At 39.0% G+C, this 72,089-nt stretch overlaps 1 pseudogene; it reads right to left on the bottom strand.

Moving 5' to 3' along the window:
* Window positions 1–31,684: 31,684 nt before the first annotated feature.
* On the bottom strand, window positions 31,685–61,195 carry LOC138849529 (transmembrane emp24 domain-containing protein 2 pseudogene; annotated as a pseudogene).
* Window positions 61,196–72,089: the final 10,894 nt, after the last annotated feature.

Raw genomic sequence — 72,089 nt, 5'->3', positions numbered from 1 at the left:
GTTGGGAGTTGACAATTTCTTTTTTTTTTTTTTTTTTTTTTTTTACAGAGGATCAGTTTAGTATACATTAAGTAAAGATTTCAACAGTTTGCACCCCCATAAAAACACAAAGTGAAATATATTGTTTGAATACTCATTATAGCATTAAATCTCAATACACAGCACATTAAGGACAGAGATCCTACATGAGGAGTAAGTGCACAGTGACTCCTGTTGTTGACTTTACCAATTGACACTCCTGTCTATGGCATCAGTAGTCTCCCTATGCTCCGGTCATGAATTTCCAAGGCTATGGAAGCCCTCTGAGTTCTCCGATTCTTATCTTGTTTAGACAAGGTCATAGTCAAAGTGGAGGTTCTCTCCTCCCTTCAGAGAAAGGTACCTCCTGCTGGCCTGTCCAGTCAACAGAGAGACAGATGTTCCCTGTGACAGTTGTGAATAGGTGTCTTGATCCTGGGAGGCTGTGTGCAACTCATTGTCCTACATGGTAGACTAGCCACCTCCCAGCCAGGCTCTAACTCAGTGGGGACTGTAGATCGTTCCCTCCACTAGAATCTCTGGCTCACATGCATACACAAGAGCCATTGGCTCAATGTTGCTCACTCACGCCACTGCCACCAGTACTGCTGAGATGATAGAGTCCCGTCCCAGCCAGTTGCTGTGCCTGCACAGAAAGACTTCTGCAGCTCCTATCAAACCAGATTGGTGCCCACTTTTTGTCATCTTCACAGTGGAAGCTGTTGGTGGGGAAGTTGAGTTGAAATAAACATGCTCCCTCTACTTCCACTGGATCATGGGCAACATGATAGCTTCAGATCAGCACAGCTCCAGCCGTTTTGGCCAACTGGGCAGTGAACCATTGGATGGAAGACTTCTCTCTCTCTGCCTCTCCTCTCTCTGTGTGTAATTCTGACTTTCAAATAAATATAAACCCCCTATAAATACAAGAATACCATGAGTCTATAGTACTTAACATATTGTCCAGCATGTAGTAAGTATTAAGTATATATCGGATAAAGTAAAAACAATAGAAAAATGGTGATACAAATGCATGAAAATATGCTTTCAAAGAATATTAATGGCATGAAAAAAAGCTTAGGTAAAATGGTATTAAAAAGTAGATGCTGGCCGGCGCTGCGGCTCACTAGGCTAATCCTCCGCCTAGCGGCGCCGGCACACCAGGTTCTAGTCCCGGTTGGGGCGCCGGATTCTGTCCCGGTTGCCCCTCTTCCAGGCCAGCCCTCTGCTGTGGCCAGGGAATGCAGTGGAGGATGGCCCAGGTGCTTGGGCCCTGTACCCCATGGGAGACCAGGAAAAGCACCTGGCTCCTGGCTCCTGCCGTCGGATCAGCGCGGTGCACCGGCCGCAGCGCGCCGGCCGTGGTGGCCATTAGAGGGTGAACCAACGGCAAAGGAAGACCTTTCTCTCTGTCTCTCTCACTGTCCACTCTGCCTGTCAAAAAAAAAAAAAAAGTAGATGCTATAAAATTTTTCTGGTTTCAATTTTATAAAATAAGAAATAAGCACATTTTAATTTGAAAAAAAGATGAAAAGTGTAACAAAAAGTTTATAAAAATACTTTTACTGGAAAAATATGTGATTATTTTCATAGAGTGAATATGATTATATTTATTCTACATATAGAAAAATATTCTAAATGAGAAATCAATATTCTTTTCCATATTCCCACAAAATACATAAGTATAAAAAGCATTACTTTACAATAAATAATTTTAATCATCTTAATGGAAATTTTTGACATTTTTAGTACTGTTTATGATTTATAAAACGTTTTTCTAATAAAGGCTAGAAATCTTGTTTAAATATAGCTTTTCCTAGACTTGGAGAAACCCATGAGCACTAATGTAGTAAATTCATTCTTTCTGACCTGGGTGCTTTAAAAATTGGTCTGTACTCAAATAATAACTTCTGAAAATATTGTCATTTTTCTTACCAATCAAAATTTTGAAGGGTTTGGATTTCTTTCTACTGAAATTTAAAGAATGGAAAATTCCTGTGGTAGAAAAGATGCCTGCCTGGCAACAGACTGTGATTGGTTAGGGCACAAACCACCCCATGAATGGATTGGCTGCCTCGGCTATATAAGCAGCTGTACCAACTGAAATAAACAAGTCTGCAGGCTGCTCACCTCTGGCCCACTTTCACCCAACTCCCGGGTCTGTGTGGAGACTCTACACCTCTTGCCCCCACCGCACTCCTCCTCAGAATGAATCCACAGCAACAATTGTCTTTAAGGAGTCACAAATCATCATTAAATATTAACTACTTGATAGTGGAATGATATACAACACATCTCTTTTTTGCTACTTTGGAGCTCAGTAACTTGGGCTTGCCTATTATTGTTTCAACACTCTCTTCTCTTTTAGCTTAAATTACATATTAAAAGTTTTTCCAAAATGAAAAATGCATGCTTCACTGAAATTCATTTTGACTTGGTTATTCACTAGATGTTTGTAGAACACCTGCATATGCTTAGCAGAGTGTAAGTTCTTAGAATGTAAAATCAATATGATATGGTTCCTGTTTCTCAGGTGCTCATAGTCTATGAAAGGTGAGATATTATAAAATGATATGTAATAATACAGCAAAATAAATTCTGTTATTTATAATAAAGTACCCAATGCTCAAAAGAGATTGAAGAGGGTATCATAGAAGTTTTCAGTTTTTAACTCTTCTCCAGTCCAAGCTACTGTCATCTCTTACCTGGAAAAATACATTAGACATCAAGTGATCACTCTGCTTCTACATCTGCCTCCCTGTGTTACCAATCCTGAGTTCTTTAATTCACTTGCACATAGAAATTGGCTAGAGGCCCAGACAGGATTTACTTGGGTCTTATGGTTGAACACAAGGAACACAGAGCAGCACAGGGGGAAGAGATTCTACAGATGGGTTCTCCATTTGTGGAGCTAAAAAAAAGATGCCTTTATGCGATTAGGGATGTGTGGCAGTTCTCCCTTAGCATGCAGAATTTCAGTTTGCATCAGGTTTGGTGTTCTGTGCAGACACTGTGTTTTTTGTTTGTTTTCTTGCACATAACCGATCAATTTCCATATCCCGGTCTTATTCCATACATTACCTCTTCCTCCTTCAGGCCAGATAGTACTATCATTATTATCACTAACATCTTAAATACATTCACACAAAGTTCAAATAAATGTTCAATAAGTAATTGACAAAGGAGTGACTGAAATCTTACCTTGTATAGTAAAAGCTTAATTTACTATAGAATTATAGTTATTTTTCCTGGATTAATTTGAAATTTATTTTACATTTTCTATTAAAAACCATGTTTTCATTATTTCTTCAAATCTTCCGTATAAGTTGGAAGAGGAGAAAAGAAGGTCTAGATTCTTTACTAGAACAGTTTTCATTGAATTTATACACTGATAATAAATGAAAGAGGGATTTTTCAAATGAAAAGCTTTGACTAAGATACTGACAGTTATTTGTTAGTGTAATTATGTTACAGGATTCAGTACTTCCTGCAGTTTCAGGAATGCACTAGGCATCTTGGTAAATATCCCCTGCAGATAAGGCAGTGGGGTACTGCAATTGAGTTTTGGTGGATTCAGCATTGGTTTCTTAGTGACATTTTACAAAGTTAACTTTGTTTCTTTTTTTTAAGATTTATTTCATTTATTTCAAAGACAGAGTTACAGAGAGAGGTAGAGACAGAGAGAGAGGTCTTCCATCTGCTGGTTCACTCCCCAGATGGCCGCAACGGCCAGAGCTGCACCCATCCAGAGCCAGGAGACAGGAGACAGGAGCTTCCTCCAGGTCTCCCACTTGGGTGCAGGGGCCCAAGCACTCAGGCCATCTTCCACTGCTTTCCCAGGTCATAGCAGAGAGCTGGATCGGAAGAAGAGCAGCCAGAATTAGAGCCAGCACCCATATAGGATGCCGGCGCTTCAGGCAAGGGCTTTAACTTGCTACCACAGTGCCAGCCCCAACAAAGTTAACTTTGTTAAGGAAGAGAACACTTGATGACAATAGAGATCAATTCGTAATTTTAAGATCTAGGGCTCCTCCCACTCTTCCCAGGAGGAATTACTGAACTCCTAATGTACTATGCAAAGGAGCTTTCCAAGCTGCCTACCACCTAATTAGCTTTATTAAAAATGCACATCAAATTTGTTTTGAGTGGTGGCTTTATTGCATGGAAAAGGATGCAAACACAGGATCACTGAAGGAAAACAACAAGTGTTCATTTATCATCAAGTTGGTAAGGATTCACCAAAGACTGCACTGGTATGTTGGTCTTTTTTCTTACATTGCTAAGCAGGTGGGAGGTTTGAATTTGTGTCTTTTGTAAGCACTAGGTTTGAAATGAAAATAGGAGTTTCTCTCCACCCCCAATTATTTTATGTTCATTTTAATTTTCAGTTCTCAAAGATATTTCAAAATGAGATGCTGTTTTTTCCCTTCCTCTTTTCAAGTTTCATCAGTTAGTGTTTGACATGTGTATGAAATGATAAGCATTAGCCAGCATAATAAGGAAGCAGGAAAACAATTTGCCTTTTACAGCCACGTATTTGAAAAATTAATCAGTTCGTATAAATTCTTATCAACCTCCTGTTTTTCCCTAACAAATGAGTTTGTGTTCTAAAATTATGATATTTTAAGTGGAACCACAGTATAAACTGAAAATGATGAATTGGGTTTGGCTTCATTGATTCTATTCAGCATTTGCCTACCTATTTCCGTCATTGCTAATTAAATGAACTCAGTCTAGATTCAGTATGAGATAATGTATGCAACATTGCTATAAAGTCATTAAAAAGCTGCAAATTGGAGAGACCCCACACAGCATAAAGATCCGCTCTGGAGCTACTAAGGATCAAATTTTTTTGTGTGGCCTATGCTAAATAAAATATGTTTTTTTTTTCTTGTCTTAGCTTCTTCACAGTCACTGAGATACAGACGGTGATTTCAAAGATTAGACATTTATTGCATTAAAGATTAGGGAGCATCCTTGCTTAGGCTTCACGAAGTTACATCTTCATTTCAATCTCCTTTTCCACATGTGCCTTTGTCTCCAAACAATCAACATCAACCTTTTGAAATGGAGACCAAGGACAGATGATAGCTACTTTCTAGTGTACTTGTCAAATGAATGGCGTAAATATTGGAGTCTGATAAATATGGCAAAACGTGGAGTGTTTACGTGGTTATATTGTTGAATACTCTAATGTTTGTCTCCATGGGATTATTCTTGTGTAAATCAGAGTGCACTTAAGAGGAGATTTCAAGGACCAACTAGATTATTTCCGGGTAGGAGGTATTCAAAGCTCTGACTAAATAGTGAAAATATTTTCTTCCCTTGGAGACTGTGATGTGGAAAATTGTTAGAACATTTGTATGACTATGAGAAAACAGGGAACAGGTATTTAACTTGGATTCAGATGTCCACAACCCATATTGGATTGGATTTGATTGCCAGAATCAGCTTCTGACTACAGCTTCCTTCCAGTGCAGATTCTAGAAGATGGCTATGAGGCTCAGATGCTTGGGTCTCTGCCACACATGTGGGAGACTTGCATTGAATTCCCACCTTCCAACTTCAGAGTGAACTAATGAGGGTGACTCTCTTTCTCTCTCAAATGAATAAATAGAGACAGGTATTATGGTACAGTGGGTTAAGCCCCCACTTAGGATATCTGTATCCCATATCAGAGTGCTAGTGGTGTCCAGGCTACTATGTTTTTTTTTTTTTTCTTTTTTCAGGCAGAGTGGACAGTGAGAAAGAGAGAGACAGAGAGAAAGGTCTTCCTTTGCCGTTGGTTCACCCTCCAATGGCCGCCACGGCTGGCGCACTGCGGCCGGCGCACCACGCTGATCCGAAGCCAGGAGCCAAGTGCTTCTCCTGGTCTCCCATGGGGTGCAGGGCCCAAGCATCTGGGCCATCCTCCACTGCACTCCCTGGCCACAGCAGAGAGCTGGCCTGGAAGAGGGGCAGCCGGGACAGAATCCGGTGCCCCGACCGGGACTAGAACCCGGTGTGCCGGTGCCACAAGGCGGAGGATTAGCCTAGTGAGCCGCAGCGCTGGCCTGCTACTATGTTTCTAATCCAGCTCCCTGCTGATAGTCCTGGGAAGCAGCAGATGCTGGCCCAAGTGTTTGAGTCTCCCTTCCCTCTCCCCCCCTCACACAGGTGAGAGACTTGGAGTTCTTGGCTCCTGGCTTCAGCCTGGCCCAACCCAAGCTGTTGTAGCCATTTTGTGAGTGTACAAAATGATGGAAGATCTCTCTCTCTCTTTCTCTCTCTGACACTTGTCATTCAAATAAATAAATCTTTAAAATAAATAAATAATGTTTGGAAAAAGAAAAGTGTTATGTACAAATACAGAAAGATAATGTGACTGTCATATTTAATTATAGCTTATATATAAAAATAACGTATGTGTTCTAGTTTATTTTTAAAATGTTCCTTCCTTAGACTCATAAACAATGAATCCTCTAAATTAGGAATAAGCACAGAATCCAAACAATCACTAACGTCAGACTTCTCCCATTCTTCTTGGATATTCAGATATCCTTCATACAACATTAAAGCAAAGAAAAACAAAACAGAAACAAAGTCCCAAAAGAATTAACCAAGAAACTACTACCAATGCCATCACCACTAGCAGCAACAAAATGTCAAAGCCAAACTGTAAGTAACAGATATTTTGAAGTGGTTGAGATCATGTTTCAGAAGCAGGACTTTTTAGTTTTTATGTAATTAGGAAATAGTTAAGGGAAGAATAGAATGCTAAAGATTCTAAATGTTAAAGATTTCAGTTTCCATTGTACTTCTGTTATGACTTGGATATACTTCTGAAACTTATGACAGTTCCAATATTTCTAACTAAAAATTTCTTTTATTAAGAATCATTATTTTCTCTTTTTAAATATGTGAAGTACATCAATGACCATCTGGAAGAATATCATTGTTATTCTAATAGCAACCTGTGGAAAATATATATTTGACTACTAAAGAAATTTAATTTTGTAGCTGATTTGCTGGTTTGGCTCTCCAGCTACTGTACTTCTGATCCAGCTCCTTGCTAATGTGCATGGAAAGGCAGTAGAGTATGGCCCAAGTGCATGGGCCACTCCCACCCTTGTGGGAGACCTGGATCCAGTTCCAGGTTCCTGGTTTCTGAAGAGGCCAGTCCTGGTCATTGTGGCCATTTGGGGAGTTAACTAGCTTCTCTCTTTTTCTTCTTCTCTCTCTGTAACTCTATCTTTCAAATAAATAAATGAAAATACTACAAATATAAATTTTGTTTTAGGTAGTTTAAGCTACATGCTTAAGGACTAAAAGTGGTAAGGACCAGGTTTTGAACTCCAGTTTCAAAACTGGTGCTCATTTCATTCCACCATGGATTTCTTCCAAAAATAGCTAATATCAAATAAAGTAATATGTTTGAAAGGATTCTATGAAGCTGTAAAATTCTTTGCACATATGTTTATTATTTATACAATATCTTCCTTTGAGGAGTTTTCATGAAAAATGAAGCTAAGGGTAAAAATTTAGTATAATGAAAAGAACTTGACTTTTAGTATCAAATGTTGTTATTTTGTCCTTTATGTTACAGTGGAAAGAGAACTATGGTTTTGCCTTTGGCATTTTATTGATTTAAAACACATTTTATGACAGCTGATTCATCTTCATGATTCCGATTTCAGCCCTAAAGTCTCAGGGACCCTTCTCTGAAAACACTGTGTAATATTCTTATGTTCGCGTTTACTCTCTTTATTATTTTCCCCAGTTTTAACATTTTTAATAACATTTAATAATACTTAAGTTAATGATTTTTGATACTGTTGTTTGTTTGCTCACTGTCTTCTGGCAATCTTGTCTCTCGAGACTGTACCTGTACTCCTTGATAAACAATTGATGTTTAGTAAATGTCAGAAGAGCATCAGACTGAAGGAGGAGAGCTCTGTTTTGTTTATAGAGTTTGACTACTACCTAGTCAATATATAACATCAAGTTAATTCTCCTGCATCTGAGAATTTTCATCTTTTATTTAAAAATTTACAGAGATATATTTCTTTGCACATACATTATTGTGTTAAAAATAAGGAAATGAGTGAATCAGATTAAAAGAGCATAACAGTCTCTTTCAACTTTAAATTTTGATGCAGCGAAGTTATTGATAGGTAGTTTACATGTGATTAGTTTACTTATAATCACATAGAAATATGTACAAAACATTGAGATCTAGAATTCTTATACACATTTATTTTCTTCTGCTGATCATTCATAGTATTTATGATCTATGAGTTCTAACTGCAACTATTTATTTGGGTGACCATGAAAGGTTTTAAAGGACTTTTGCTTAGAACTGTAGTCAATGTCTTCAATGCTCTTATGCTTAGTGCTGTATGGTGCCAGCCTCTGAAGAAGGCTGCCCTTTGCTGCCTTTGTCATTTCATTTTTTTCATATTTGTAATCACCTGGATTCTATTCAGATGGTGATCACCCACTCCTTGCTACTTCTTTCAATCAGGATTATTATTTGCATACCACCTTTTATATAAAATAACAAGTAAGATTTCTGTAAAAGTAGCATTGTGTTTGAAGCTAATTAAGCAAAGTGAAAAACATAAGATTTTTATGGTGACCCTGTTAAAATAATTGCCGAAATGCACTTCATTATTGAATGAAGATCACACCCTAGAAGAATAGAGAAACTATAAAGGAAACTCATGACCCTCTCTTTCATCTAGTACCCTTTGTCCACAATGTCTCTTAATAAAATGAATGCTCTAGTAAGGTTTTTGGTTGCAAAAACAGAAACTGTTTTTAGTTAATCAGAATTAACTAAAATTAAAGCAATGCTATATAATTTGATTGAGTTCCACAGAATTAGAATTATACTATTATAGTTACTCAGAAAAAATATAATGCTCTGCTTATGAGAACACTGAAGCAACAGAAGAAGCTAAGAATTAAGCTTCTAAAGGACATCTACTAGAGTAACTACAGCAGGTTCACAATTTTGTTTTGTTTTGTTTTGTTTTTAAGAGTGACGCAAGTTGCCGGCGCCGTGGCTCACTAGGCTAATCCTCCGCCTGCGGCACCAGCACACTGGGTTCTAGTCCCGGTTGGGGCGCCAGATTCTGTTCCGGTTGCCCCTCTTCCAGGCCAGCTCTCTGCTGTGGCCAGGGAGTGCAGTGGAGGATGGCCCAAGTGCTTGGGCCCTGCACCCCATGGGAGACCAGGAGAAGCACCTGGCTCCTGGCTTCGGATCAGCGCGGTGCACTGGCCGCAGCGCGCCTGCCACAGCAGCCATTGGAGGGTGAACCAACGGCAAAAGGAAGACCTTTCTCTCTCTCTCTCTCTCTCTCTCTCTCTCGCTGTCCACTCTGCCCGTCAAAAAAAAAAAAAAAAAAAAAAAAAAAAAAGTGACGCAAGTCAAATCCAAAGCAGTTAAGTGTGTGATTGGTGTGGCTGAAGTAATGTAACACCTTAACCTAGGAAGAGAGCAGGGCGCTTTGGTGGCCTGTCCCACCAGACTGTATTCAGTAGAAGAAGAACAAGTCTCCCAATGCAGATTTAGGTTCCTCTGCTAAAGAAGAGGAATGCATGATTAGACCAAAGGCATCACAATTCCACACCACAAACAGTTTCACTCCAAGAGTCTGGAGTGAAATTTTTCATCTCTAGCTGAATTTAACATTGTAATCGTTGACCTATAGTTGATGGCCCCTTATTCTACTGCTATTAACATTGAACTAGATGTAGTTACGTTATTTTCTTATAATCTGAAAAATACATTAACTTCAAATGATATAACTAAGATTTAGGCTTTTTCTCATTACAATTTATAATTTAGAAACCTTGTTGAAGAATTAAATTCAATTAGGGTAATGAGAACCCACTTTTTTGTAAGGTCATTCTAAGTACATGAAATGTATAGATAGGGATATGCTCCTTGTTCACACGGAAGTTACTGTTGGTAACTAGAGAATCATATGAGGCAAATGTAGTGGAGTGTGGGAGTGGTTTCCAGACTGAATACTGCAGGAGCCTAGAAATAGGTGAGTTTATCATGTTTGTGGCTCACCTAGGAATCATGAGGATTTCCCTTAAGTATAGGAAGTCTGTGGAATTAAAAAAAAAAAACATTTTAGAAATTGAGTCTTTTGAGAATAAGAAAATTATCACTACTTCAATGTAATAAAAATAGACTGGCTTACATAAGCTTCATAATGAGTAATACATGGCTTAACATTATTCCCCTCTTTCCAACAACCTCCTAGCCTTGCACTGAAATGATGGCTAAATGATATTTTTCATTTTGGAGGAACAAAGCAAATAGTAATGTTGGTATCAGGGAGTCATGGCAGAAGTTTTTATTCAGCATTTGCCACTTTTCTGTGACATAAATGTATAGAGCACAGTTACATTTACCACCTTTCACTTAATAACTACACTTTATAAATACACTTTTTGTTCTGAGCTACTGCTAAGGTACAGATCATAGTTCAAGCAACCCACTTTGTACAGAGACTGGAGGGAAGCCAAGAGAAAAATCACCCACAGTTATTCTTAAGCAAAGTTTCACAATGTTCTCCTACATACTGACAATGTCTCAGTCACCTTTGATTCCCTCAGTGCCAGTACTGTTTGTGGAAAATAGTGTGATGCAAATGGTTGCTAAATAAATTAAAGCAGCCAGCATTATGACAAAGAGAATACGCTGCCTCTTATGATGCTGGCATCCCATATTGGAGTACAGGTTTGAGTCCCACCTGCTCTTCTTCTGATCCAGCGCCCTGATAATGCACCTGGGAAGGCAGCAGAGGATTATACAAGTATTTGGTGCCCTGCTATCCACATGGGAGCCAGACTGGACTTCCTGGCTTCTGGCTTTGTCCTGTCCTAAGCTTAGCTGATGTAGTTATTTGGGTGGGAGCGTGAACCAGGATATGGAAGACTTTTCTCTCTCTGTTGCTCCCTCTCACTGTCAATCTGCCTTTCACATAGAAAAAAGTAAATCTTTAAAAACTAAAAAAGAAAATTGTAAACTTTGGCACCATGCCAGAAAATTCAAGCACCTGCTCTTTTATTCTTTAGATAAATAATTTACTGACATTCTTCTCTCATATATTTTGAAATAGCATTGACCCTTAGTATCAGCAGTGAAAGGACCCTTGTGGATATAAAAATCCAAAGATGCTTAAGTCTCATACATAAAATATCATAGTATTTGCATTTAACCTATAAACATTCTCTTCTGTACTTCAAATCCTCTGTTGATACTTATAATAATTAATATAATGTAAATGTTATATAAATAATTGTTATACTGTATTTTTTGGAAAATAACGGCAAGACAAAATCTGTATATGTGCAGTAGAGATGCATTTTTTTCTTTTTTAAAATTTATTTAGTTTAATGAATACAACTTCATGCATTTAATATATACAAATTTTGGAACATAATACTTCTTCCCCCCACCTCCTCCCCACCAATACTCTGCCTTTCTTCCTCTTCACTGTTTCCTTTCCATTCCTATTTTTACAGAGATCAATTTTCAGTTAATTTTTATACTCACAAGATTAACCCTACGCTAATTAGAGAGTTCATGAATTAGTATGAAGAAAATACAAAGTAAAGAACAAGAACAAACAAATAAACAAGAAAAACATTGTTCCACAGCAGACAAGGCAAGGGCTGTTCAAAATCATTGCACATCAAAGTGTCTGTTTCACTCCTATAGATTACATTTTAAGTACTCTATTAGTTATCACAGATCAGAGAGACCATATGGTATTTGTATTTTTTGTGACTGTTTTTTTTTTTTTTTACTAAGTATAATGGTTTCCAGTTACATCCATTTTGCTGCAAATCACAGGATTTCATTTTTTTTACTGCTATGTAGTATTCCCTAATGTATTTATACCATAATGTCATTATCCAGCCTTCAGTTGATGGACTTCTGGGTTTATTCCATATCCTAGCTCTTTTAAAGTGAGCTGAAATAAACATGAGGATACAGATGACTCTTTTATATGCTGATTTCATTTCCTTTGAGTAAATTCCCAAGATTGGGATGGCTGGGTCATATATTAGGTCCATATTCAGTTTTTTGAGAAATCTCATAATCTTCCACAGTGGCTGTACCAGTTTATATTCCCACCAATAGTGGTTCAAGGTTCCTTTCTCCCCACATCCTCACCAGCATTTGTTGTTTTTTGATTTCTGTATGCAAGAAATCAGCATGTTCATGAGACAAAACTCATTGTGGTTTTGATTTACATCCCCTGATGGCTAGCAATCCTGAGCATTTTTTTTGTGTCTATTGCCCAATTGAATTTGTTATCTTGAAAAATATCTATTCATGTCCTTTGCTCATTTCTTAATTGGATTGTTTATTTTATTATTGATGAGTTTCTTGGGCTCTTTATAGATCCTGGAAGTTAATCCTTTGTCAATTGCATTGTTTGAAAATATTTCTCCCATTCTGATGGTTGCCTCTTCATTTTTTGAGCATTTCTTTTGGAATGCAGAAGTTTCTCAGTTTGATGTAATTCCACTTAATTAATTTTGCCCTTGCTTCTGGGGTCTTTTCCAAGAAGTCTTTGCCTATGTCAATATCTTAGATAGTTTCCCCAGTGTTCTCTCATAATATGATGGTATCACATCATAGATTTAGGTCTCTGATCCATTTTGAGTGCATTTTTCTGTAAGGTGTGAGGTAGGGATTTTGTTTCATACTTCTGCATGTGGGTATCCAGTTTTCACAGCACCATTTGTTCAATAGAATGTCTTGGCCCCAAGAGTTGATTTTTGCTCCTTTGTCAATTATAAGTTATTTGTAGATGTGTGGGTTTATTTCTGGAGTTTCTATTTTGTTCCATTGGTCTATATGTCTGCTTTTGTGCCAGTATCAAACTGCTTTGATTATAATTGCCCTGCAGTATGTCTTGAGATCTGGTATTGTGATACTTCCAGCTTTCTTTTTGTTGTTTAAGATTGCTTTAGCTAATCAGGGTCTCTTGTGTTTCTATATGAAATTTTTCTAGGTCTGAGAAGAATGCTGGCATTTTGAATGGGATTGCATTGAATCTATACATTGCTTTCGGTATGATGGACATTTTGATGAGGTTGATTCTTCCAATCCATGAATATGGAAGGTTTTTCCACATTTTTATGTCTTCTTCTATTTCTTTCTTTAATGTTTTATAATTTTCATGATCAGATCTTTGATGTCCTTGGATGAATTTATCCCAGGATATTTAAATATTTTTATAGCTATTATGAATAGGACTGATTTTAGAAATTCTTTCTCAACTTAAGAATTGTCTGGGTATACAAAGGCTATTGATTTTTGTGTGTTGATTTTATATCCTGCTAACTTACCAAATTCTTTTATGTGTTACAATAGTCTTTTTGAGGAGTCTTTTGGGTTCTTTCTGTATAGCATCCTGTCATCTGCAAATAGTTTGATTTCCTCCTTCCCTATTAGTATTTGCTTGATTTCTTTTCTTTTTTAAGATTTATTTATTTACTTGAAAGAGTTACACAGATAGGAGAGGTAGAGAGATAGAGAGGTCTTCCATCTGCTGGTTCACTCCCCAGTTGGCTGCAATGGCTGGAGCTGCACAGATCCGAAGCCAGGAGCCGGGAGCTTCTTTTGGGTCTCCCATGTAGGTGCAGGGGCCTCTAGTTGTGCGAATATACATTTATTATAGTCACGTCTTCCTGATGTATTTATCCCTTAATCATTACATAGTATCCTTTTTTTTTTTTAACATTTTTGTACTAAAGTCTATTTTGTCTGATATTAAGGTGGTTATACCTACACTCCCCCCCTCTTTTCCATTCCCATGGAATATCTTTTTCCATCCTTTAACTTTCAGTCTGTGTGTATCTTTGTTGGTGAATTGTGTTTCTTGTAGGTAGCAAATATATGGGTCTTTTTTATTTTTTATTTTTATTTTTTAGCTTTTATTTAATGAATATAAATTTCCAAAGTACGGCTTATGGATTACAATGGCTTCCCCCCCATACCGTCCCTCCCACCCGCAACCCTCCCCTTTCCCACTCCCTCTCCCGCTCCATTCACATCAAGATTCATTTTTGATTCTCTTTATATACATAAGATCAGTTTAGCATACATTAAGTAAAGATTTCAACAGTATGCTCCCACACAGAAACATAAAGTGAAAAATAATAGATGATTTTTTAAATGATGATGAAATTAGATCAGAACTATTGTCATGTTTAATCCCAGTGAGAATCAAGTTGGGAATTGATAATTTCTTCTTTTCTTTTCTTTTTTTCTTTTTTTTTTTTTTTTTTTACAGAAGATCAGTTTAGTATATATTAAGTAAAGATTTCAACAGTTTGCACCCACATAGAAACACAAAGTGAAATATACTGTTTGAGTACTCATTATAGCATTAAGGCTCAATGTACAGCACATTAAGGACAGAGATCCTACATGAGGAGTAAGTGCACAGTGACTCCTGTTGTTGACTTTACAAATTGACACTCCTGTTTATGGCATCAGTAATCTCCCTATGCACCAGTCATGAGTTTCCAAGGCTATGGAAGCCCCTTGAGTTCTCTGACTCTTACCTTGTTTAGACAAGGTCATAGTCAAAGTGGAAGTTCTCTCCTCCCTACAGAGAAAGGTACCTCCTTCTTTGAAGACCTGTTCTTTCCACTGGGATCTCACTCACAGAGATCTTTCATTTAGGTTTTTTTTTTTTTTTTTTTCCCCAGAGTGTCTTGGCTTTCCATGCCTGAAATACTCTCATGGGCTTTTCAGCCAGATCGGAATGCCTTTAGGGCTGATTCTGAGGCCAGAGTGCTGTTTAGGACATCCGCCATTCTATGAGTCTGCTGAGTATCTCGCTTCCCATGTTGGATCACTCTCCTCTTTATTTATTCTATCGGTTAGTATTAGCAGGTACTAGACTTGTTTATGTGCTCCCTTTGACTCTTAGTCCTTTCATTATGATGAATTGTGAACTGAAATTGATCACTTGGACTAGTGAGATGGCATTGGTACATGCCACCTTGATGGGACTGAATTGGAGTCCCCTGGTATGTTTCTAACTCTACCATTTGGGGCAAGTCAGCTACTAAGAGGGATAATGTATTAAGTTGTTCGTTAACAGTCAGGGCTATGCTGATCAAGTCACCATTTCTCATAGTGTCCATTTCACTTCAACAGGTTTCCTTTTTGGTGTTCAGTCAGTTGTCACCGATCAGGGAGAACATATGGTATTTGTCCCTTTGGGACTGGCTTATTTCACTCAGCATGATGTGTTCCAGATTCCTCCATTTTGTTGCAAATGACTGGATTTCGTTGTTTCTTACTGCGGTATAGTATTCTAAAGAGTACATATCCCATAATTTCTTTATCCAGTCTACCGTTGATGGGCATTTAGGTCGGTTCCAGGTCTTAGCTATTGTGAATTGAGCTGCAATAAACATTAGGGTGCAGACCGCTTTTTGTTTGCCAATTTAAATTCCTTTGGGTAAATTCCAAGGAGTGTGATGACTGGGTCGAACGGTAGGGCTATATTCAGGTTTCTGAGGAATCTCCAGACTGACTTCCATAGTGGCTTGACCAGTTTGCATTCCCACCAACAGTGGGTTAGTGTCCCTTTTTCCCCACATCCTCGCCAGCATCTGTTGTTGGTAGATTTCTGCATGTGAGCCCTTCTAACCAGGGTGAGGTGAAACCTCATTGTGGTTTTGATTTGCATTTCCCTGATTGCTAGTGACCTTGAACATTTTTTCATGTGCCTGTTGGCCATTTGGATTTCCTCTTTTGAAAAATGTCTATTGAGGTCCATGGCCCATCTCTTAAGTGGGTTGTTGGTTTTGTTTTTGTGGAGTTTCTTTCTTTTTTTTTTTTTTTTTTTGACAGGCAGAGTGGACAGTGAGAGAGAGAGACAGAGAGAAAGGTCTTCCTTTGCCGTTGGTTCACCCTCCAATGGCCGCCATGGCCGGCACGCTGCGGCCGGCGCACCGCGCTGATCCGATGGCAGGAGCCAGGAGCCAGGTACTTTTCCTGGTCTCCAATGGGGTGCAGGGCCCAAGCACCTGGGCCATCCCTCACTGCACTCCCTGGCCACAGCAGAGAGCTGGCCTGGAAGAGGGGCAACCGGGACAGAATCTGGCGCCCCAACCGGGACTAGAACCCGGTGTGCTGGCGCCGCTAGGCGGAGGATTAGCCTAGTGAGGCTCGGCGCCGGCCAAGTTTCTTGATCTCTTTGTAGATTCTGGTTATTAACCCTTTATCTGTTGCATAGTTTGCAAATATTTTTTCCCATTCTGTCGGTTGTCTCTTCACTCTCCTGACTGTTTCTTTTGCAGTACAGAAACTTCTCAATTTGATGCAATCCCAATAGTTGATTTTGGCTTTGACTGCCTGTGCCTCCCGGGTCTTTTTCAGAAATTCTTTGCCTGTGCCAATATCTTGAAGGGTTTCTCCAATGTTCTCTAGTAACTTGATGGTGTCAGGTCATAGATTTAGGTCTTTAATCCACGTTGAGTGGATTTTTGTGTAAGGTGTAAGGTAGGGGTCTTGCTTCATGCTTCTGCACATGGAAATCCAGTTTTCCCAGCACCATTTATTGAATAGACTGTCCTTGCTCCAGGAATTGGTTTTAGATCCTTGGTCAAATATAAGTTGGCTCTAGATGTTTGGGTTGATTTCTGGTGTTTCAATTCTGTTCCATTGGTCTATCCATCTGTTTCTGTACCAGTACCATGCTGTTTTGATTACAACTGCCCTGTAGTATGTCCTGAAATCTGGTATTGTGATGCCTCCGGCTTTGTTTTTGTTGTACAAGATTGCTTTAGCTATTCGAGGTCTCTTGTGTCTCCATATAAATTTCAGCACCATTTTTTCCAGATCTGAGAAGAAGGTCTTCAGTATCTTGATTGGTATTGCATTGAATTTATAAATTGCTTTTGGGAGAATGGACATTTTGATGATATTGATTCTTCCAATCCATGAGCATGGAAGATTTTTCCATTTTTTGGTATCCTCTTCTATTTCTTTCTTTAAGGTTTTGTAATTTTCATCATAGAGATCTTGAACGTCCTTGGTTAGGTTTATTCCAAGGTATTTGATTGTTTTTGTAGCTATTGTGAATGGGATTGATCTTAGAAGTTCTTCCTCAGCCATGGCATTGTCTGTGTATACAAAGGCTGTTGATTTTTGTGCATTGATTTTAGACCCTGCTACTTTGGCAAAATCTTCTATGAGTTCCAATAGTCTCTTAGTAGAGTTCTTTGGGTCCTCTAAATAAAGAATCATAGCATCTGCAAAGAGGGATAGTTTGACCTCTTCCTTACCAATTTGTATCCCTTTAATTTCTTTTTTCTTTTTCTTGCCTAATAGCTCTGGCTAGAACTTCCTGAACTATATTGAATAGCAGTGGTGAGAGTGGGCATCCCTGTCTGGGTATTTTTTTAAACCCGTTTGTTCATTCTGTATCTTTTAACTGGATAATTGAGTCCATTTACATTTAAGGTAACTGTTTTTAGGTATCTATTTGGTCCTGTAATTTTTCCATGAATATACCTGCAATTTAATTCAGATTTCTTCTGTACTTATACTGGGAGATTTTCTGTCTTTGCATTCTTTAATGATGGTGGGTTTCCTTCTGTGTTTCTGTATGTAGCACATTCTTTAGCATCTTTTGTAAGGCTGAGTGCATGGTGAAAAATTCTTTAAATTTCTGTTTATTATAGAAAGTCTTTATTTCACCTGCATTCATAAATGGGAGCTTTGCGGGGTACAATATTCTGGGCTGACTTTTTTTTCTCTTACGATTTGAACTATATCTTGCCATTGTCTTCTAGCCTATAGGGTTTCTGATGAGAAGTCAGCTGTGAGTCTAGTTAGAAATCCTCTATAAGCCAGCGCCGTGGCTCACTAGGCTAATCCTCTGCCTTGCAGCGCCAGCACACTGGGTTCCAGTCCCAGTCGGGGTGCTGGATTCTGTCCCAGTTGCCCCTCTTCCAGGCCAGCTCTCTGCTGTGGCCAGGGAGTGCAGTGGAGGATGGCCCAAGTCTTTGGGCCCTGCACCCCATGGGAGACCAGGATAAGCACCTGGCTCCTGCCTTCAGATCAGCGCGGTGTGCCGGCCGCAGCAGCCATTGGAGGGTGAACCAACGGCAAAGGAAGACCTTTCTCTCTGTCTCTCTCTCACTGTCCACTCTGCCTGCCAAAAAAAAAAAAAAAAAAAAAAAAGAAATCCTCTATAGATAATCTGGCATTTCTCCCGTGCACATTTTAGAATCTTTTCTGTATGCTTTACTGGGGAAAGATTGACTACAGTGTGTCATGGTGAAGATCTTTTCTGGTCATATCTGTTAAGAGTTCTATGTGCTTCCTGTACTTGGATGTTCTTTTCTTTCTCCAAATTAGGGACGTTTTCTGTAATTATCTTACTAAAAAGTCCTTCTAATCCATTCTCTCTTTAAACACCTTCAGGAAATCCTAAGACCCATATGTTGGATCATTTGACAGTATCCCAGAGATCTCCAACACTGTTTTTAAGTTTTCTAATTTCTTCTTCTTGTTTTTGGTCTGACTGTAAAATTTTCAGAGATTTGTCTTCTAGCTTGGATATTCCTTTTTCTGTCTCACCAACTCTGTTGTTAAGGCTTTCCACAGTATTTTTTGTTTGTTCTATTGAATTCTTCATTTTTAGTATTTCATTTTGATTTCTCTTTAAAATCTCAGTTTCATGGGAAAAATTTTCATTCATATCATAAATGGTTTCCTTTAGCTTGTGGATTTGCTTCTGATTACTTTTGAGTAATCCTATGATTAATTTTTTGAATTCCATTTCTGGCATTTTTCTATCTCTTCATCTTCACATTCTAATATCGAAATATTGTACTCCTTTTAAGAGGTCATAGTGTCTTCTTTATTCTTGTTTGTTGAATTTTGCACTTATTTTTAGGAATTTGTAGAATTTTTTTCCTCTGATGGCATTTTATGTTTGAATTATGTCTCTGTGGCTTAGTGAAATGTCTATGCTTTCAGTGGATAGCAAGAGGTGTGTGATTGGTGTGGCCAGGAAGTTCTGGTCAGTGTTCCTGGATGGGGGAAGTATCCAGGGTAACATACAAGTTGGGCATGGTAGCTTTCCTCTGGTTAACTGGATGGAGAGGAATGGTCACTTCTGTTGGTGCAACCACTCCTTCTCCTTCAAGCTGAGGAGTGTGCAGTTGTTAGTCCCCAGTGTGTGTAACACTTATCTGCACCAATGTGTCAACTGCATATATGTTCTGCATAGCCTCTTCTTTGAGCACTATTCTCTCTGGAGATGCACTTTTTAAACATTTTCAGCCTGTGATTGGTTGAACCAGCAGATATGCAGTCTGTAGCTCTCATGTCTTATTCATATATGAAGTTTCATATATTATTAGTGTTCTATAAAGTCAACTTTGGAATCAAAGATCTATTCCCAGGATGGACTTTTAAGTTTTGGGTTTCTACCCTACATTTTTCTTTTCTTTTTTTGACAGGCAGAGTGGACAGTGAGAGAGAGAGACAGAGAGAAAGATCTTCCTTTTTCCATTGGTTCACCCCACAATGGCCGCTGCGGCCAGTGCACCGCACTGATCCAAAGCCAGGAGCCAGGTGCTTCCTCCTGGTCTCCCATGCGGGTGCAGGGCCCAAAGACTTGGGCCATCCTCCACTACACTCCCAGGGCATAGCAGAGAGCTGGACTGGAAGAGGAGCAACTGGGACACAATCCAGCACTCCGACTGGGACGACTAGAACCTGGTGTGCCGGCGCCACAGGCGGAAGATTAGCCTATTGAGCCATGACACCGGCCTACCCCACATTTTTCTAAAATGTGCCAGGCTGGTTGGCTGGCTATTCAGTATTTAGATATGTTGTCTCCACTGAAGTTGCTAAAGCAGACACAACTTTCCGTTAATTTGCCTGTGTATACTCAAGAATGTCTCCTGGGGTGACCAGGAGAGGCATAAGGAAGTCACTCACCATCAGAAAGAGAGGATTCCACAGTGGAGTCCTCACATTATAACCAGTACTCAACTTTCTTGCTTTAGGTAAGATGGCCCAAGTGCTTGGGCCCCTGTCACCCGTGTGAGAGATCCCAGTGGAGCTCCTGGTCCCTGGCTTTGACATGGCCCAACTCCAACTGTTGTGGCCATGGGGGGAGTAAACCAGTGAATGGAAGATAGTCTTCTTTTTCTGCCACTCTGCTTTTCAAACAAATAAATAAATCTTAAAAAAAAAGAAATGCCAATTTGTCTGAATTAGCAAATGGTATATTCAACAGAACTCCATCTGGGGATCTCTAATAGTCACAGAAGTTGAATACAATAAAAAGCATTTTGAATTTAAACTATATGTAAAGCAATTTGCCTCTCTGTTGACTGAGAAATTTTTTCAAATTTCTGCAGTCCTTCAAGATCCTGAACATCTTGTTCCTAACTATTGTATTTATATATGCAGAGAAGAGCCAGTACAGAAGGTCAGACTGATTCTGTAATAAGCAGGCAATAACTTCTTTTAAAACAATCATTGCTGTAAACTGTTTATGGACTGTTTCCCTCTGGAAGTAGTGACTGCTTAACCTTTACCCTGTGTGTTGAAATACATTCATAGTTGATGGATTATTGAATAAGACTAGATTTGAAAAGAAAGACTATATTTCTATGTTCTCCCCTATTTTCTACCTTCCACCCTACAAATATATTGAGATGTGAGGACATGATGATATAGGGGGAAAAGTTAGATGAAAAGTGAGCAAAATGATGAATGGGTAAAATTTAAAACATTATGGTTAGTAGTGCTTTAAGCCTGTGATCATAAAATAAATTGAAAGTATATTATTGCAAAAATTAAAGGGGAAAGAAAGAAAAGGAATGATGGAGGGTCGAGGGAGGGAGGGAAGTATGGTGATCTTAGTATTGTTATCTATAAAATACTAGAAATGTGTACTTTTTATAGTAATGAAAATTTACAAAAATTGAAAATAACTTTTGGATGGTAGATATTTGATGTAGAGGTTAACACACTACTTGGAATGCCCACATCCTATATTGAAGAGCCTAGGTTCATGTCTTAGCTCCACTCCCAATTTCAATTTCCTGCTAATGTGCAACCTGGCAGGTGACAGGTGATGGCTCCAGTAATCGGATGCCTGCAACTCATGTGGGAGAGTTGAATGGAGTTTCTGTCCTCTGGTTCCATTCTGGTTCGGTCCCATCTGTTTCTGATTTGTGGAGTGAATGAGCAAATGGGAGACCTCTATATGTCTCTCTCTCTGCCTTTCAAATGAATAAAATATGCTGTTTCAAAAACGAAAAAAGCTTATGCACAAAATCAGTTATTTCCTCATTTGGATTAGCCAGAGATGAAACATCAAAAGTACTAGGGGTACTTTTGCAACATAAACTTTCATTGGATTTGCTGTTGGAGGATAAGGATGAGGTAATTTTCAGCAGATTTTATGGGTCCTGATCTTTTGACCCAAAACTTAGAGGCTGTCTCTCATGAGAGAATTTCCATTTGTTTCTGCCTTGAGCTCTAGCACTATCATTCATCCTAAAATGTATTTTGTGTCAGACTCTCTGCTAGTTAAACTTTACTGATCAGATAAATGTTATCATTTTGAACTGAGGCTGTGATGACTAATTTTAAGGAGAGATTTTTTTTCATCTGACCGCTTGGAATTTTTCTTATTTCTTTTGAGCACTCACCTGTGTGTGTGTGTGTGTTTAAAGGATGTTTATTTTATTTTATAGAGTGTGCTTACTTTTTCTATAATATTTCTGAAAATTGGAATCAATGCTCCTTGTTTAGTAAGCAAATTCTTTCGTAGTTCGTATTTGGGCCTTATCTTCTCATTTGTAATAGAAGATTCTTGGCTGGCACTGTGGCTCACTTGGCTAATCCTCTGCCTTTGGTGCTGGTACCCTGAGTTCTAGTCCCGGTTGGGGTGCCAGGTATTAGTCCCGGTTGCTTTTCTTCCGGTCCAGCTCTCTGCTGTGGCCCGGGAAAGCAGTGGAGGATGGCCCGAGTGCTTGGGCCCGTGCACCTGCATGGGAGACCGGGAAGAGGCACCTGGCTCCTGGCTTCGGATCGGTGGATCGGTGCAGTGCCACCAACTGAACCAACTGAAGGAAGACCTTTCTCTCTGTCTCTCTCTCACTGTCTATAACTCCCTCTCTCTCTCTCTCTCACTGTCTAACTCTGCCTGGCAATAAATAAATAAATAAATAAATAAAAAAAAAGATTCTCAAGTATTGGGGAGAATGCTATAATGATCTGAACTTCCTTCTTTTAAAAATGTATTTTCATTTTATATGAAAGGTAGAGATGGAGGTTGGGAGAAAGGGAGGCAGGGAGAGAGAGAGAGAGAGAGAGGGAGAGAGGGAGACAGAGAGAGAGAGTTTATTTCATATAATTGTTAAATACTGAAGTGACTTAAATAGCCAGATAGCCACGGCTGGGCCAGGCAGAAGCCAGGAGCCAGAAACACAATCTGGGTCCCTTACATGGGTGGCAGGTACCCAAATACTTGAGCCTTCACCTGCTGCCTCCCAGGAAGCTGGATCAGGAATGGAATAGCCAGGACTTGAACCACGCGCTACCATATGGGATGAAGGAGTCCCAAGTGGCTACTTTACTCACTACATCAAATCAAATGCCCACCTTGAAGATCTCAACATTAGAGATGAATTGTTTGTTTCTCCTAATTTTAAAAAGTAATTATATTTAACTTGCTGGAGTATGTACATTTTTGGATGTTAATGTGCTTAATAAATATTTTCTCTGGACACATTAAATTATCTATTTTGATTTTCTTGAAAGTCCTAAACATAACGTGCCTAATGATTTCATTATTATTTGAATACCAGTCAATTTGATGAGTAAACCATTTCAGGTTCCCTGAATAAAAGCATTTCCATATCTATGGGAAAGTAAGGAAAGTCCTACGAAATCATTTTCTGTTGTGATTTCAGAGGCTCTAGCAGCCTCAGATAATTCTGAGGTGTATAAGGCCATTGTTTTTTTTTTAACTTTTATTTAATAAATACAAATTTCCAAAAGAAAGCTTTTGGATTACAGTGGCTTCCCCCCCCCCCATAACCTCCCTCCCACCCGCAACCCTCCCATCTCCAGCTCCCTTTCCCATTCCATTCACATCAAGATTCATTTTCAATTATCTTTATATACAGAAGATCAATTTAGTATATACTAAGTAAAGATTTCGACAGTTTGCACCCACATAGAAACACAAAGTGTAACGTACTGTTTGAGCAGTAGTTATACCATTAATTCACATAGTACAACACATTAAGGACAGAGATTCTACAAGGGGAATAAGTGCACAGTGACTCCTGTTGTTGATTTAACAATTGACAGTCTTGTTTATGGTGTCAGTAATCACCCAAGGCTCTTGTCATGGGTTGCCAAAGCAATGGAAGCCTTTTGAGTTCACCAATTTCAATCTTATTTAGACAAGGTCATAGCCAAAGTGGAATTTCTCTCCTCCCTTCAGAGAAAGGTACCTCCTTCTTTGATGACCCATTCTTTCTGCTGGGATCTCACAGAGATCAGAGATCTTTCATTTAGTTTTTTTTTTTTGTTTGTTTTTGCCAGAGTGTCTTGGCTTTCCATGCCTGAAATACTCTCATGGGCTTTTCAGCCAGATCCTCATGTATTAAGGGCTGATTCTGAGGCCAGAGTGCTGTTTAGGACATCTGCCATTCTATGAGTCTGCTGTGTATCCCGCTTCCCATGTTGGATTGTTCTCTCCTTCTTAATTCTATCAGTTATTATTAGCAGACACTAGTGTTGTTTATGTGATCCCTTTGACTCAATCCTATCATTATGATCAGTTATGAACTGAATCGGATCACTTTGATTAGTGAGATGGCATTGGTGCATGCCACCTTGATGGGATTGAATTGGAATCCCTGGCGTGTTTCGAACTCTACCATTTGGTGAAAGTCCAATTGAGCAAGGCTGTTGCTTTTTAATTGAAATGACACCTGTGGTTTTGAAACTGTCTGCCCTTTTGAGAGAGAAGGTAGGGATAGCACTTTATGTCTGCTCCCTCAGGGTCAGCAGCTATTTCTTATCTCTGTGCTGTGTCTCTAGCTATCCCCTCTGCTTTGAATTTGCCATTTCCAATCACCTGTGCATTGATTAGAACCAGGTAATCATAATTAAAGTTAGTGTTCAACATCTGCAATTTGAAAGACCATGGAAAAATCCAATGAAAAAATTACTGAAGATTTAATGTTCTACATTCTGTTCTGACTGCTCAGAAGAACTTTTGTGTTTATGTTTTTAACTTCGATATTTTTTCCTGATACTTAAGATTGACCTTCATATAAAATAAGTATTACTCTCTCTGATGGAAAGAAAATAGGTTTGTTAACCAACAAAAATAAATTTTGGTTGGAAATTATATCCCTCATTAAATTAATAAGCTATTATTTTGTACTGCAATTTTTCTGAGACTGGTAAGAATGAGTCAATTTGCCAGGTGAACCAGAGGTGAATCCAGAAAGAAAAAAAGGTGACAATCAAGATAAATCTTCAAAACTGAGGTCAAACCCTAAGTGATAGAACTGGAGAATTCTGTCTGAAATTTTCTTCGCATTCATTAAAGTATTATAGGTGGCATTTCTTTTAGATTTAAAACTAGTATGAGAAGCGAGACCAAGTGAGACTTTAAAAGAGTTGACCTGATACTTTAGCTGAGTGTTTCTATATGCCGAATCGTCATCAGAAACTTAAGGCCGACCATGTAAACCTGACACCGCCAATCTTGTTTTGTTTCTTTTTAGGTAGCTTAAACATGGCCTTAGATTTCATGACAGATTTGCTGTTGTGGTTATGCAAAAGCTTCAAGTATGAGAACTGAAAACATGATGAACTTTTAAGATGTGAATGTGTGCAGTATTCAGATGATTATAATTCCTGAAGCTCTTTCATGTACATCATTTATTGTTAGCTTTCAGATCCAAGTTCAAATTCAACCAAATTCCATGTTTCGAATTGAGTTCAGGTTTAACTAATTGTAGAAGGAGTGTGAGTGCTGTGCTTCTCAACAATGGCCATACATTAGAATCACCCAAAGAGCTTTTAAAATTCTTAATACTCAGGCCAATTGAATCAGAGTTTTTGGGGTTGGGACCCAGGCTAAAGTCATTGCTAAAGCTCCCCATGTGATTACAGTGTTCAAAGAACCACTGCTTGGTCTTCAATTATAATTAAGTTAACCTCATCAAAGGGTCTGACAGGTGCCATCACCAATGCACATCTCCAACACCAGCAGTACCATCAAGCCTCTGCATGACTTTTAACTTACTTGTCCTTAACTCCCTTTCACATACTGTAATGCAAGTCTGTTCTAAAACTTTATAGATTTTCTTGATCATATTACTCCACCTTTACTCTCTTCAGTCTTAGTAGAGTAACGTCTGACCAAATCTGATGGGCAGCCATCTCCCGATTTCTTTCACTTCCTTTTCTTCACTTATCTGCAGCCTCCTGAACTGATTCATCTTCTTTCCCATGCAGGGACTTTGCTCAGTTAGGTCGCCCCTTCTGTCTTCTCTGCTGCTTTTTCTTTTCTTGACCCAGCCTTCCTCTAAAGCTGCCCTCTTAGTTCTCTTTCTCCTTTTTCCAGATTAGGTGACTGCTCAATCTGTAGTCACTATCTTCATTTCCTCAGCACCCACTCTAAGTTGGCTTCCATGCCCACACCCTGTGAGAAAAGTCTCCTCAGCTCCCTCTGACATAACTCTCATAACCCCACTCAGTCTTCATCCCCTCTGCTCTCTTCTCTCACTATAGACATTGTTGACCTCTTTGGGGCTCGCTTCATTCTCAGCTGCCACAAACCTGCTTCCCAGTCAACTCCTCTTTCTCTTCCTACCCCTTATGGATTTGTGTTTTCTAGGATTCCATTGTGAGCTAGTTTCTTGCCTCTTTCTGCTTGTTCTGCTTGGGAGATTCTAGCCCATCTCATGGCTTCAGTCAACACTGGCACATGGTTGGTGGATACTTCAACCTCTCCTAAATCCTGGGCTTTTACACTAATTCGTAGACATACAAAATCTGTGTGCCTGTAATTGTCTGGAATATTTCCTCATGAAACACTTCCACCCTGAAAAACAAAATCTTAAAGGACCAAAGAAAAACATAACAAAAGTGACAACACAACAACAGAGACTCATTCGCTCTGTTACTTGTGCCTCAATTTCCCCAGTTGCCCAATTTCTAAGTTGCTATATTTCTAGTCACCCGTGAGACCATCTGACACTTCAATGACCTCTTTTTACTACTTACATTTTTATTTCCTTAATCATAGCCATTAAATATACACACATTAACTAAGAAAAATTAAGTGGTATACAATGTCATATAGTACCCATGTCAAGTTTTATATAACCCACATGTATATTTCATATATATTTACACACAAATATATAATGTTTTTAAATTGAGATAAGTCATAAGCTTTGTAATATATCATGAGTCTTTAAATATTCATTGTGGATTTTCTAATGTTATTCAGTACATTTACCAATTTCATGAATTTACATTGATAATCTATCATTTGTTTATTAATCTCACTAGTATTTATATTTTTACCTTTTTGGATACTTTTATGTGTCCAATAATTTAAAAATTACATTTATTCAAAAAGTAATAATTAAATATATTTGTCAGATATAGCAGGCATGTTTTTATTTTATCAATTTTTAAATTAATGTGTAACACTTGCACACTTTTGTGGAGCACAGGACAATATTAAAAATATGCATACAGCAAGAAACTGATCAAATCAGACAATCAGCCTCCCCACGCCTTTAGCCTACTAATTCCTCCCCTCTAGTTCTTTATATGGAATATACAGTGCTGTGGTAAGTAGTCCCTCCACTGTGCTGTGGAACCTTTGAACCTATTGCTTCCATCTAACTGTGTTTTGACACATGTTTATAATATAGAATGATTAAATCAGTTTGATTAACAAATACATCACATCAAATAATTGTCATTTCTTGTGGAGGAAACATCTAAAATCTGCTCTTTGAGCAATTTTGAAATGTGCAATGCATTTTTACTTTCAAAATAGTTTTTTATTTTTACTTTTTAAATTTTATTAAAGTCATACAAGTTTCATCTATTTCATATATACAGATTTAGGAACATAGTGATACTTCCTCTACTGTCCCTCCCACTCACCCTCCAAACCTTCTTCCTCCTCCTTCTCCCATTCCCACTTTTAGTTTTTACAATGATATACTTTCAGTTTACTTAATGATCATAAAGTTAACCCTAGTTTAAGTAAAAGAGTTCAACAAATAGTATGAAGAAAAAAAAAAACACGGTTCCTCAGTGGAAGAAACTAGGGCTATAAACAATCATCAAATCGTAAAATGTCCATTTCACTCCAATACATTACATTTTAGGTACTTTATTAGTTACCTCAGATCAGGGAAAGCATATGGTATCTTGTCTTTTGGGGACTGGCTTATTTCACTAAGTATAATGGTTTCCAGTTGTATCCATTTTAAAGTAAAAGACACGATTTCACTTTTTTTTATAGCTGAGTAGTAGTTCATAGAGTATATATACCATAATTTCTTTATCCAGTCAACAGTTGATGGACATCTGGGTTGATTCCATATCTTAGCTATTATGAATTGTGCTGCAATGAACATGGGAGTACAGATAACTCTTTCATATGCTGATTTCTTTTGATTTGGATAAATTCCCAGGAGTGGGATGGCTGGATCATATGGAATGTCTGTATTCTGATTTCTGTGGTACCTCCATATCGTCTTCTGTGGTGGCTATACCAGTTGACATTCCTAGCAACAGTGAATTAGGGTACCTTCTTCTCCACATCCTCACCAGCTCAATGATGTTTTTAAATGTGTCTCTTTCTCTGAATTCCACTGAATGATAAAGAACCCATGTTCTCCCACATCTAGATCACAGTTTGCTTTTACAGGGCCACCAGGGCAATTAGAGAAAAAACCCTACAATTTTTGTTGTATCACACTTGTGCTTGCGATTCTTTAGTGCTCATCCCCTCCTGGGCCTTTCCCACAGCTTCTTGACCCTTTCTCCCTCATGGGTCCTAACACGGGTTCTTGGTGGGCACAGCCCTCAACTCTTCACTTTTTGAGTTTCAGTCATACCCAGGTGCTCTGCAGCTCTGACTCTCAGTGGCCCTCTCTGATACTTTTTTCTCCTCAAAGAATCCTATTTGTTTAAGATTAAGACATAGAATTATTTCTTTGATGAACTTTTTGCTAAAAGCCACTCTCCTTCTCCACCTCTGTCATTATTATCGAGTTACTTAGTCATTTCCTAGATAGAATTATGCAATTTATCACCTTGTTTTGTGCAATTTTAAAATTTAATTTTAATGCCACCTGTGAAAAGAATTAGGGTCTCCTTGTATGGATTAAAATACTACATATAATTAGATACTTCACTTTGATTGTCCCAGATTTCAGCCCTTTCCAGGAGTTCCCATGGTTATTGTTCTGTGTATGAGCTTAGAGACCCTTTACTATGACTTGCATGTACACATAGAAAAATAACAAATTAATTTTAGCATAGCTCTAGCATTATTGAAATCTAACTTAAATATGATAAACTGCCTCTCTTCAAATTATGTCACTTGATAAACTTTGATGTCTGCATACATTTGGGAAATCATGTAAGTTTCCTCTATCACTTTGTAATCCCTGTTTGCCATCCTTTCTTGATTTCCAACCCATAGACAACCACTGTGTTGTGGTTCTCTGTCATTAGGTCTACATTTCTTAGAAGTTTATACGAATGGACTCATATAATATGCGACTTTTTTCTGTATTCTTTCACTAAGAAAAATTATTTTGAGACTCACCCATGTGTGGCATTTCAATTTTGTTTGCCAAGCAGTATTGCATTGAACAAATATACCATGGTTTATGAATCCATTACACTGTCGATGGACATTTATGTTGTTTTCAGCTTTTGGCTGTTACAAATAGAGCTGCTGTAAACATTTGTCCACAAGTCTTTGCATGAGCATATGATTTCATTTTCCTAGGAGTAGAATAGCTGGGTCATATGATCCATATAGTAATAAGTGTCTTTTTATGTCTGCTTGCTGTAGATTCCAGGATTTTTAGTTGTATTGAATAGGAAGATAGGAAAAATCACACCTTCTTTATCTTTTGGGAAAAAGAACTACAGCCTCAAATTCAATTTTTATGTCTCTTTAACCGCATGAGATTGTCTTGAATTTTCTGACTCAGTCACAGCTCTGTTTGTTTTCTCAGCCTCTTGTGCCCTAAAGTGGCACAAAGAATGTCATTTCGCCTCTCTGTGAGTCTTTCCCACTATGATCTCAACTTCCCGCAGGTAGGTTGCCTTCCTCTCTATGATCTCAACCTTCCACATGTGGGTTGCCCTCATAGCTTTCCTGTTTCAAACATGTGTAGTTTTTTTGTTTTATATCTAACTTTTCTAAGTGTTTGAAGTAAAAGTAGTAATGGGCCTCACAGTGCTCTATTAGAGCAGGAATCTGAGATTATGAAATATAGTCCTGGGGCCGGCGCTGTGGCTCACTTGGTTAATCCTCCACCTGCGGTGCCGGCATCCTATATGGGCGCTGGGTTCTAGTCCTGGTTGCTCCTCTTCCAGTCCAGCTCTCTGCTGTGGCCCAGGGGGGCAGTGGAGGATGGCCCAAGTGCTTGGGCCCCTGCACTCGCATGGGAGACCAGGAAGAGGTGCCTGGCTCCTGGCTTCAGATCAGCACAGTGCCGGCCATGGCGGCCATTTGGGGAGTGAACCAATGGGACAAATACCTTTCTCTCTGTCTCTCTCTCTCACTGTCTATGACTCTACCTGTCAAATAAAAAGAAAAAAAAAGAAATATTATAGTCCTGACATTTCTTATATTATCAAATAAAAGTATTTGCTAATCTGGTTATTTTCATTCACTTATTATATAATGTTTGTTCAATGTCTAACATGTGTAAGTTCTCTGCCAGGTACCAGCAATTCAGCAGTGCTTCTCATGGATACAATGCTGCCCCTGTGGAGCTTCAAGTATAGTGGAAGAACCAGATGTTAAACAAATAATGACATGCACAAGTACATAATTTTATAATTATTAACTGTTATAGGTGCATATAAAGTTATAATCATGACAATATTAATAGCTAACATTGATGGAGTTGTTCCATAAACAGGTCTTTGCTTAAATGCCATCTTGTAGATATTTTTGTCATTGTTGTTGTTTTTAAAAAGAATTGTTATTTACTGAACCTGGAGCATGTTAGATATATAACCAATTTTAAATTTACAACTTTTAATTCAGTTTTGAAGTATTTTCATGCACAAACACACACAAATTTGTAAGCAACAATTATCCTAAGGGGAAAGACCATCACCTTACCAATGGACTGTTGCAAGTTATTGTCACCCAAGGTTGAAAAAATGTTTGTCCTCAATGTGGAAACCTGTAATAAATTTAAATTAACTATATAAAACTTGTTACTTATAGTTTTTCCCTTGCAAAGCTAAAAAATGGATAACTAATATACATTAATCACAACATAATCCTGAATCATTCCCACACCAACAAAAGATACTCTTTTAATTTTCAACCCATAATCAGAGATAGAAGAGAAAGTCATTCCATTCCATATAAAATAAAATTCACATGTGCCAAAAAAATAAATAAATAAAAACCCAGGAGAAGCAAACAAAAACCCTAGAGCTGATATGATGTCCAGTGCTGTAGTTAATGTGGCCCAAAGACCACTGATGAAAAATAAGATAGTGACTGCATGTCGCTATAATGAAACCCAACAGGCTGTAACCATTTGGCGTCAGAAATCCAGGTTCTTCCAATTACATGAATGCATACTTCATATGTGCCACGAGTGGATGTGGCAGCACAGGAGGAGAGCTGGCATTTGCTGAGGAACCTGGAGAGCTGGCTTTTGAGTAACTTCTGACAAGTTTGGGCAGAAGCAGAAAATGATTATTAGCTGCTTTTCTCATCAATTTATATGGGGGTGCTTGAAGACTAAAGTTCGATGCAAAAAACTTAAGGGGAACTGTGTATCAAAGGAGTCTTAGTTTTAAAGAAAAAACAAAAGAGCATAAAAATACCCAGCCTGAGCATGTACTCTAAAAGGAAACTCTGCCATTAGGCAGGGTAGACAATGGCAAGATTCCGATTGTTGTTTCTCACAAGGATTTACCAAAATGAAATTTTAATGACTTGAACTGCAGGATGAGAGTATCCAAAGAATGCAGTCATTTTTACTAGAGCACTATCAGGCACCATGCCTATTTCCTGAACAAACTGCAATTTATTATGAAAACAGAAAAGAAGATATCATAAAGACTATACTCCTATGCATCATTTACAGTGTTTGAGTTCGGAAATAACCTTGTATCATGAAGGCAGTGTGTAAGAAATTATGCAAATCAAATGTCAGATTTTTCACTGTAACTTTCTTAAGAAGGTATTTCTCCCCACTGTCTACTCATCGCAAAGAAAACATAAACTTTGAATGCACAATTCAGAAAAGAAAAACAGAAGCTAATTACATTATTATGACCAAGGTGTTTGGTAAACAGTGAGTTATGAGTTTGGGATCCTCAGGAAAAGCCTTCTTAAACAACCCTTCAGACTTCAAAAAACCTCTTCAGGTAGCAGATGTGTCCCAAATCATGGCAACCAGGATAAAGGCTTCAAGGAAGGATCACTGCTGGCTCATTAATCATTTATTCTAGCTTGTTCTGGTAAGCTTCTGTTTCCATGTCCTGTCAGGGTCTGTAATTGGCAGTGGTGAGCATTACTATCTTTGTGGTCATGGTGGACATCCTGTTGCTGAAAATAACTTGTACATTCCATCCATACGAACAGCAAATGTGTACTTCCCACTGGACTCCCAGGCTCATTTGTAAATTCCGTTATTGTTAGGGTCTGTAATTCTCATGTGGTTGTCCAGGAAGCCACCCCCAGCCATCTTGAAAATGAGGCCCATCTTGGTGTCTGAGGAGACCCACTCGCAGAAGCACTCCTCGGTGTGGGCATTGATGCTGACAAAGTAGCGTGAGTCCATGGCCAGCAGCAGGTCCAGCAGCACCAGGAGCTCAGCGAGTGTCACCACAGAGGCACTGGGGGCCTAGCCAGAACCAGGACTGTGGCCTCCAGAGCAGCCACCACTGCCACCCCTGCAGCTCAGCTCCCTCTGGTTATTTTCTTTTTTGCCCCTTTTACTTCTAGCATATCTTATTTCCCTATGATTTAATATACCTCTTATTCATTTACTCATTTATTTATTGTTGATTGTGTGTCTTTACCACTAACATGAGAACTTCTTGAGTGGGGGATTCTCTATGATTTTAACTAGTATATGTATAACTTCTTGTGGTGCTTAATTTATTTCAACATAGTTTTGTTACATTGCTATCTTGTTAAGAATTTTTCATGCATTTAAGAATTTTCTTAAGAGTTTTACATGTATTTAATTTCTTCTTTTTCTATTGCAGTAGATTGGATGAATAGCAACCATATATAGCAGGTAATTATACCTGCAGTCTCTAACTGATATCTTATAAGGGAAAAAGATCTTTGAAAATGTAATCAAGTCAAGTAGCTTGACATGAGGATATTGATCTGTCTTATCCTGTGGACCATAAATATAATCACAAACTACTTCATACAGGAGGGGCAAGAATAGGTTTGACTTATGTGGAGAAAGAGAAAGCAATGCGAGTGTGGTGACCGAGATTGGGGTGAGGTGGCCACAAATCGAGGAATGCCAGTGGTCACTAGAAGAGAGGGAGGAAAGAAATGGATTTTCCCCTAGAAATTTTCACCTTCATTTTGGCCAAAAAAAAGCTGATTTTGGATTACTGGCATCCAGAACTATGATAGAATAATATGATAGAGTAAGTTTCATTTACGATAATTCACCAAGGTTGTGTTTATTTGTTGTAACAACCATAGGAAATTGCATATCTAAGAATTTTGTATTGTTAATATGATTTCAATTTTATGAACACAGAAACAATAAATTTAAGCAACCCAAAAGACCACACATCTTTACTTGGTCAAAAAATAGTTGAATAGTTAGTAGGATCTTAGAGGTCTTCTTCAATTAGATAAGCAATAACTTAACTCAAGGTTTGGAGGATGGGTAGAAATTAGTCAATAAAAATGTGAAAGAAGAGAGTTTCTCAGAAAAGATATCAGCTCAGTAGAGAAACTGAAATATAGCTTCTGATGGACAAAGTCATCTTTGTAGGACAAAATTGATGTGGAAGACTGTACCACCCTGGTACAATCTGGAGAGGGAAAAATAAAGACTTTCATATAGCGGAGTTGTGCAAACAGAATTTTATTTTAGTGACCACTATGACTTCTATGGGGTGAACAAATGAATCCAATCAAGCTAAGTACAGGATAGAGAATATTTTCATGAGTCCTCATACTACCCCATCCAGGAAGGAGGCAGTTTACACTTGTATTGAGATGAGGAATGTGGAAGAGGTGTAAGTGGATGCATTTGTGGAAAAGAAAAGGAACTAGTTAAGATTTGGGAAATGAGGGGAAGGTGTTTAGAACAACTCCTAGGTCATTAACATGAGCATATGTAAATGGAATTGTTAGTTTATTCCAATTTTGTGGATGAAGAAAATCAAGAGTTCAATTGTGGACCTACTAAGTTTGAGATGCCTTTGTTATACAGAATAGAGATGATACATAGACATTGGCTAAATGGGTCTGGTATAAGAAAAATTACTAAATATCAGAGTTTCCTATTTGGAAGATCAAAAATCTAAGAAAATGCTATAGAATAAGAAGTTGAAAAGACTTAGGTCTATGTCCTGGGGGAGCACAAGCCTTTAAGATCCAGGAGAGCTAGATAAAGAAATTGAAACAAAGTGGCTAGGGATAGAAGAAAACCAGAGGAGTGTTGCATAAACTCATTAAATAGATTTATGATAATGATAGTACTCATGCTGTCTATGATGTTGAATGCTGTTTAGAATTGCAGAAAGATAAGGACTAAATTCTGGTGTTTGGATTTTATGACATGGACCCTAGGAAGAGAAATGTATGTAATATTGTGTTCAAAAGCCAGGAATTGATAGGCTGTTGCCCAGTCCCTGTGCTTACCATGTCCTCCTTAATTTTGTTCCAGTGTAACCTGTTTCTTCACTACTCCTCAATAACTCAAGTACCCCAAGAGCTGTTGACTATCTTCAGATACAGATAAAATTATTCCAAACAAATTGTGGCAATTCATGCCCCTTATCTATACTGTTTAGGAGCTCAGGTTTGAACCAATAAGCATATAACATTTGTGTGGTGACTTTTTAAAAAAAGATTTATTTATTTATTTGAAAGACATAGTTACACAGAGAGAGGAAGAGGCAGAGAGAGAGGGAGAGAGAGAGAAAGAGAGAGAGAGAGTCTTCCATCCACTGATGCATTCCCCAGATGGCTGCAATGACCAGAGCTGGGCTAATCTGAAGCCAGGAGCCAGGAGCTTCTTCTGGGTTTCCCACATGGCTGCAGGGGCCTAAGGGCTTGGGTCATCTTCTACTGCTTTCCCAGGCCATAGCAGAGAACTGAATGGGAAATGGAGCAGCTGGGACTTGAACCAGCACCTCTATGGGATGGTGGCACTGCAGGCGGCAGCTTTATCCACTACACCACAGCACTGGCTCCTTGGTGACTATTAATAGTCCAAAACTAAACAACTGACCTTATTGTTCAATTAAATTAAAGAGAATTTTTATTATTTTGTTTAAAGAGAGGCCCTCTTCAGTGTATGCTGGGAGCTATCTTAAGACCATGACAAGAAGTCTTCAAATGTCAAAGCCAACACACAGAAAGAAGAGCTCAAAGAATTTTCAGTGATACTGAGTCTATCCTATACATAGAACAATGACCTCCCTACACCTTTAGACTTTCTGATAGTTAGTCTGTAGATTTCATGGCTGTTTTGTTTAAACTAAAATAATTCTCATATAAATAATGGAGGTGAAGTGAAACCAGTGTGTTTAGACATTTGTTAAAGTATGATGATCAGTTATAAAGATGAACACTGATGCACAGGTTGTTGAATGCTAAGGGGAAGAAGAAAATGTTGGATAAGACAGAGAGGATGACTGATAGAGCAAGCTTTATGAGATGGTAAGATAATTGAGTCTCAAATACCTGTGAAGAAATTACAGCAGAAGAGTAAAAGGATAGATGAATTGATAGGCAGGAGATTCTACATATTTAATTGGGGAAAATCAAAGGGATTTTTCTATTAAATAATTTCAGTTCTCCAGTTGCAGACATTGTTAGGATAGGTTGTATTAATGTGCCAAAATCTTAACCCCTCCCTGTATTCAGAGCCTTTGTTGTATAATTGTGCAGTCATTACAACAGAAGAGACAGATCATTTCTCTACCTTCTGACTATGGCTTGTTTTGGCCAATAAAATGAAGTAGATGTGACTTTTGGCCAGATGTGATCCTAGACTCAAAGTACGTAGATCCTGAACACCTTCCTGCTCTCTTTCTTCTTGCAAACATTTGTCATGGTAGTTGAGATGCCTGCATCTATAGCCTGAGCGCCTAGGTGCATGCCCTAGCTCCATGTGTGATCCAGATTCTTGCTAATGTGCGCCCTACCAGGCCTCAGGTAATGAATGTCACAGAAGAGCTGTCCCTGTTGGGACTGGCCTTTATCACACAACCTCCAACCAATCTGTAGAGCTTTTAGTTCTTTTTAGGTAGTAATAGCTAATTGATACATTGGGGAACCCAATTTATTAGACAAACTTAATTATATCTTTATAAAAACTGTAGATTATTTGGAGATTAATTTCTTTTATGTAAAATGTTACTTGTTACCAACTTCCAGAAATCTTATTAGCGGTCGCGACCTTGTAATTTGATCGAGAGGGCCACTGCATGAGGAGAGTCTGAGAGAAAAAATTGATCTGGTGTTTCAGTCTCTTCCTAATCCTGAGAAATGTGTGTACTTCGATCCTTCCCTTTTCGATCCCACAAAACAGGGAATCAGGAAAACGCATCAGCACCCTCGTACAGAGTGGGAACTTGAGGAGACTCAACTCTGTTGAGACGGGCAAATAGCAGAAGGGGAGAGAATTTCCCGCAGCAAGGAGTATGTGACACAGCTGTGGGCAGAGAAGAAAGTGAGGACATGGGCCCCCGAGGCCTGGACAGAACTTTGCTACTGGGCGTGCAGGGAGGAGAGGGAGGACAGGAAATGCCGTTCTGGAGAGTGAGTGCTGGGGCAGGAGAGCTGGGTTATTCAGCTTCATCTCTCCCTCCCTGTGTGTGGTGTGCTCTATCACAACACTGTACTGAGACACCTGCTAAAATGCTTTTTTTCTTAATTTGGTTAACTTTGGAATTTGTTTAGAACCTAATTTAGCATTCCTAAGCGTGTCCTTCTTTACAACCTGCTATCATGAAAGGTTTTCACCATTGTTACTTCCTCATTTGTTTTGCAGTATATGGGTGCTGTTCTCAGAAATGTTCCCATTAAGACTTCTGGAATATTTTGCTTAAACATTTGAGTTTATGCATTCTTCATTTATTCTTTATATAACCTCCTGAAACTTTATATTTTCTGAGAGATTTAAGAGTCTCCCTCTGGATCTACAATTTATTCATCCAGAAAATGGGTATTGTGGTACTTAAAAGGCTGTATTGAAAGCAATGTGCATAAAAAGACCTGTGTCCTGTAGTAGTCTTACTTTGTAGATATTTGTGGGGTCTTCAGAAAGTTATGGAAAATGTGTAGTGTGAAAAAACTATGCATATATTTCAAATTTTTTTGCACCAGTTTAAACTTACAGTTTAATTCTACTTCCCACAAACTTTTCGAAGTACTCTTGTACGTTACTTACAGCTTTCACCTTGGCAATATTCCAGTGTCCTCAACTTTAGAGTTTCATATAATAAATTCCTGTTGATAAGATTTTTTTTTTCCTACCTAGTTTTTGGCTGAAGATGTTGGAAGTGATTTGGGAAAGCTGGACTCTGAGACTTGACAGCAGTTACACACTTATAAAGCCTGTCATATTTTTTCCTTACCTCTTATTTCTTTATGCAGCAGAAAGTCATTTATGCTAATTTGCCCCTATTTGCATATAGGTTATGGAGTTCTGTGCAAAGCATGCTTAGAACTCCTTTTAAGTGTCTGTTTGGATCAAAGGAGGACTGTGTGATAGCTGTTGTCTGACACCAAGCTGTGTGGTGTTGTTTTCATTAAACATTTATCACACTTCCAATGTGACAGCAGGCAACTTTGTGCCAGGATAACATGTTTTCATGCCAAATTTATTAAGCAAGACTAAAGGGATCTTGTTGCTTTTCACCAGTGGCGAAGGGTAAATGTTTGGTTCAAAAGTGGTATACCTTGAACATGTGTCACTGTAACACACAGAAGAAAGTTTAGACTGTCAATTTTGTTAAACAGGTAAACAAATACATCTTTATGTAATAAAGTGTGCACTGGATTCACCTTCATTTTTTTTAAAAAAAGATTTATTTATTTGAAAGGCAGAGTTATAGAGAATCAGAGGCAGAGAGAGAGAGAGCTCTTCCATCCACTGGTTCACTCCCCAGATGGCTGTAATGGCCGGAGCTGGGGCGAATCTGAAGCCAGGAGCAAGGAGCTTCCTCTGGGTCTCCCACTCAGGTGCAGAGGCTCAAAGATGTGGGCCATCTTCTACTACTTTCTCAAGCCATAGCAGAAGTGGAGCAGCTGGGACTCGAACCGGTGACCATATGGGATACCATCACAGCAGGTGGTGGCTTTACCCATTATACCACAGAGCCAGCTCCCTTCCTTTTTAAATTAAGGTTTTTACAATGTACTTGAGAATTTAATGAATATCCTAACAGTTGCCCATTATGTTGTCGGGCATTTTATAATACACTGAAGTTCATTATCCATTTTCCACTGTGTAGGCTTGAGTATTTGTCACTAGGTATTAGTTCTGATTTGTGAGAAAGAATTTGTGATTTTTTTAAAGATGAAGTCAAGGGGGCTGGTGCTGTGACATAGTAGGCTAAGCCTCTGCCTGCAGCACCAGCATCCCATATGGGCACCTGTTTCTGTCCTGGATGCTCCAGTTCTGACCCAACTCCCTGCGAATGGCCTGGGAAAGCAGCAGAAGATGGCCCAAGTGTTTGGTCCCCTGCACCTGTATGAGAGACATGGAAGAAGCTCCTTCCTGGCTTTGGATCAGCTCAGCTCTGGCCAAGCAAAGAGTTCAACAAATAGTATGAAAAATTTAAAAAAATAAATTGAAACTGTTCCTTGACAGTCAAGACAAGGGCAGCTCAGGTCATTCCTTCTTGAAGTGACAATTTCACTGCTACAGTTTTTGTTTTAGGAGCTCTATTAGTTTTGTATTTGTCTCTTTGGGACTGGCTTATTTCACTAAGTATGATGTTTTCCATATTCATCCATTTTGTTGAAATGACCAGATTTCATCTTTTTTTTTACTGCTGTGTAGTATTCCATAGTGTACATATCCATTATTTCTTTATTCAGTCTTAGGATGATGGGTGTTTAAGTTGATTCCATATCTTAGCTACTGTGAATTGAACAGCAATAAACATGGGGGTGCAGATAGCTCTTTTATTTACTGATTTAATTTCCCTTGCATAAATTCCCAAGAGTAGGGTGGTAGGTTTATATTCAGATATTTGAGGTATATCCATACTGTCTTCCATATAGGTCTTACCAGTTAACATTCCCACCAACAGTGGATTAGGGTTCCCTTTTTCCCACATCCTTGCTAGCATTTGTTTGTTGATTTCTTTATGAAAGCCATTCTAACTGGGGTGAGGTGAAACCTCATTGTGATTTTGATTTACATTTCTCTGACAACTAGTGATCCTGAACATTTTTTAAAGTGTCATGTTTCTTGATCTCTCTATGTATTCTGGTTATTAATCCTTTATCAGTTGAATAGCAAAGTGTCATGCTATATACTTCTGCATGTGGAAATCCAGTTTTCCCAGCACCATTTGTTAAAGAGACTGTCCTTGCTCCAGGGATTGGTTTTAACTTCTTAGTAAAATATAAGTTGGTTATTGTGGGGAGCAACTCGGACTAGACTAAGTTACTGGAATTAAGACTTATTCTATGCATCTGCTCTCCCACAATATGGCACTGGGAGAGGAGTAAACAGCTTCTACACAGCTGCCTCCAGTTCAACCAATAAACAGCAGGACCTGCTCCTGATTGGAGGAGAGCAGCGTACTTGGCGTGTGGGTAGCAGAGTTGGGATTGGTGGAAGAGGACTATAAAGGAGGAGAGAGACAACATGCACCACGAACATCTATCTGAAGGAACACCTGTGCAGCCCCCGAGAGAGCCAGCCGGTGGTGTGCCACTCCCCCGTGGAAGTGGGGAAAGTGGCTAGGGGGAACCGCCCTTCCACGGAGGTGGAAGGGTCGGTAGCCAACCCGGGAAGAACCAGCAGCAAACCCGGGAAGGGCCGAGCAGACAAAAGAACAGCGCAGGGTCCTGTGTCGTTCCTCCAAGAAGACGGGGAGCGACAGGTTATAGATACTTGGATTGATTTCTGGCATTTCTATTTTGTTCCATTGGTCTATCCATCTGTTTTTGTACTAGTACCACACAGCTTTGATTATAAGGGCCTTGTAGTATGTATTGAAATCTGGTACAGTGATGCCTCTGGCTTTGTTTTTGTAGTATAAGATTGCTTTAGCTAATCGAAGTCTCCTGTGCCTCATATGAATTTAAGCATCATTTTTTCTAGGTCTGAGAAGAATATCTTTGATATTTTGATTGGTATCACATTGAATCTGTAAATTGCTTTTGGAAGAATAGACATTTTGATGATGTTGGTTCTTTCAATCCATGATCATGGAAGATTTTTCCATTTTTTGTATCTTCTATTTCTTTATTTAGTGTTTTGTAATTCTCAACATAGAGATCTTTTACATCCTTGGTTAAATTTAATCCAAGGTATTTGTATTTATTTGTAGCTATTGTGAATGGTATTGATTTTAGAAGCTCAATCTCAGCCTTGGTGTTGAATGTGTATACAAAAGATGTTGATTTTTGTATATTCACTTTATATCCTGCTACTTTACCAAACTCTTCTATCAGTTGCAATAGTCTCTTGGTGGAGTCTTTTGGATCCACCATGTATAGAATCATGTCATCTGCAAATAAGGATAGTTTGACTTCCTTTTTCCCAATTTGTATCCCTTTGCCTTCTTTTTTTTGGCCTAATGGCTCTGGTGAAAACTTCCAGGACTGTATTGAATAACAGTGGTGAGAGTGGGCATCCTTGTCTGGTTCCAGATCTCAGTGGGAATCCTTCCAACTTTTCTCCCTTCAATAGGATGCTGGCCATAGGTTTGTCATGAATTGCCTTGATTATGTTGAGGAATGTTCCTTCCTTCTATATCCAATTTGCTTAGAGTTTTCATCATGAAAGGGTCTTGCATTTTATCAAATGCTTTCTCTGTATCTATTGAGATAGTCATATGGTTTTTGTTCTTCATTTTTGTTAATGTGATGTATCGCATTGATTGATTTGTGAATGTTGAACTATCCCTGCATACCGGGGATAAATCACACTTGGTCAGGGTGGATGATCTTTCTGATGTGTTGTTGGATATGATTGGCTAAAATATTGTTGAGGATATTGCATCTTTTTTCATCAGGGAAATTGATCTATCATTCTCTATCTCTGTTGCATCTTTTTCAGGTTTAGGAATTAAGGTGATGCTGGCTTCATAGAAAGAATGTGGGATGATTCCCTCCCTTACAATTGTTTTGAATAACTTGAGAAGAATTAGAATTAGTTCTTTAAATGTCTGGTAGAATTCAGCAGTGAAGCTGTCTGGTCTTGGGCTTTTCTTTTTTAGGAGGGCCTTTATTACTGATTCAATTTCCATATGGTTACATGTCTGTTTATGTTCTCTGTGTCTTAATGGTTCAGTTCCACAATCTGTCCATTTCTTCTAGGTTTCCCAGTTTGTTGGCATACAGCTCTTTGTAGTAATTTCTAATTATTCTTTTTATTTCTGTGGGGTCTGTTACATTTCCTTTTTCATCTCTAATTTTGTTTATGTAGGTCTGCTATCCCCTTTTTTTGGTTAGTTGAGGCAATGGTGTGTCAATTTTGCTTATTTTTTTTAAAAAAAAGCTCTTTATTTTGCTGATCTTTTGAATTGTTTTTTGATGCAATTTTGTTGATTTTAACTCTTTTCTCCTATTAGGTTTGGGTTTGATTTGCTGTTGTTTTTGTCTTTTAACTGGAGAGTTGAGGCCATTTACATTCAAGGTGACTATTGGTAAGTAACAACTTTTCCCTAACATTTTTCCAAAAATATTCCTATTTTTCACTTTGAATATCCTTTGAACTTTTATTGGGAGATTTTCTTCCTTAACCTTTTTTTCATAGTGATGACACTGTTGCTGCATTTTTGTGTGTAGCACATCCTTAAACATCTTTTGAAGGGCTGGATGGGTGGTGACAAATTCTTTGATTTTCCGTTTGTTATGGAATGTCTTTATTTCACCTTCATTCATAAATGAGAGCTTTACAGGCTATAGAATTCTGAGTTGACAGTTTTTTTCTCTTAAGACTTGGGCTATATCATGCCACTCTCTCCTACCTGTAGGTTTCTGATGAGAAGTCAGCCATGAGTCTAATTGGAAATCCTCTCCATGTAATCTGGCATTATTCTTGTGCACATTTTAGAATCTTTTCTTTTATGTTTTACTTTGGTGAGTTTAATCAATTTGTAGTGATGAAGATATTTTCTGGTCATGTCTATTAGGAGTTCTGTGTGCTTCCTGTACTTGGATGTCCCTTTCTTTCTCCAAATTATATAACTTTTCTGTTATAATTTCACTAAAAGGGCCTTATAATCCGCTCTCTATTTTCACACCTTCAGGAATTCCTACAACCCGGATGTTCAGTTGTTTGATAGTATCCTGTAGATTCCCAACAGTGTTTTTTAGTTTTCTAATTTCTTCTCCTTGTTTTTGTTTTGACTGTATAATTTCCTGTGTTTTGTCTTCTAAGTCAGATATTCTTTCTTCTGCTTTACCAATTTTGCTGTTAAGGCTTTTCACCGCATTTTTTTTCATTTGTTCCATTGAATTCTTCATTTTATTTTTATTTCTCTTTACAATCTCAATTTTTTTTTCATGTCCTGTGTAGATTTTATTAGTTTGTGTATTTGCTTCTGATTACTTGTATGTAGTCTTATGATCAATTTTTTGAACTCCATTTCTGGCATTTCTTCAATCTCATCATCTTCACAATCTTGTATTGATGTGTTGTGTTCTTTTGGGGGTATAACATTGTCTTCCTTATTCTTGTTTGTTCAATTAGTGCATTTGTTATTCAGCACTTGTGGAAGATATTCTTTGGTTTCTTTGTTTGTTCACTGTGGTGGCTTTTATCTGTACTATTCCTCTGTAGGTAAGTGGAGTGTCTGCTTTCAGTCAATATCTAGAGGCATGTGGTGGATGTGCCAAGGTAGCTCTGTTTAGTTCTCCAGGGTGAAAGATCACTGGACTCAAATTAAAATCTGTTCTAAGCCGGTGCTGTGGCTCACTAGGCTAATCCTCTGCCTTGTGGTGCCGGCACACCGGGTTCTAGTCCTCGTTGAGGCGCCGGATTCTGTCCCGGTTGCCCCTCTTCCAGGCCAGCTCTCTGCTGTGGCCCGGGAGTGCAGTGGAGGATGGCCCAAGTCCTTGGGCCCTGCACCCCATAGGAGACCAGGATAAGTACCTGGCTCCTGCCTTTGGATCGGCGCAATGCGCTGGCCGCAGAGTGCTGGCCGCGGTGGCCATTGGAGGGTGAACCAATGGCAAAAAGGAAGTCCTTTCTCTCTGTCTCTCTCTCACTGTGCACTCTGCTTGTCAAAAAAAAAAAAAAAAAAAAAAAAAAAAAAAAAAAAAAAAAGAGCTTTAGCCCAAGCTGCAGTGCTCATTAACAGAAAAAAAAAGTGATAAAAATAGCAAAACAGGGGCTGGCACTGTGGCGCAGTGGATTAACACCCCGGCCTGAAGTGCTGGCATCCCATATGGATGCCGGTTCTAGATCTGGTTGCTCCACTTCAGATCCAGCTCTCTTCTATGGCTGAGAAAGCAGTAGAAGATGGCCCAAGTCCTCTGTACCCACATGGGAGACCTGGAAGAAGCTCCTGGCTTCGAATCGGCACAGCTCTGGCCATTGAGCCATCTGGGGAGTGAACCAGCAGATGGAAGACCTCGTTCTCTCTCTCTCTCTCTCTCTCTCTCTCTCTGCCTCCCCTCTCTCTGTGTAATTCTGACTTTCAAATAAATAAAAAAACTTTAAAAAAAAGAGCAAAAACAAATTCAGTCATGGGAAGTTATTGACTACCCTATGTATGTTCATGGACTAACATAAAGCAGATGAATGGTGGTGTCGTACACTGCAAATGTAACAGAGTTGTGCAGAAGAATTATCTCCTGTAAGTACATGACTTTTCCAATTTATATCATACACATTTACTTCTGGAGCTGATTGCATCAATGCATGATTTAACCTAAATTGACAACCAAAACTAACTGTCACATTTGAACTGTCAGTAGTTTTAGGAAGACAAGTCAGTTGAATTTTCATTTTGTCCTTTAAGCCTCAACAGATGGCAACAGAAAGGATAGAAATAATGATTTTAATGAAGTTAATGTGCTCCTTGAGTTGATCTGGAAATTGATCTTCTAGGGAAGGAGCAAGTGGGTCAGGAGAGTACAGTGGAGGAGGGTGAGGGACCAACACCTTTTCCTCATTTTTAACTGAAAAATAGCTTCTGATTCTACCTCTATGTTTTTCTTTAATAACAATATAATATTTGTGAAAACATCTTGATTTGTGCATATAGAGTCGCATGTAAGGAAACTAAAGTGTGGTGTAATTAAAAGATTTATCCCAAGCTCACTCAATCAGGATGGGCTAGAAGTGAGCTTAGCACCCAAATTTCTTGATTGTGTTGGGATGCAATTTGTGTTCAACTGCCATTTCCCTTTTCTTTATTCTATGTGGATAATATGAATGAAAAATTTTTAAAGCTTTATTTTGTTCATATGAAAGGCAAAGTGACAGAAAGAAGGGAGGAGAGAGAGAGAGAGAGAGAGAGAGAGAGAGAGAGAGAGAGATCTTTTATTTTTTAGTTTACTCCACAAATGGTTGCAGTGGCTAGGGCCAGGCCAGGCTAAATCCAGGTTCCAGGAACTCCATCAAGTTCTTCCATGCGGGTAGCAGCTACTTGTCTATCTTTTGCTGCTTTCCCAGGAGTACTAGAAGGAAGATGGACCAGAAGTGGAGAAGCTGGGACTTGAACTGGCTAGTTCTCTGATATGGCATGTTGGGATTGCAAGCCACAGCTTAACCAGCTGCACCACAGTGCTGCCCCCTGCCCCCAAATGCAATCTTTTAAAACAAGTTTCTAAACTCACTAAATAAAATGTCGACATCTTAGGGCTGTCCACAAAACAAAACAAAACAAAACAATAGGCTATGTGTCCATATAGAAACAGACTTATTTAAAAAAAAATGGCTCATCTGATTATGGAGGTTTTACAAGTCCAAGTCTGGCAGGTGAGACTGGCAGCCTGGAGATCTAGGAAAGAGTTGCCATTCAAATCCAAAGGCAGAATCTGCCACAAAGTCAATAGAGCAAAAGTTGCAGAGGAAGTCCCTATTTTGGGAGAATGTCAAGCCTTCAGCTGGGTGGGCAAAGGTTACCTACATTATGGAATATGATCTGCTTCACTGAAAGTCACTTAATTTTTAATGTAAATCACATCCAAAACATCCTCATAGAAGCATTCAGAGTAATGTTTGACCAAATATCTGGATACCCGGGCCTAGCTACGTTGACACATAAACTTGACCTCCATAGTCAATACTGATTAATAAATATGTATAACATAGTTCCAGCGTAACAGTTGGGAATAAATATTGAAGAAATTATTTTATCCTCCCCATATCCAATCCTGATTTTAAACCTTCAGGCCATTTTTTTTCACCTAGAACATTAAATATTCTCAGTAAATAATTTATAACATAACGAGTGGACATTATATTCTTACTCTGTCCATCTTGAAACCTAAATTAAAACTAGTAAGAATTTAATTGAAAACAGTTGTAAGAAGGAAACATTCATATGGCTTATAATTCAACAGTTTTATTTAAAGAATAAATTAATTTAGTTCTCCTATTAGGTGTCTTTTCAAGTGTTATTACACAATGAATTAAAATTAAATTCTTAAGATTTGAATCAAATAAAAGGTTGAAAACTCAGGATTCCACAGCTGCTCTTTTCTAGCTTATTTTTAATTTGGTTGGCAACCCTATTTCATTTGATTGATCTTACATAGATAAAAATGTATTCAGTTTACATTTCAATCAGTTGTAAAGTCTATTAAAACAATCAGTCAACAAATATTTACCATGTACAAACTTTTTGACCAAAAATAACTTGAAGTCGTATGTGCACACCTGACACAGGCCTCTATCTGGGAGAAAAATGAGTCTTCAAACATCAGAGATACTTCTCATTACCTTAGATCAAACAATCTTTTACTTAAAAGAAAGGCCAGAAAATGCCATGTGCCTTAAATAAATAACTGTAAGGGAGATTTAAAAATTTCTGAAAGAGCAAAGCTATGAAATGTTCTGTATAATAAATGCTCTTTTGTATGATGCAATATTAATAAAGCACAAGCATTTTCATGATTAAAATCGGACCAAATTCCAGAGCAGCTTTGAAGAGTGATAAAGTAAGTATTTATTTTTCAATTAATCTAATTTTATTCAAAGCCAAAATGTTAGCATGGTAATGGAACATGAGAAAGGCTAAATAGTTTTTGCCTTGATCCTTCACCCATGAACTGCATGACTTTGTGTTATATTTTAAATTTTCTTATAAATTGGGGATAAACTCAAATATGTTTTTGGGAGCAAAACGTCAAAACACTCATCTGATGCACTAAAGATTCTAAGCCGGTCAATTTCAAGGAACGCGTTAAAACTGAGCTTGCCTTACAGATCACAAAGATTGATATTTATAGCAGCATAGAGTTATTGTCAAGTATTTTTTAGGAAATGCAAATCATTTTTGTATTTTTAAAATTTTATTTAAGTTATACAAGTTTCTTGTATTTTATATATACAGATTTAGGAACACAGTGATACTTCCCCTCCTATCCTCTCTCCCTCTCACTCTCCAAACCTTCTTCCTCTTCCCTTTCACATTCCCAGTCTTAATTTTTATAAATATCTATTTCACTTTACTTAATGATCATATAGTTAACCCTACACTAAGTAAAAGAGTTCAACAAATAGTATAAAGAAAAAAAAAACACTGTTCTTCAATGGAAGAGACAAGGTCTATAAACAATCATTGACTCTAAAAAGGTCCATTTCACTCCAATACATTATATTTTAGGCACTCTATTAATTATCTTGGATCAGGAAAACACATGATATCTACCTTTTGGGGACTGGATTATTTCACTGTTTAATGTTTTCAGTTGCATTCATTTTGTTGCAAAAAACAGGATGAAATCCTAATTATAAGTTTGTGTTCATTGCAGTGTTAGAGATCTGCATATGTTAGAAATTCAGCAGTCTGGTAGCCATTAGCTTGAAATTTTTATACAAATTTAAGTAAAAGAATTACTAAGAAAACCAAATTTGTTCTATATGGAATCAATGTTTTTTAATGCATTACTTGTAAAATCACAAGGATACATCCTAATTACTTCGTTATAGAAAACAGAAAAAGCTCTTTTAGCTGATTTATGTTGCATAAATTACAACTTAAAATACTTTTTTTGGGGGGACTAGTTTTGTAGTATAGCACGTTAAGCTGCCTTCTGCGATGCCAACAGCCTATATGAGTGCTGGTTCCAGCCCTAGCTGCTTCACTTCTGATCCAGCTTCCTGTTAATGCACCTGGGAAAGCAGCAGCAGATGATCCCAGTGCTTGGCCCTCAGAAATCCACATGGGAGACCTGAATGGAGTTCCAGGCTTCTTTGTCCTGACCCAGCCCTGGTGGTTGTAACTTTGGAGAGTGAACCAGTAGATGTCTGTCTCTCTTTCCTTCTCTGTAACTCTGACTTTCAAATAAAACAATTAAAATAGTGAATTAATTATAAAATCTCTCTTTGGAAGCTTACCCAAAAGGAAAAAAAAAGATGGAATTGTTAATTGTGGAAATGAAACAATATTACTTATCTAATTTATTGATTGGTAGTTATCCTTTTTTCCATTCCTTCAGTCAGTCTGTCAGTCTTTCAGTAAATATTTGCCCAAGTCACTAAAGGTGTTGCTTGAGGAACTGCTGAAGATGCTGGATCCTGTCTTTCCTCCTCCTAGCCATTAATTTCTATCTTTCACCATGTAATGTCTTTCCTGTCATGTCTCCTTTACATCTAGCCACCACACTACATCTTGGATAATCATCCATCTAACATCCTTCTGCAACTCAGACTTGACTTGCCATTCTGGGTCCTGCCATTGACTCAGCCTGTCTGGGTTTTTGCTTCTTTTAACACTGAACTGGTAGTTGCTCCACACCTGCACTTATATCTTTTTCATCCAACTAAGTCCTTGCCTTTGCTCATAGCCTTTCTTCTGCTTGTAACACTGTTATCCTTTCCCTTTCCTGGGCTATTTTAAGCTATTCTTCAGGCCCCAGGGGAAATGTCTCTACTCTTGGTTGCCCAGATTTCCTTATTCGTTTACTGATCATTTTAGATTGAAATTATCACTTCTGTGTTTTTGTCATTTTTTTGTCTCAGTCTGTGCCTCCTTATTAGTGCCATCCTATTCAAAGTGCTTAATTCAGCGATCCTATTTACAGCCAGGGTCCAGATTACTCATCTGGGCTCCAGGTCTCCAGTCCTTCTCTAATTATGAGAAATGACACCGTTTCATCAACAGAAAAATTTTTTGAGTGATTACTACAAACAAGGCACTGCACTGGGCTTACAGTGATGAAGAGGAAATGTATTTTCCCTACCTTTAAGGGAGTTTGCTAGCTAACTTGAAAGAGGGGGACAGAGGGGGAAGAGAACTAATTGTTTAGCAATTTTTTAAATCATAATAATATGTAGAATATATTCTGGGCATTTCATTTGCAGTTATAAAAGTTAATTTACTCATAGATAGACAGATAGACTGGTTGCTGACCCCAATAGCTAATAATCTTAGAACTCTGCTCTGTGGTGAGAGTTTACTGATGTGGGGAAACTGCCTTACCCTTGCACAGTGGAGAGCTGGGAGGCGGCCCAGCTGACCATGAAGAAGCTCAAATAGAATGCTCCTCCTTATCCATCATGCTGAGCTACCTAATATGTGAGGTTGTTGGTGGGGATCTAGTGTGACTAGGATGTGTTTAACTCTGGTTTCCTTAAGGAAGGTAAAACTCTTTGCTCCTGTGATTTCAGTTCAGAGGAAAAGGAAAAAAGATAAAGAACTTGGTCTTTTTTTTTTTTTTTTTTTTTTTTTTTGACAGGCGGAGTTAGACAGTGAGAGAGAGAGAGACAGAGAGAAAGGTCTTCCTTTACCATTGGTTCACCACCATGGCTAGCGCCCTGCACCGATCCGAAGCCAAGAGCCAGGTGCTTCCTCCTGGTCTCCCATGTGGGTGCAGGGCCTAAGGACTTGGGCCATCCTCCACTGTACTCCCGGGCCACAGCAGAGAGCTGGCCTGGAAGAGGGGCAACTGGGACAGAATCCGGCGCCCCGACCGGGACTAGAACCCGGGGTGCCGGCGCTGCAGGTGGAAGATTAGCCTAGTGAGCCGTGGTGCCGGCCCAAGAACTTGGTCTTTACTTTTGATGATGCTGCCCGCACTCCAGCTGGATGTGGACATATTTCCAGAGCTCACTGAACAAATCCCTGCTGGCAAATTGTCACTCTCTCCTTCACCACAGATGACTGCAGAATCTGGAGTCCTGTGCTGAGAAAGTTGAGTGTGCAGCAAAAGCACCATGGTGTTTACTCCCCAGACACCCACAACTCTTCTTCTGATTCTGTCTCTGGTGAAACAGATTCCTCAGGATCTGGAGGACACTGCTCTTCCTTCTACCACAGGATTTTTGCAGCTACTGCACACTCTGACTCAAATTTTCTTCTTCATAACACCCCTCCCTTCTTCACTACTTACTTATCTTTCAGCTTTTGATCTAAAAACTTGTCATTGCCTCTTACTTTTATAAGGTTTTATAGCAAATCAAGTACTCTTTCTTGTGGCACTTATCTATTAGCAATTGGATTGTCTTTATTTGAATGACTGACAAAAGTCTATCTCCTGAGCTTATACTTGACATTTGCACTGGAGAGCCCTGAGAATAGAAAGGAATATCAATAGCTAAATATTTATAAATTTATTAATATAAAATGATTTTCTGTTTACTTGTCAAGAATTTCAATTATATGATAACTTTGATGCTTAGGATACATTGATGTTAATCATTGAATATCATTGCCTGACATAGCATCTAAGATATTGTAGCTAAAAAAATAATTGCTAAGAGAATAAATTAGTGAATATTACCCCTAAGGAATTTTTTTATCTTTTATTTAAGGAATATAAATTTCCAAAGTACGACTTATGGATTACAATGGCTTCCCCCCCATACCGTCACTCCCACCCACAACCCTCCCATTTCCCACTCCCTCTCCCCTTCCATTCACATCAAGATTCATTTTCGATTATCTTAATATACAGAAGATCAGCTTAGTATACATTAAGTAAGGATTTCAACAGTTTGCTCCCACACAGAAACATAAAGTGAAAAATAATAGAGTCAAGTTGGGAAATGATAATTTCTTTTTTTTCTTTTCTTTTTATTTTTAGAGAAGATCAGTTTAGTATACATTAAGTAAAGATTTCAACAGTTTGCACCCACATAGAAACACAAAGTGAAATATACTGTTTGAGTACTCATTATAGCATTAAGCCTCAATGTACAGCACATTAAGGACAGAGATCCTACATGAGGAGTAAGTGCACAGTGACTCCTGTTGTTGACTTTACAAATTAACACTCCTGTTTATGGCATCAGTAATCTCCCTATGCACCAGTCATGAGTTTCCAAGGCTATGGAAGCCCCTTGAGTTCTCTGACTCTTATCTTGTTTAGACAAGGTCATAGTCAAAGTGGAGGTTCTCTCCTCCCTTCAGAGAAAGGTACCTCCTTCTTTGAAGACCTGTTCTTTCCACTGGGATCTCACTCACAGAGATCTTTTTGTCAGAATGTCTTGGCTTTCCATGCCTGAAATACTCTCATGGGCTTTTCAGCCAGATCCCCATGCCTTAAGGGCTGATTCTGAGGCCAGAGTGCTATTTAGGACATCTGCCATTCTATGAGTCTGCTGAGTATCTCGCTTCCCATGTTGGATCACTCACCCCTTAATATATTCTATCAGTTAGTGTTAGCAGGTACTAGACTTGTTTATGTGCTCCCTTTGACTCTTAGTCCTTTCATTATGATCAATTGTGAACTGAAATTGATCACTTGGACTAGTGAGATGGCATTGGTACATGCCACCTTGATGGGATTGAATTGGAATCTCCTGGTATGTTTCTAACTCTACCAATTGGGGCAAGTCAGCTTGAGCATGTCCCAAATTATACATCTCTTCCCTCTCTTATTCCCACTCTTATGTTTAACAGGGATCACATTTCAGTTAATTTTCAACACTTAAGAATAACTGTGTGATAATTACAGAATGAAACCAGTCATATTAAGTAGAACAGACAAAAAAAAATACTAAGAGGGATAATGTATTAAGTTGTTCATTAACAGTCAGGGCTATGCTGATCAAGTCACCATTTCTCATAGTGTCCATTTCACTTCAGGAGGTTTCCTTTTTGGTGTTCAGTCAGTTGTCACCGATCAGGGAGAACATATGGTATTTGTCCCTTTGGGACTGGCTTACTTCACTCAGCATGATGTGTTCCAGATTCCTCCATTTTGTTGCAAATGACTGGATTTCGTTGTTTCTTACTGCAGTATAGTATTCTAAAGAATACATATCCCATAATTTCTTTATTCAGTCTACCGTTGATGGGTATTTAGGTTGGTTCCAGGTCTTGGCTATTGTGAATTGTGCTGCAATTAACATTAGGGTGCAGACCGCTTTTTTGTTTGTCATTTTAAACTCCTTTGGGTAAATTCCAAGGAGTGGGAAAGCTGGGTCGAACGGTAGGGTTATCATCAGGTTTCTGAGGAATCTCCAGACTGACTTCCATAGTGGCTTGACCAGTTTGCATTCCCACCAACAGTGGGTTAGTGTCCCTTTTTCCCCACATCCTCGCCAGCATCTGTTGTTGGTAGATTTCTGTATGTGAGCCATTCTAACCCAGGTGAGGTGAAACCTCATTGTGGTTTTGATTTGCATTTCCCTGATTGCTAGTGACCTTGAACATTTTTTCATGTGCCTGTTGGCCATTTGGATTTCCTCTTTTGAAAAATGTCTATTGAGGTCCTTGGCCCATCTCTTAAGTGGGTTGTTTGTTTTGTTTTTGTGGAGTCTTGATCTCTTTGTAGATTCTGGTTATTAACCCTTTATCTGTTGCATAGTTTGCAAATATTTTTTCCCATTCTGTCGGTTGTCTCTTCACTCTCCTGACTGTTTCTTTTGCAGTACAGAAACTTCTCAATTTGATGCAATCCCAATAGTTGATTTTGACTTTGACTGCCTGTGCCTCCTGGGTCTTTTCCAGAAATTCTTTGCCTGTGCCAATATCTTGAAGGGTTTCTCCAATGTTCTCTAGTAACTTGATGGTGTCAGGACGTAGATTTAGGTCTTTAATCCACGTTGAGTGGATTTTTGTGTAAGGTGTAAGGTAGGGGTCTTCCTTCATGCTTCTGCACGTGGAAATCCAGTTTTCCCAGCACCATTTATTGAATAGACTGTCCTTGCTCCAGGAATTGGTTTTAGATCCTTGGTCAAATATAAGTTGGCTGTAGATGTTTGGGTTGATTTCTGGTGTTTCAATTCTGTTCCATTGGTCTATCCATCTGTTTCTGTACCAGTACCATGCTGTTTTGATTACAACTGCCCTGTAGTATGTCCTGCAATCTGGTATTGTGATGCCTCCGGCTTTGTTTTTGTTGTACAAGATTGCTTTAGCTATTCGAGGTCTCTTGTGCCTCCATATGAATTTCAAAATCATTTTTTCTAGATCTGAGAAGAATGTCTTTGGTATCTTGATTGGTATTGCATTGAATCTATAAATTGCTTTTGGAAGAATGGACATTTTGATGATGTTGATTCTTCCAATCCATGAGCATGGAAGATTTTTCCATTTTTTGGTATCCTCTTCTATTTCTTTCTTTAAGGTTTTGTAATTTTCATCGTAGAGATCTTTAACGTCCTTGGTTAAGTTGATTCCAAGGTATTTGATTGTTTTTGTAGCTATTGTGAATGGGATTGATCTTAGCAGTTCTTTCTCAGTCATGGCATTGCTTGTGTATACAAAGGCTGTTGATTTTTGTGCATTGATTTTATATCCTGCCACTTTGCCAAACTCCTCTATGAGTTCCAATAGTCTCTTAGTAGAATTCTTTGGATCCTCTAAGTACAGAATCATATCGTCTGCAAAGAGGGGTAGTTTGACTTCTTCCTTCTCAATTTGCATTCCTTTGATTTCTTTTTCTTGTCTGATGGCTCTGGCTAAAACTTCCAGAACTATGTTAAATAGCAGTGGTGAGAGTGGGCATCCCGGCCTGGTGCCAGATTTCAGTGGAAATGCTTCCAACTTTTCCCCATTCAATAGGATGCTGGCTGTGGTTTTTTTATAAATTGCTTTGATTATATTGAGGAATGTTCCTTATATACCCAATTTGCTTAGAGTTTTCATCATGAAAGGGTGTTGAATTTTATCAAATGCTTTCTCTGCATCAATTGAGATAATCATATGGTTTTTCTTTTGCAGTCTGTTAATGTGGTGAATCACATTGATTGATTTGCGAATGTTGAACCATCCCTGCATATCAGGGATGAATCCCACTTGGTCTGGGTGGATGATTTTCCTGATGTGTTGTTGTACTCTATTGGCCAGAATTTTATTGAGGATTTTTGCGTCTATGTTCATCAGGGATATTGGTCTGTAATTTTCTTTCAGTGCTGCATCTTTCTCTGGCTTAGGGATTAAGGTGATGCTGGCTTCATAGAAAGAATTTGGGAGGATTCCCTCTTTTTCGATTGTTCTGAATAGTTTGAGAAGAATTGGAGTTAGTTCTTCTTTAAATGTCTGGTAGAATTCAGCAGTGAATCCATCTGGTCCTGGGCTTTTCTTTGTTGGGAGGTCCTTAATTACTGTTTCAATTTCTGTCTCAGTTATGGGTCTGTTTAGGTTTTCGATGTCTTCCTGGTTCAATTTTGGTAGATTGCATGTGTCCAGGAATCTATCCATTTCTGATAGGTTTCCCTGTTTGCTGGCATACAGGTCCTTGTAGTAATTTCTGATGATTCTTTTTATTTCTGTGGTGTCTGTTGTGATGTTTCCTTTTTCATCTCTGATTTTATTGATTTGGGTCTTTTCTCTTCTTTTTTTAGTTAGTTGGGCCAATGGGGTGTCAATTTTGTTTATTTTTTCAAAAAAACAGCTTCTCGCTTGGCTGATTTTTGTAGTGTTTTTTTGGATTCAATCCTGTTAATTTCTTCCCTGGTTTTAATTATTTCTCTTCTCCTACTAGATTTGGGTTTGGTTTGCTGCAGTTTTTCTAGGTCCTTGAGGTGCGCTGAAAGCTCATTTATTTGGTACCTTTCCAATTTCTTGATATAGGCACCTATTGCTATAAATTTGCCTCTCAATACTGCTTTTGCTGTATCCCATAAGTTTTGATATGTTGTGTTGTTGTCTTCATTTACTTCCAGAAAGTTTTTGATTTCTCTTTTGATTTCTTGAATGACCCAGTGTTCATTCAGGAGCATGTTGTTCAGTCTCCATGTGTTTGCATACTTTCTGGGGTTTCCTGAGTTGCTAATTTCCAGCTTCATTCCGCTGTGGTCTGAGAAGCTGCATGGTATGATTCTAATTCTTTTAAATTTGCTGAGACTTGCTTTATGGCCTAGTATGTGATCAATCCTAGAGAAGGTTCCATGCACTGCTGAGAAGAATGTGAAGTCTGTAGATGTAGGGTTGAAAGTTCTGTAGATATCTGTTAGATCCATTTGGGCAATAGTGTCAATTAAATCTGCTGTTTCCTTGTTGAACTTCTGTCCGGATGATCTGTCTATTTCTGAGAGTGGAGTATTGAAGTCCCCCAGTACTACTGTATTGGAATCTAAATCTCCCTTTAAGTCCCTTAACATAGCTTTTAAATAGACCGGTGCCCTGTAATTAGGTGCATATACATTTATAATAGTTACATCTTCCTGTTGAATTGAACCCTTAATCATTATATAGTGTCCCTCTTTGTCTCTCTTAACAGTTTTTGTATTAAAGTTTATTTTGTCTGTTATTAATATGGCTACACCTGCTTTTTTTTGGTTTCTGTTGGCATGGAATATCTTTTTCCAACCTTTCACTTTCAGTCTGCATGTCTCTTTGTTAGAGAGATGTGTTTCTTGTAGGCAACAAATAGTTGGGTTGTGTTCTGTGAGCCAGTCAGCCAAACTGTGTCTTTTAACTGAAGAATTCAGACCATTAATGTTTAATGTGACCATTGATACGTAGTGACTTTGCCCTGCCATTTTCCCGGAAATATTTTCTAGTAAATGCTTTGAGCTTCCCATGCTCTTTTACTGGTAGGTGTTCTTCCTTTCCCTTCTTTCATATTGATGGCCGTGTTTCTGTGTTTCTGAGTGTAGCACATCTTTAAGTATCTTTTGCAGGGCCGGATGAGTGGACGAGTGGCCACAAAGTCTTTCAATTTCTGTTTGCTATGAAAGGTCTTTATTTCACCTTCATTCACAAATGAGAGCTTGGCAGGATATAATATTCTGGGCTGGCAATTTTTCTCTCTTAGCACCTGTGCTATGTCTCGCCATTCCCTCCTAGCCTGTAGTGTTTCTGATGAGAAGTCTGCTGTGAGTCTGATTGGAGATCCTCTGAGAGTAATCTGATGTTTCTCTCTTGCACATTTTAGCATCTTTTCTTTATGTTACACTGTGGTAAGTTTAATTACCACGTGTCGTGGTGAGGATCTCTTTTGGTCATGTTTACGAGGGGTTCTATGAGCTTCCTGTACTAGGATGTCTCTGTCCTTCTCCAAACCTGGAAAGTTCTCTGCTAGTATCTCACTAAAAAGGCCTTCCAATCCTTTCTCCCTCTCCACGCCTTCAGGAACTCCTAGAACTCGAATGTTGGTTTTTTTAATAGTATCCTGTAGATTCCCAACAATATTTTTTAGATTTCTAATTTCCTCTTCTTTTCTTTGGTTTGACTGTATGTTTTCCTGTGCTCTATCTTCTAAGTCCGATATTCTCTCTTCTGCTTCACCCATTCTGTTTTTAAGGCTTTCTAATGTGTTTGTCATTTGATCTATTGAGCTCTTCATTTCATTTTGATTTCTCTTCACTATCACACTTTCCTGTTCTACTAGTTTCTGAGTTTCATTTTGATTCTGCCTTAAAATTTCATTTTCACGAGAGAGATTTTCAATCTTTTCCAATAAGGATTTCTGTAGTTCAAGGATTTGCTTTTGAAAACTTCTAAATGTTCTTATCATAAATTTTTTGAAATCTGTATCTTGCATTTCTTCTATCTCATCATCTTCATAATCTTGGTTTGGGGTGTTTTGTTTATTTGGAGGCAGCATAGTGTCATCGTTGATCTTGTTCCCTCGATTTCTGTGTTTGTTGCTTGGCATAGTTAATTCTTCTTTCGTCACTGTGCGTTTTTTTTTTTTATTTTATTTTATACTATGTCCGTGTTAAGTGGACTGCCTGCTGTTGGAGGATCCTTAGAGGCCTGAGATGGGTGCGGGCTGAGAGCTCTGCTTGGTTCTTCCTGGTTAAGGGTGTGCAAAGGTGACACCCTCAGGTTATGCGTGGTAAATCTCTCTCTTTTTATTTATTTATTTATTTTATTTATTCAGGGGGTAAGTAACACTGCACGGCATGGCTGTGCAGAATTGATGATATTTAGCTTCCAGTCTGTGGCTTCTACCCCCAGAGTCCGTTTAGGCTCCTCTGGACTCCCACTGGGTTGCCTAGGCTACTGAATTGTAGTGACTCAGTTCCTTAGCTCTCCCCCGTTGATATGTAAATCCAGAGAGGGGGCCTGCTCTTTGTCTCTTGGGAATTCTTCAAGCCTTGCAGCCTTGCAACCTTTGCAAGGTTAGGGGGAAGAGAAACCCCGAAGCTTTTTTTTTCCTTCTTTCCGGTAGTGAGTTTGCTGCACTTTCCGGCCCCCCTCTAGATTCTGACCCCCGTTTCCCCACCAATGTCTCAGGTTATTGAGCTCACCTCCCCTTCCAGCGCCGATGTGTGGACTCGGAGCCCTGGACGTCCCAATTCTCCCCGCTGTTGTCTGTGTGGCATGCACTCCCCTTCGAGCACTGGCGTGCAGACCCTGCGGCTTCCGTGGCTCGGTCCCGCGGCTCGGCTTCAGCTCGGTGGGCGACCTTGTTCTCCCAGTAGGTCCTCTACCCCTAAGGAATTTTATCTTTAAAAAGAATGTATAGAAGCTTTCTTTTCAAAAAACTGTACATTTATATGCACAGTAGATCATGTTTACCATAGTCACAGTGAGCTGTTTCTTTTTCCTAGGAAGGAAGCGTGACAGCAGTGTAGTACATCCTTGCCATTTTGTTGAATTATAATTTGGTGATTAAAGACAAAAATAATAAGGCTCAAAGGGCAGAAAGAAAAATAAATAGTCATCTGTTTTAATAAAAATCATGTCTATGTGTTTATTTCTTTTAACATTAAAAGGTGGCTCTATCCCAAGATTTTGTTAAATACAAACAAACAAACAAACACAAAACAGGGACAACGGGGTAGAACTATCCATACTAAATTAAAAAGCTTACTTCAAAGTCCTGTAATTACTACATTCATGCAGTCAGATTAAACTCTGTCATGTAATGAACACATTAGCCATTCTATTCTCACACCCACTGTAAAGAATGCCCATCTGAAATCCCCATAAATCTCTGTGAAATCTGAGCTCATTAAATTTAGGCCCATTGTCATTTCATTCCAACCCTTTTGTGAGGGCACAGAATTACAGCAAGATGGAAGGAATCTCGGCTTTGACTGTCTCATCTTGACTTCAGGTAGGGCCAACCTGGACACCTGCATCAGCTGAAGAATATGATCCTTTAAAGATATTGCAGCTTTTAAAAAGATCTTTAAAAATTAATATTCAGCTGTGACTGGGTACACTGAGAATGTTTTTTGTTCTTGGGTTATTATTCTCTGAATAAGCATTTTGTATACACTAAAATCATATTAAAGTACTCTTGGTTGTCCCTTTTCTCTCAAGATCAATCTAATTGTTTACCTGTCTTGTGATAATGTCAGATGCCAAGCAACCAGCAGTTACTTGACTGGAAAGATTTTTGTTTCTCTTGAAACAAACTCACTTTAGCTGACACTGTACACAGAGATCTGGGACAGCAGAAGGGTGACTGATTGAATCAGGGCCCCACACCTGTCTTGGCCATGGTACAAGTTCTCCTTAGAGGTTTCAGAGTAAAGGACAGAAGCAGATCATAGCTTCTGCTTTGAGTGAGTGAAAAGTGTGAAAGAAAACACAGACACAGACAATGTCAGGGCTGGAGTAGAAGTGCAGTGCAGGTGCTGGGCCATGTGTGTATGCCTACATGAGCAGATATTTGTAAAGCATCTACAGGCTTAGTCTTTTGGAGTAATATGGGTAAAATCTGGACATAGTGTGGGTTCATTTAATTGATAGAAATCTTTGAATGTATAAACACATGGAGGATTTTAATCCGTTAGCGCTCACCCAAATAGATACAAGTATAGCAGCTGTCTTTTTGAGTTGTGTCTTTTGCTATCAAAGCCGCTTAGAACTTAAAACCAATACTATGGTGTCTAGTTGAGGTAAGCCCAGGTCTTCCATTTCTTATCTCCTTCTACTCTACTGTTCCTATGTGTATGTGTACACCACCACATACTCCCCATACAAACACACACACAAAATAAAATAGTGGACCTTAAGAACTCAAAAATAATAGAGTTATTATCTTCCAAAATTTGGGGCAAGTAGGATCCACCATATTTATTATTATTCTTTAAAGATTTATTTATTTATTTGAAAGGCAGAGTTACAGAGAAGGGGGATAGCAGAAGGAAGAGAAAGAGAGAGAGAGAATGAGAGAAAAATCTTTTCCATCTATTGGCTTGCTCCCTAAAAAAATGGCTGTGATGGCTGGACCTGGAATAGGCTGAAGCCAGGAGCCAGGGGCTTCTTCTGTGTCTCCCATGTGGGTATGGGGGTCCAAACTCTTGTGCCATTCTCTGATGCTTTCCCAGGAGCATTAGCAGGGAGCTGGGTTGGAAGTGGAGCAGACAGGACTTGAATCGGTGCCCACGTGGGATGCCAGTGACACAGACGGTGGCTTTACCTGCAAGACACAGTGCAGGCTTCAATTATCATTTTTAAAAAGGTGTTTTTAGCAGATCCATATAGCAGTGAAAGCAATGCAGCGCTTGCCAGATTAGTTTATCAATTTGAAAAAAATTTTATTGATTGTCTCTTTAGTGGGGAGAAAATGGGAACAGGGAGATTTATTACGCAGCTGCTGCAGTGAGCCCAGTGAAAGTGAATAAGGATCTTGTCTGACTAATTGATGTGCTGTGGAGACTGATGCAAGTTGAAAGATAAGAGGAGGCAGAGATGCTTCTATGTTTGGGGGAAAATGACTTGTGGAATGAGTGATAAATGGGGCAATAAATTTGTCTATGAGTATTGTATTGGGAGCAGGAGGTGGGGAATTAAGCCTCAGGAGAGGGAGGACAGAAAGTAGAGGGTTATAAATGCAGAGCTGTGTGATATTTTATATAAGTTAAAGCATCTTATTCAGCTCAGGGCTTCACTGTCTTTGATTCTTACCTTTCCTTCCATCATCAATTAGATAATATTTAAAATTTTCTTCATGCTGATACTAATTATCCATTGCCTGGGTTATGGCAATGCCTTAAGATTTGTCTCCTTATTTTAGTCTTTCCCTTGCTCCAGTACATCATCTACAACTTTGCAGCTTGCTTTTCCAAGGACAGCTCTTCATAAATAATGCCTTTGGTTCCCTGTTGTCTACAAAATCTAAACCAAACATTTTTAGGATGGCTTTTCAGCTTTAATGAATTATTTGCAAACCAACTGGTCATTGTTATCCTACCTGGACATAGCAAAAATAATACGCTTGCTGATTATCACAAATATTTGATGCTTTCCCAGCTCTGCACATTGGTTCTACTGATCCTACATGCATTTCCTAAATTAGCACACCCCAATCCTAACATTCGTTCTACCATAGTCACCCCAACTGAAGAGAAATGATTTCTCAATTCCTTGACATTTCACCAGTGTAGTATGTGCTGTTCATTAAATTTTATCTTAGATTATATGTATTTGATCATATTCCTTAAATCTCTAAGAAAAAAACTTTAGGTTGCTTAAAGACAAAAGCTTTCTGATAGAATTTTGAAAAATTTTGGCACCCACAGCTACATTTTGCACATAACTGCATCCAATAGTTATTAAAGTAAATATGGTTTCTCCTAATTGTGTTAGATTTCCAATATTTCAGTTAGGGGTATTTGATTACAAGCAAGAGAAAATGACTGTTAAACTTTAAGCCAAATGGAAAGAAATTATGGGATGTTTATAGTGCAACTCACAATGCTAAAAGAAAAGTTGAATAACCAGTTCTCAAAAAGGACAGAAAGCAGAATGTCCCAGGGATACAGGGAGCAGGAATACCCTGAGAATCTCCAATAGTGTTTCTGTCTCAACCTCATTTTAGTCAAGATTCAAATTCTGGGGAGAAAACATTTAATTGCCTTAAACTGGGTCACACACCCTGCTTGGAGAGGGACTCCTTGGCTGACAGTCCTGAGGACATTGTGTGCAGTACAGAACAGGTTATTTCCCAAGGCAAAATCAGAAGAAATAGATGTTCAGTGGGTAGTAACAGTAGATTCTGATGTATCTGTCTTATACAAAATCTCTGTGTTCATTCATTCATTTTTTCAACCAATCAAAATTTACGGGGTGCCTATTCTTATCAAGAAATGTACATATATTTGGGGATATAAATTTGAGCAAATTTAGTCCATATCTTTTAAATGTTTCCTGTATAATAGCTATATTACAGTATATATATCTTTATATATATATCTTTATATCACTTTATAATTTTATTAAAATTAATAGTAAAACAATTAAAATCCCATGTCTCTAGAGGCTTTTCATTGCATTATCCTTCTTTCATTTCCTATGTGACTTCCACACCCTGTGGATGCCCGATCCAGCAACTATTCCTTAACTCTTTCACTTCCTCATCAGGGGCAAGTGTGGTAAATGACAAAAATCAGAGAGGACTCCATGCAGACTGTCCAGAATCTTAGGGATCTTGTTAAGGAATTTAGATTTTATTTCCAGTATGTTTGGAGGCTACCACTTGGGGATAACATGAGAAGACCAAGGAGACAGGAGTGAAAGCAGAACATCTATCAGCAGTGGGATGTCACCAGGGTCTCATGGGACATTAGACAAGGGTGGTAGCAGGGGACAGGAGAAGAGAGGACAAGTTCAGGACACAGTTTTGTTGTAGAGCAAGCAAGGCTTGCTTGTATATTGGATGTGGAGATGAGAGAAATCGAGGACAACCTCCAGGTGTACAGAAGTGCCATTTTCTAAATTCCTCATTTTCTGTCGAACTGACTTCCACAGTGCCATTTCTTCTATCTCATTTTGCCCATTAATCCAAAGTCCCTTTTACTATTTCCCGGTCAGTTCCATCTTGCCTTTATTCCCTTCCCTATGAAACTTGGATTAATGATTCATTACTTGTTCTACTCTTATTAACATTGCAAACTTGTCAGCTAGTTTCTTCCCATTGTTCCTGTCTGGTGAAGAACTGACTGAACTGTCCATCTTTTACAAACCTTTGAGTGGACTGTTGAAATATCACACAAGAAAACTTATCAGGACACAATAAACTCAGCCTCCAGTCTCAACTCTGAACACTGGGAAATGTTGCCACTTCTCTTTTAACTCTTCCTTCTCTTCACTATTTACACTATTCTGAAGACTCTCTTTTTCCTTATTGTTCCTGGTTCTTATCACATGAGCCCCCCACATCACAGAGAACACAGACATCTGAGAAAAAGATCTTCTTTGTCCTCCTGTTAATAGGTCAGCAAACCTCTCCTCCTGTTCATCTAGATGGGATGCTCCTAATCTCATATGGACTCTACTTCCCCCTGGGTTCTGGCCTGTCTCATTCTGTGGCCCAGCTTCATTGGTTATTCTTCCTCCCTTTCCTTTTGTCATATGGATTTAAATATCCAAAAACTTCATCCTTAAAAACAACATTGGACATGCAAACGACTAATTCCAGTCCCCCACCCCTTCCAGCCCCTTTCCAGAATCGCTCATCCTCTCCATAGCTAAACATTTTGAAACAATAACAATGCTTCCTCAACATTCTCAGTTCCTGAACCTGCAATCTGACTTCCTCTTACACTGCTCTAAATAAAATGCTCTTGTAAAGGTTACAAACAAACAACACACACAAATGGCGACATTCAGCAGGCATGCATCAAGTCTCATTTTACTTAACATTTCCTCAGCTCTAGGTCCTGGGCAACGTCATCTTTTCTTGGCATATGCAGCACTATGCTTTATTGGCACTTTTACTGCCTCTCTGAGTTGCCTGATCACTCCTTCCTTCCTTCCTTCCTTCCTTCCTTCCTTCCTTCCTTCCTTCCTTCCTTCCTTTCAAGTTTCATCTCATTTCTGTAAGTTTTTAAGTGTTACTCTCTTCTTGAATGTCTCTTTTTTCCTCTCTGTAATATACAAACCTGTGTATCTTTTGTCTGGGCTCGTGCATCTTTTCTGGGAATGAATCTTCTGATGATCCTCCACTGTGTGCCTGTGTGTGTGTGCCTGTGTATGTGTGTGTGTATGTGTGTGTGTGTGTTGGTAATAAGGTTAACTGCTTATGTACTTTCAGTCCAGAAAGGAAAGGTGCTAGATGGGCTCACTGTTCTTCCTGCAACTATTCGATCAGCCCCTGGTTTTCAGTCTAATTGCTCACACTCGCCATCCAACACCTCTAGTATCCCCCAGTTCACATCCTCTTCAGTTGAGTCCATCTCAGAGATATATCTCCTATTTCCTTCAGGGCTGAGGGAAAGGACCTTGGCTGACTGCTTCAGTTTAAAGTGGGCTTTGAATAACCTTTGAAAGAGTGTCTGAGCACAATTTTTAAAATGACATCAACTCTATATTTGAAATCATTCATTAGGAGGAGAAATTTAATTTTAAAAATCCAGAAAAACAAAAAAATTATCCCTTGAACTAATTAGTGACCATGTGAAAGAGAAGGCTTGGAGTCTTTAATTGCTTTATGTCTGGGAGTGGTTGCCAAAGATATTGCCATATGATTAGTAAGCTATTTTAGCTTAGTAGTATACAAAGTTCTCTGTGTTATATATTAAATGCTTTGGCTTATCTACCAGCCTTAGCAAAATTGCTGCTAAACAGCCATGGCTTCAAACTATAGCTTCATAGACTATATTTTGTAATATTTATATGTATTAACTGATTAATTTTCTCCAAGTCTGTATTTCTAATTTCTTACTTTTCACTAAACACCTGCTCTCTCCAACCATCATATTGCCTTTTCCATAGTCTCTTATGAGTTGACTCTCACCTTTATCTACAAAAAATAAGACTGCATGCTAATCAAAATTTTACTTTGAGAAGTTTTCCCAGTTTGGGAGCATAAGAAACAGCTGATCAGTAAATTCATCAACATAATGGTGAAAGGAGGAAACAGAGGCCTGGCCAGATCCCTCATGACCCAGACTCTGGTAGCTGTGAAGAGGAAGCAGTTTGAGAATTATCATGCTGCCCCTGCAGAGGGACAAGCAACCATCTAACACAACCACTACGTCATTCTCCACCTAGCACTGAACAGCTGTGAGCCCACGACCGGGCTGGTACGCATCCTCAGGGGTGACTATTTCTACATGGTCCCTGTGCTGCTTCCTGGCCGTGAGGCGGGTGATCACTGAGTGTCTCCAGAAGCAGCACCGACAGACACTGGTGCTGGAGAAACCGTCCTATGAGCTGCTGGAGGCTTTCTTTAACCAGGGTCCGGTGATCAAGAGGAAGCATGACATGCGCAAGATGGCTGAGGCCAACCACGCCCTGGCCCACTACCGCTGGTGGTAGAGAGTAGGGTCCAGGAGGAGCTTTAGGCCCTTTGCTGTAAGGAACAATGTGAGCCACTGCCACAGTGAACAAATGGAGGGTGAACCAACGGCAAAGGAAGACCTTTCTCTCTGTCTCTCTCTCTCACTGTCCACTCTGCCTGTCAAAAAAAAAAAAAAAAAAAAAAAAAAAAAGAAGGGAGTTCCAGCAAGTGCATACCCCGAATGCAGCAGCGTGCTCACTGCTTGCTAATTCTGGGACCTGTTCTCCCTGTGCCATCTCCTAGTAAAGAAGGTCAGCTCGGGGGATTTCCTTGAAGAAACTCAGGGCCCAGTCTTCTCTGCCCTCAGTTTGGCTTGGACCTTGGGATGATATGAAGGGAAGCAGTTTTAGTATCTGAAAAGACTTATTAGGAAATTCTCACCTGAACTGGTGTGGCATGTGATGCAGTACTAAAATTCATTAAAACAGACTGGAGGTAATATTTTAAAAAATGATTTGAGGGTAATAGAGGAGGGAGCCCTGCAGGAACCCACAGGTCTTTGGTGGGAGGAATATTCTGCAACTTATTTTGCTGAGCAATAGCTACTGATGTTGTCACATTAATTCATTCAATCTCATCCACAGGTTAGAGAAAAGCTAATATATACAAATTAGAGTTCTAGTCTTAGAGAAAAATAAATGATTAAGAAAGCAACATACCTACTTAATAAAATTTATATTTACAAAAAGATTTATGAATATTTTACCAATAAATCATGAGAAAATGTGAAATGTAGTATTTAAAAGCAAGGGTCTGGAACTGTGTGGTCTTGAATGAGGCATTTGACTTCTTCACATTGGGTTTCTTCATCTGTGAAATGGGATTAATAATACCACCAATTTTATAGGGTTGAGGGGGGTAGTAAGGGATTTATCACCTTTAAAACATTTAAAATACACCTGAAATACAGTAAGTCCTATATAACTTTTAGTATTACAAAATTTTATTGTAAAAACATGAATTAGATAAGAAATATATTAAAACAAAATATGATTGCTAAAATCATAATTTTAAAAGGAAAATAAGTGAATTGAGTAAAACAATGGCCAGAGCTAAAAACTGTATGTAGAAGATAAATTTGAGAATACTTCAAAAAGTTCATGGAAAATAGAAAGATAAGTTTATTTGGGTGCAAAATAATTTGGAATTATGTGTAGTTTTTCAATAGTATAGACTTTTTTCATAAATTATTTGAAGACCTTCTTGCATACAAGAATATCAAAATATGTTTCATCAAAATAAACATCTTTTTCTCCATTTTTCCTTGCACTTCTTGAAATATACTTGCAGGGAAAACTGTCCAGAATATAGAGACAAAACAGAAACTGAAATATGTAAAAATATAGTTATATGACATACGGAGGTTGGTTCAGATGCTCCGCCATCACTTAAAGGAGATGGAAGCCTGGTGGCAAAGTAAATGGAGGAGTAATATTTTAAGTAAAGAAAGAAGGAAAAGAATACAGTGTGTAGATAGAAATAGTTCACCAAGTGGCAAGAAGGACAAATGAGGGATGGCCACACATAGAAGGAAATTTTAGAACATGATGAATGAACAGAAAAAATCCAGAAGGATTCAGAGATAAAATGGAGATTTCCTCTGCAGGAGAAAGAATCAGAGGATACCAGACCTCCATCCTCAGCACTGTAATTCAAACTCTTAATCAAATATTGGGTAAATTAATATTCTGAAAATGCATAGACTGGTTAATTAGTTAAGCATGTGTGTGCCTTGCGAGAAAAAATATCAAAATGGAAATATTACAACAAAGTGAAACAGAAGTACACTACTCTAAAAGAAAGTTAGCACAAAGTAAAAATTCTAGTTGATTAATTACATAGAAAATAAAAGTTTAACAATGGATGAAAAGTACACTAAATGGATCACTCCATTCTCAAACACTTGAAAGCATCCCCTTGAAACAGCAAAGGTGTTTTAAGATAAAAGGAAATTTATTTCTTTTGTCCAATTCTTATTACTGGTTCTTGTCAAGAAAAGTTTTCCCTCTGCTCTCAAACCACAAGAGTCAAAACAGAAGACATCTAGGACACCCAAAGCTTCAGAGACTGCTTCCCACCTACAAACCTTTAATTGTACTGCAAAGAATATGACTCCTCTAATTGAACTCAAACCTGAGTATTTACCTGAAGTTAGTGTGAGATTCCACAGAGTAAGAGCTCTGTCCCCAAGACTGCTCTTCTCCAACTTCAGAGGCTGGTTTTAAGCCCCAGATTATTTTACCTTGTACCTCTGATCAACCGGCTATAAATAAGGATTCCCACAACCTCCTTTCTCAGGCTTGGTTGATTTGCTAAAGATGTTCACAGAACTCAGGGAACACTTGCTTACACTTACTGTTTTTTTTTTTTTAATTTTTTTTTATAAAGGCTATTTAAAGAATACAGGTGACACAGATGCAAACGGTGAGATGTGGGAGAAGGGAGCTTCCACACCCTCTCTGGGTGCACCAGCCCCCAGGAAACTCCATGGGTTTACCTCTCTGGAAGCTTCTAAAATTCTGAGGGTTTTATGGGGTTTCATATAAAGGCTTCGCTGATTATATCATTGACTTTTGTAATTAGCCTTCAGCACCTCTTCCCTCCTCGAGGTTGAAGTAAGGGCTAAATGTTCTGATCCCATGCGTGACTTGATCTTTTGAGGGACCATCCGCATCCTGAAGCTGCCTAGGAACTAGCAGCCATCAGTCAACTCATTAGCATTTTAGGAGTTGTACACCAGGAAAAGGGACAAAGGTCAAATATGTATTTCATATCACAGTCCTTGAGTGAATAGTTACTATCATCACAGATTTGGCATACTCTTACAGGTGTTTACAGTTGTAGAACCAAAATCCAGGAAAAGTGTGGAACACTAATAGTTGTTGTACAACAGGAGATAAAGATGTTTATCATGTAAAAATAACAAGGAACACCAAAATATAAATCTGGAGGAGGAGGTAGGAAGGAAGTAGGAGTGGAACAAAAATTCTGAAGTTCTCATCTGTCGTAACAAAAGATATTTCTGTAGTTGATAAACTAGTATTGGATTGTATGTTCCTACTCAAAGTAGTAGTCTTTTTTTTTTTTTTTTTTTTTTTTTTTTTTCAGGCAGAGTGGACAGCGAGAGAGACAGAGAGAAAAGTCTTCCTTTTTCCGTTGGTTCACCCCCTCAATGGCTGCTGGGGCCAGCGTACCGCGTTGATCCGAAGCCAGGAGCCAGGTGCTTCTGCTGGTCTCCCATGGAGTGCAGGGCCCAAGCACTTGGGCCGTCCTCCATTGCACTCCCGGGCCACAGCAGAGAGCTGGCCTGGAAGAGGGGCAACCGGGACAGAATCCGGCGCCCTGACTAGCACTAGAACCCAGTGTGCCGGTGCCACAAGGCGGAGGATTAGCCTAGTGAGCCACGGCGCCGGCCAAAGTAGTAGTCTTATAACTATCAACTTACTATTTAAAACACTGCTAAATGTTTAAATGTTTGCTATACTTTGGTAATGGAAATTGGGTTTTGCAAGTAATTTACCATGTTGCTTTTTAAAAAATTATTCATTTATTTACTTATTTTCCTTGAGAGGCAGAGAGACAGAGAGAGCTCCAGACTGCTGCAATGCTCCCCAAATTCCTAAAACTTCAGAAGAAAAGCCAGGCTGAAGCTGAGAACTGAAAACCCATTCCAGGTCTCTCATATGGGTTGCAGGGACCCAACTCCTGGTGTCATCACATTTGGCCCCCTGGGTTTGCACTGAAACCGGGAACACAACTGGGTCTTGTATCGAGGTACTTCAGTGGGGTTACAGACATCTTTGTTGCTGGCTTACTTTAGTTATGCCAGACATTCACACCCACAATGTTTATGTTTTGCAACTGTTTGTTAAGCATAACTTTAATTTATAATTTTAATGACAAAGGTATGTAATTATAAAAAGGGGTTGAGTATATAATGTACAGCACATCTGTGTTCAGGAAGACTATGCACCCTTGGGAAATAATCAGGAAAATTCACATGGACATTTAGGGAAACATGTCCAGAATATAATTTTGAATGGAAAAGTAAAGACAGAGTCAAAAAAGGAGCTATATGGTGCTGCGGGAAAACTGGTGAGATGAATCCAAGTTTGTGTCCTAGTGTCATGGTGATTTACAAGACCGGACACAAAGGTGAGAGCAGAAGAAGTGAAGTTTTATTTTATTTTAATAAGAAAAGAAGCTCTGAACAGTTCATTCAGAGAGACTGGTAGAAGGAGAGAAACCAAGCTGCTGAGGTCTCGCAGTCTAGCGGTGCTGGTATGTCCTTAACAGGTTATTTCCAAGGAACAAACGTAGTAATTATATATCAGTTACTGTGAAGGCCGGGGGCAGTCTTAATGGAGTGCATTCTAGCTTGCTTTTATGTAAACATAGATCTCGTCATCATTGATAACTATTTGTCACAAGGGGCTTCCACCCAGTTGTGTTTACTGTTGGAAAGGCCTGCAGTTTGTAGGTGGGGGCAGGGAGCTGTGGGATGGCAATAGCCTGGCCTGCTTTCAGTCCTGAGCTCCCTCAATTATATAATCCTTTCGTGTATAAAAATTATGTATGTATAAATGTCCAGCAATGGGAAGGTCTTTAAAATGTTGTAATATTCATACAAAATGGAAGCTATTTCCCCCCTACCAAATCCTCCCACCCTGGCCAAAAAAAAAAAAAAAAAAACCAGGAAAGACCTCTTGATTCATGTGACAGCACAGGGAAAATCCAAACCATTATGAGCACAGGAAATCATAAAGAAAAGTCACATAAGTCTTAGGAAAAGGCAAAACTAATTTATGACATTTGAAATCAGAGCCATAATTATATCTTGGCGGGTGGTCCAGGAGGGCAGTGGAGGATGGCCCAAGTGCTTGGGCCCCTGCACCCGCATGGGAGACCAGGAAGAAGCACCTGGCTCCTGGCTTTGGATCAGCACAGTGCGCCAGCGAGACCAGGAAGAAGCACCTGGCTCCTGGCTTTGGATCAGCACAGTGCGCCGGCTATAGCGGCCATCTGGGGGTGAACCAACGGAAGGAAGGCCTTTCTCTCTCTCTCTCTCTCTCTCACTAACTCCATCTGTCAAATAAATTTAAAAAAAAATTGTATACTTGAATTGTGTGCATTTTATTGTTTGTAAATTGTGCATAAATTTACAAAAGCTAGGTGTGCATAGATCTTTGTATATACATATATACATGCATAGATACATAAATAATAGAAAAAAACCACATCAAATCAAATTTTAGATTGGGGGAAGGAGAGGAAGAATTTATGTTCTCTTTATTTTTTATTCATATGGGCACATTATCATAGGATCAACAGAAAAATTTAAAATGCAATTTGAATTCTAAAAGGCAGTGATTTTAAATGCTTTAACACAGAACGGCTCTACACTAACACTGCCCTTCTGCTTCTTAACTCTTAACAAAATTGCTGTTTCCAGGGTGTCTGTCACTTAGCTTTATTCCCTCCCAGCGCTGAGGAAGCAGCTACCAGCCTGGATCCGGATTGCTTGTTCAGAAATTGAGCACTCTGGAGAGAAAGGAAACAGCAGAGAAGAGGGGGTGGGTAAGAAAACCAGACCTGAGTTTCAGCAAAAATGTAGAAAAGGTCAAGCACAGAAAGGCAAAGGTATCCCTGTTTACAGCGTTCTGCCTGTGCCTGCAACACTTTTACATCTACATCAAGGTCATTTAGAAAATTGATGTGGAACATTCTTCTATAGGTTAGCAGTGAAGCGCTTTCTCCGCAGAAGAACGCCTCCCCCACCCCCAAATTGGATGCATCCATGAGGATTGTTGTCAGCAAAACCTGTTAGTTGCTTTAATGTCAACCCCAAACGACTTTTTTTTTTTTTTTGGACAGGCAGAGTTAGACAGAGAGAGAGAGAGAAAGGTCTTTCTTTTTCCATTGGTTCACCCCCAACAAGTGGCGGCTACAGCCAGCCAGTTGCGGCCCGTGCACTGTGCTGATCCGAAGCCAGGAGCCAGGTGCTTCCTCCTGGTCTCCTATGAGGGTGCAGGGCCCAAGCACTTGGGCCATCCTCCACTGCCTTCCTGGGCCACAGCAGAGAGTTCGACTGGAAGAGGGGCAACCGGGACAGAATCTGGCACCCCGACTGGGACTAGAACCCTGGGTGCCGGTGCCACAGGCGGAGGATTAGCCCCAAACGAGGGACCCCCAAACGACTTTTAATGATTGCTTTGCTCTAAACCCTCCTGCTGCCACCAGCTCTAAGCTCACTGTTCCCTGGTGTTATTTTCCCTTTTCATCCTTATACAAAATATCTGCAGCAATTTCTTGTTCATGCTAACAAGCCTTCACTTACCTGTACTGGTGTTTTGACCTTCTGACTTAAAAATCCTAGAAGTTTCTAAACTAAAGCAATTAGCTTTTTGAATATCTAACGTAGACATTCCTTGCAGAGGGCAGAGAATTGGCTTTCTGTAGAAGGATTAACTTTTTGCATGCTTTCTGATATTAAATTGTTGTTTTGACAAGTCAGTCTTGCTTTCATTGATTTTGTTGTTTTTGTTTATTTTAACCATAGAGATTATACCTTTAAGCTGTCAGCAAACTAAAACAGATTTTCATATTTTTTGTAATTCCCTGTGTATGGTGTGTGTGTGTGTGTGTGTGTGTGTGTATTTTTAAAATGTAACTGGAAGAAAAAATTACTTTGAAGTGTAGGCACTTATAATTTATTACTGAAAAATTGGTGTGTGCTTTATTTTTGAGCAGATAGTGGATCCTTGTGTACTTCTGCTCAAAGTTTCCATTGTTTTTGCAAATGACCCAATATAATTTCAGAGAAGAGAAAGGCTAGTAGGAGTTGAAGTTTTGGAGCCAGCTCTGTTGTATTCTGTAAAGCCACCACCTGCAGTGCCGACATCCCATATGGGTGCAGTTCAAGACATGGCTACTCCACTTCCGATCCAGCTCTCTGCTATGGCCTGCGAAAGCAGTAGAGGATGGTCTAGGTCCTTGTGTTCCTGCACCTGCATGGAGACCCGGAAGAAGCTCTTGTCTCCTGGCTTCGGATCTGCGCAGCTCTGGCTGTTGTAGCCAATTGGGAAGTGAATCAGCGGATGGAAGACCTCTCTCTCTCCCTCTCTCTCTCGCTTTCACTTGTGCTCTCTCTCTCTCTCCGCCTCACTGTAACTCTGCCTTTCAAATGAATAAATAAATCTTTAAAAAAGTGAGTTGAAATTTTGATGTATGTTTAGCTTAGAGGTGAAATAACTTATGCATTATTATTTATTCATATTTACTTACTGGATATAAATAGATCATAATTTATTAATAATGAGTTATAGTTTCTTTCCATTGACATCTCATATCCTATCTCATATCATTGGCGTGCATTACTATTTTTTAAAGAATAGATGTTTAATTTGTGAAACTTCCAATGCTGACTTACACTCCCTGCTAACTGTTTAAATATGTATGCATTTTCAGCTCATGGTGAAGGCTATGTAATTGCAAAGCTATGTGACTACCAAACTATCTTCTACTTGGGCATTTAGAAAGACCAGACCATGTAGATTTAGATGGGGCCACAAGATTAGCGCTGGGCAGTGGTATGTCAGTGGTAGAGGTACACACTGTCTGGGTTCCAGCAGATCCTCATGATCCTTCTTACCCTCATGCACATGATGAGGAGCAAGGACTCAAAGATGGCAGATGCCAATAGAAAAAGGCTAGATGTTTGTGGGGAGCAACTCGGACTAGACTAAGTTACTGGAATTAAGACTTATTCTATGCATCTGCTTTCCCACAATATGGCGCTGGGAGAGGAGAAAACAGCTTCTACACAGCTGCCTCCAGTTCAACCAATAAACTGTAGGACCTACTCCTGATTGGAGGAGAGCAGCGTACTCGGCGTGTGGGCAGCCAAGTTAGGATTGGCGGAGGAGGACTATAAAGGAGGAGAGAGACAACATGCACCAGGAACATCTAAGGGGAACATCTAAGGGGAACACCTGTGCAGCCCCCGAGAGAGCCGGCCGGCGGTGTGCCGCTCCCCTGCGGAAGTGGGGAATGTGGCAGGGGGAACCGCCCTTCCACGGAGGTGGAAGGGTTGGTAGCCAACCCGGGAAGAACCAGCAGCAAACCCGGGGAGGGCCGAGCAGACGAAAGAACAACGCAGGGTCCTGTGTTGCTCCTCCACGAAGAGGGGGAGCGACAGATGTTTAGCCCAGATGTTTGTAGCTACTCAGGCATATGCCACCTAGAAGATCCTCTCTTTTTTTCTTTTAAGATTTATTTATTTATTTGGAAACAGTTATGGGGGTGGGGAGAGAGAGATGAGAAAGAGAGAGAGAGAGATCTTCTCTGCTCATTCACCCCCCAAATGTTCACAATGACAAGTACTGGACAGAGCCGAAGCCAGAAGCCTGGAGCTCCATCAGAATCATGGTGATCACATGGGTGACAGGAAAACAAGTTCTTGGGTTGCCCTCTGTTACTTTCCCAGGTGCACTATAGCAATGAGCTGGATTGGAAGTCGAGCAATGGGGATTCAAACCAGTGCTTGTAAGGAAGGTGGGCATTACA

The sequence above is a fragment of the Oryctolagus cuniculus genome, chromosome 4 (genome assembly GCF_051225735.1).
Source record: "Oryctolagus cuniculus isolate XC-2025 breed Fujian yellow rabbit chromosome 4, ASM5122573v1, whole genome shotgun sequence".
NCBI lineage: Eukaryota > Metazoa > Chordata > Mammalia > Lagomorpha > Leporidae > Oryctolagus > Oryctolagus cuniculus.
This window is presented reverse-complemented; position numbering and strand designations above follow the sequence as displayed.